Here is a 71,665-nt window from a genome sequence, read left to right on the forward strand (position 1 = left end):
ATTTACACTTCAGCTAAAATATCCTCATTTGTCTGTGCTTAAGAAAGCAAGCAATAGCAAAAGACAATTGGCAGTAGATTGAATAACTTGTCTAAGAACTTGTTCATGAATAACATTTTTGTTGTCCTAACATAGGAACTTCCAGCTAAAGAAGAAGAGGATACCAAATCCATAGAGTCTGGGGGAAAGCAAAAATTGAAGAGAGGTAGAACTCCAAAATCAAAAATGAAGAAAGAAAGCAAGTATGAAATAAGTTTTGAACAGTTATTTCTTATTGTGATGATGACTCAGCTGTTAAGTACCCAGCTACTTCTTCCACACTTGGCTGTGCAGGTCTCTCACTCCATCAGCCTGTCCAGCTTGCTGGTCTAATAGGCACCTTTTCCACATTTAAGAAGGTTTGGTTTGCTAATGGAAAAGGAAGAGGGAAAGAATAAAAAAGAGCAGATGGATATTAATTGCATTGGTGACATTGCAATGCTCTTACATGTCACTATAGGACACGAGACAACACGATGCAGACACGCTGTTGCTCTCAAGGCAAGAAAAAAGGGAAGTTTATTTTCTGACTCCAACATTTATAGATTTCCAAAGGTGGCAGTGGATTGGAGGGTGAAAGTGCTACCTCTCCAAGGACACTGGACAAACCAACAGTCCATCAAGTTTCTCCTCCTTCATAAAAGAATGCAAAATAATAAGTTGTTTACAGAAAGTGTGTGAGAAAGTTTGATACAAGAATGCAAACATTAGAAGGCTTAGAAAATCTTAAAAAATCAGAGTAGCACTTAACATTGTCTTATTCCACTTTATGAACTCAAACTCTTTGAGTTTAGCTTCTCATACAAGGTGGGAGATGGCCCGACAATGAATAAAGGGAATGAAAGCAAAACAAACTGATTCATGTACCTTTTCTACCTTAATTCTATCTACAAAGAAGCCCATGCATTTTTTAAAATTGATTTTGGAATTCCATGACATTTTTTTTCTGAATTAAATACTGTTAGTACTGAAAAATTAATTTGATGCCTGTCCTTCTTTTCAGAACCACAAAAGATTCTTGGTCACCTCCACCAGTCGAAATAAAATTCATCTCTCCTTTTGGAAGTCCAGTGGATGGAACAAAAACCAAACAGAAAGAAACTACAGATGCAGCAGGGAAGACCCTAAGAAAGAACAAAAAAAGACTGTCTAATTTTCCAAAGCCAGTTGTGCGCCGGAAGATGCTGTAACTGTTTTTTTTAAGTTTATAATGTACACCACTGTTTGTAAAGTCATCAAAATTGTGTGAATTAGTAAGAAGAAGAAAAATCATCTAATAAGGACACTGGACAAACCAACAGTCCATCAAGTTTCTCCTCCTTCATAAAAGAATGCAAAATAATAAGTTGTTTACAGAAAGTGTGTGAGAAAGTTTGATACAAGAATGCAAACATTAGATCCAAAGGTGGCAGTGGATTGGGGGGTGAGAGTGCTGCCTCTCCAAGGACACTGGACAAACCAACAGTCCATCAAGTTTCTCCTCCTTCATAAAAGAATGCAAAATAATAAGTTGTTTACAGAAAGTGTGTGAGAAAGTTTGATACAAGAATGCAAACATTAGAAGGCTTAGAAAATCTTAAAAAATCAGAGTAGCACTTAACATTGTCTTATTCCACTTTATGAACTCAAACTCTTTGAGTTTAGCTTCTCATACAAGGTGGGAGATGGCCCGACAATGAATAAAGGGAATGAAAGCAAAACAAACTGATTCATGTACCTTTTCTACCTTAATTCTATCTACAAAGAAGCCCATGCATTTTTTAAAATTGATTTTGGAATTCCATGACATTTTTTTTCTGAATTAAATACTGTTAGTACTGAAAAATTAATTTGATGCCTGTCCTTCTTTTCAGAACCACAAAAGATTCTTGGTCACCTCCACCAGTCGAAATAAAATTCATCTCTCCTTTTGGAAGTCCAGTGGATGGAACAAAAACCAAACAGAAAGAAACTACAGATGCAGCAGGGAAGACCCTAAGAAAGAACAAAAAAAGACTGTCTAATTTTCCAAAGCCAGTTGTGCGCCGGAAGATGCTGTAACTGTTTTTTTTAAGTTTATAATGTACACCACTGTTTGTAAAGTCATCAAAATTGTGTGAATTAGTAAGAAGAAGAAAAATCATCTAATTTGGAAGAGATAATTTATATAAATTATTGTAAAATTTCATTAAAAATGGTCTTCAGTAAGTAACTCCATATGGAGTGTGATTTCCTCAGTCAATGCAGTTTTCTATTTTATATTAAGACTTCATACATTTATATAATATGTAAATACAGCTTATTTTAGGAATGTTAAATAAAAATGTATACTTCACAATGTGCTTACTGTCTGATAGCTTTTTGAGGGAATATTGGGTTGAATGACCTGTATTGCTCAGAACTTTTAATGTTGGTTTGTGGGAGTTACAGACTCTCAAAAGTGATTCCAAAAGCTTTTAAAAAGTTTGTTTAGAATTCCTGTAACAAGTAAACATTTTAAGCATACTAGTTTTAATTTTAAAATTATGTTTGACCTTCTGGCACAAATAATTAAACTTACAATACAAACTGGTAATTCTTTACATTCACGGTTAAGTTGTACTGTATTGAAGTCAGAATGTAAACAATTGTGTTTTAAGCTGTGCAATATTTTTTTTTTTGTATTTGTCTTAAACTTTGGGAAAGCTGCTCTTTAGTTCATAAAACCAGATCACACCTCAGATGTGTCATTATTTCTAAAAATTTGTTATCAGCAAAAAGTTAACTGTACAGATGGTGTGATGGTTACCATAGCATATCAGATTTAAAGGGATACTACCCAGATACTTTGAAATTTGAGCCAGAATTATTTTCATAATATGACTGCTACTATAATTGAAATACGTACTGTCTGTAAACATGCTTTGCAGTATTTGAAACCTGCATATCACAGCGCTGAAAACCTGATGGTAAAGCCTATATAATAGTCTGGAAAAGGTACAAAATTGTACAGAAATCTTAGTTACAAACCGTATTTTTGAATAATTGTTTCATTAACAGTCTTGGGTTAAGGATTCTATGTCCCTATAAAGTTTCAATTTGTATAAATAAAGTCACAAACCTATTCTTTTAAAAGCAGACATGGAAGTACTATTTTGATGTGCAGTCTTTTAGACAATGGATTATTTTTCTGTATGTTAATTTATATATGGATGCAACTTTGAAGACTACAGATTGGTGGAACCTGATATTAAACTTTTCAATTAGTAAAAACTACTACAGTTATTTAAGACATAAGTTATTTATTAACTAATAGCTTGTACATACTGAATGAATGCATTAATAACAGACTAAGCTTGTAAAAGATGATGTTCTGGGGCTGTGATTTTTCTCAGAACAGATAATTCTAGAGAAGCAATTGCATGCACTTGAATATTTTTCTCCTTGGGGAAGTATTCATGACTGAATGAAAGCTTAAAAAAAAAGTCAAAAGTTTAAAATGTCAAAGTGGCAGTAAATTGAGACCTTTGAGTCAAGTTAGTCATTATTTTTTCTGTGTATTTTGTACATGAGTGACTATAAATATGGTCAAAGAGGAAAGGGGAGGGAAGTTCAGCAATTTTTTATATTCACATTTCTCAGAAGTGCAGTGAATAGCTCAAAATGGGGTAAAAGGTCAAATTTTCAAAATTGGAATAGAATACATATGGTAAATATGACTTTTTTTTGTAGTGTGCAAGAGTATTTGTAAAATACTCTTATTGTCGAATTGACTGATGAAATGCTAGTAAAGATTGCTTAATGGGGTTTCAATGCATTTCTGTAATTTATATATATGTATATTTTTGTATGAAAATTATTTAGAAAAAAATGAAAATATAGCATTAGCTGATTTTATTAGTTTTTAGCGTCTATTTTATTTACACTTCAGCTAAAATATCCTCATTTGTCTGTGCTTAAGAAAGCAAGCAATAGCAAAAGACAATTGGCAGTAGATTGAATAACTTCCTAAAGGTTTGCAATTTTCTAGTAACTTCTTACTTCAAAGAAGTTTTAATTATGTGTTGACATGTTTCATTCTTTTTTTCCCTTTTTTTGTAACTGGGATTTGGTGCACAGTTCTCCAGTGCAGACCAGTTTCCCTGAGAACAGTTTAAAAAGGAGCCTGAGCATAATGTGTAACAAGGAGTGGGTGCTGAGAAATTTGAAGGACATAGAAGGAAATGGAAGCAAAACCAGATGCTGTGGCTCTGTTTAGAGCCTGAGAAAAGGAAGAAGCTGGGGACAGTGTTAAAGCACCAGCTCAAGGATGGGTTTATAATGAAGTGGAGAAAATAGACTTTATGTGGGTGCTTTCTGTGTAGGCTTGCTACGTGTGTGAAGGATGAGTGGAAAAGTTTTGCAGCTGTTTGCACATGGATCTGAGGGGGAGAGAGTAATAGTGTCAGACAAGGGCAGGAGGGACGTGTAGAGGTGGGATGCATTGTGGTGATGGATGCTGAAAGCTGTGGATAGAGCTGAAATTTTCTAGCAAACAAGGTGGGAATTTCACAGGAGCTGCAGCTCATTTCTAAAAGAATATTCTGAAGTTATTCTATAGAAAGAGATGTAATTCCTTGATTCCTTAATGTTTTTGTCCCCTAAAGAAGTCCTGGATGGCTAACGGCTGAAGCCAGATTGTGCATCTGTACCTTTGGGTTGTAACCCCAGAGAAAACACCAGTGGAAGGTTGACCACCTTGGGACAGCAGAATCTTGGCTTTCAGGAAGAATAAAATGGGGTGCAATGGCAGATTTTATTTCCAGAAAGCACACAGCAGGAGATACTGGTGATGGGAGTATGAATAACATCAAGAGTTGTTAGAAGGTATTTTCTAAGAGAAGAAATGTTACAGTGGAAATCATTCTCTTGAGTTACCTCATGAACTTCTTCAAATATTTATAAGCTAAGGCTTATGAAATTTTTTTTTCTAGGTTATATCATGAAGGAGAGTTAAATCTATTTTACTTTCAATAGCCACTCAGTGCTTGAAGTGCTAATTAATTCATGTTGACTTTATTTGCCTTAATATTTGTCCACTTGCACACATGCCCAGTGCGCAAGTAAGGGCACAGATAACTGTTTAATCCCCAGTCAGAACTTTCTCTCATGGAAGGCTGCTCTCAGCGTTGTCAGTGCAATAAATTTGTTTCCTGCAATTTCATGTAACTAATATATAGCAAAGTTGTTGATTTGTGGGGGGGAAAAGCAGCTATAGCAGAAAATAATCTACTTGTTCTCGTGAGTAGTTAGGCAGTGCTTGCAACCAATTAGTCTAGGCCAATCTGAAAATACTGAAACAATAGAATTTTAGGTAATAGGACAGTATTTGTTTCTTTTGTTCATACTTTTGTCTTCTGTGCAAACTTCAGGGTTTCCATTTCAGGAATGCTTTTTTCACCAAAGTAGTTGAGATAATGAGTCCCTTTGATATGCTTGAAGATAAACGTACTGTGGTTCCTGATGAATTAAAGCTGTTCCTAAAATAAAATGGATTTTTCAGCACTGTGCTGTGTGAATGACCAATATGTGAGGTAGAGTGAAAAATGCAAGTTCTGATTTCTGATGTGGCCATTCAGGTCAGTTCCTCCTTGGCTCTGTCATGACTCAGCAGGCATTGATGTGCTGTGCATTGCTCCAGAACTTGGTTTAAACCTGAATTGAAACATGAATTATTAGTGAAAGACTGCTTACTCGTGTTTTGATACTACAACTGGGATTTTAATAACAGTGAGAGAGGGATGCAGGAGGTGGGTGTGTGATTTCTGTGAAAACCAATAGCACAGATATATATGATCCCAGGAGTCCGGGGCACAGAAAAACCTTTCCTTTTGACCTGACCTGTTCTGGCTTCTGACCCTGGTGTCTTCCTTGAAGGATAAGAACAGTGTGCTCATGTCAGCAGGACCCAACATGGGCCAGGTAAGACCTTATTCAAAGCAGCAACTAAAATCAGTTTTCACTAGTTAACTGCTGTAGACTGGTCTGGTTTTTTATCTCTCCTTGTTAACACTCACCTAAATGTAATGCACGTGTCTGGTGTTCATGGGTTTGAAGTGTTACATAGTGTTACCTACATTTCTGTCATCCAGGAACTGAACACCCAAATGTAGCACATGCTGTCACCCAGAATCACAGAATAAACTGAGGTGGAAGGGACCCACAGAGATCATCGAAGTCCAACTCCTGGCCCTAAACACACCTTGTGCCTCAGAGCATTGTCCAAATATTTCTTGAATTTTGTCAGGCTGGTGCTGTGACCACTTAGTTGGGGAGGCTGTTCCAGTGCCCAGCCACCCTCTGGGTGAGGAAACTTTTTGTAATACCCAACCTAAACTTCCCCTGACATAACTTCAGACCATTCCCTCTGGTCCGGTCGCTGGGTACCACAGAGAACAGATCGGTGCCTGCCCCTCCTCTTCTCTCACAAGGAAGGCGTAGCTGCAGTGAGGGCTCCCCTCAGTCCCCTCCAGGCTGATCAGACCAAGAAACCTCAGCCACTGCTCATACATCTTCCCCCGTAGGCCCATCTTTTTTCCCCTCTGGATGCTCCCAGAGTTTAGTATCCTCCGTCCTGGTGACTCGCAGACCCCGGGGTGCCCAGCTGCCGGTGACGGACACGTTGTTTCTGGGAGCAGCCCCCAGCGGCTCTCCCGGGCCGGCCCTGCCGGTAGAGGCGGGGGCTGCGCCCCGCACGGGCCTCGCAACAACATGGCTGCTGCTTAGCCGGGCTGCGGCTGCGGGGCTCTGCCGGAGGCCGTGCTGCCTGGCAGCCAAGGATTGCCTGACTTGCTGCTCTGGGAATTAAGGTGTCAGACATCGTTTTGGAGAAACAGTGGTGACAGGTCTTTCCGGTGTGACGCTGGTGTGCTGGAGAGAACAGAGTCCTTAAACTGGCAGGAGAGAGTCACCGAACAGCAGGCCCTGCTGCATGGGTTGCAGGTGTTTCTGCACTTGATCTTGTCAGGTTGCTGGTTGTAAAAACCTGCTGGAGAATTAAGTGTTCCAAATCCATGTGGATACAGCCTTGGGCAGCCTGCTCTAGGTGGTGGCTGGAGCAGCAGGGCAGTTGGATGAGATGACTGCCAGTGGTTCCAGAAGGCCATTCTAGAATTGTGTTATAAAGCCAAGATTGTAGAACTTGTACTGGGAGGGACAAGCAGTGAAATTGCTCACTGCTGTGTTCTGTGCCCTTTGGCACTTATGTCTGTCTGCCCAGGTAAAGGAAGCAATGTAGAGACAATCATTGACTCCGCACAGACTTTAGGAACTTCGGCTTGCTTAGCTATGTTAGACAGGCTGCAACTCTTTAATGAAACAAGAGTCATTCCAAATGAGCCACAGCAGATAGCTGTGTAAATTTGTGCTAATTCTGATTTGTGCTGGTTTTGTTTTCTCACTTAAAGAAAAACCAAACTGCATCTAAAACAAAATCTTAGCTCTTGGGAGCTATTGGGATAGAGTGCTGAAATCCTTTCTAATTCTTAACTTCTGCTGTATGTTTATGCTTCCTGGTGAGCACAAACTTTTTAAAGTATGATTATTTTGAGATCAAGTCTTCCTAACCTGTATGACTAGAGCTAGAATTCCTGCTGAAGTTCCACAAAGAAGAGAAGCTGTGACCAGGGAAGGGAGGCATCTCTGTTTTCAGTTACGAAGTCCTTCAGGAACAGCAGTGTCAACCCTGTGCTACATAAGCAGAAGCAACCAGCTCGTTGTGGGGTTTTCTGATGGCTACTTGTCACTGGGGAACATGAAAACTTTGAAGAGGGCGTAAGTAGTCCTTTCCACTTGGCCATGCTTGGAGGTGCAGGGATCTCAATTTTTCTGCTTCAGGAATTATATTAATTTTAAGAGCCCTTTTTCTTTGAGTGAGATGTTGGGTATAACCTTGGAGTGTTCAGAAATCCTCTTCTGAAGTAACTATTAACTCACACATGGATTAAGTACAGCACCTTCTCTGCAGTGGACTGCAATTGAGTTTTTATCGTGCCTGTGCATAGAGGTCTTGTGGAAAGTACTGGGTCATGTCAGGCAGTAGGGATGTGAGAGATCTGATTTTTATAAGTCAGTTTGTTCTGTCCAGTCATATTCAGTGAAACAAGGCAATGTGTGTTTTTCCATGAGACAGGTTTTAGAAATTATTTTTCAGAACCAGTTACTACAATGAGGGCATGCACTGAAAGGCTTCAGTGTATGAATAATATGATTTTGGTGATTATATATATTGTTAAGGGACCGGGATGAAACTAGTGAGACATGATAATTCAGTAGCTGATCTGTGCCTGAAAGCATATTTTTTCCTACATTTTAGCCTTGGTGCAAGACCTGTTCCAAGGCATTGATGTACATGAACCAGTTTTTCCCTGGAAGCCTTGGAGATGAGAATAAGGAGCATATATATTTATAAACAATAGTAAAATGAAGAAATTATTTAAAATCTGCTGAAGAGCAATGTCACTTTAAATACATGGTGAAATTCAGATAGGGATTTACTTTAGCAAATCTGCAGTTATTCACCATAATTATTGATACATAAATGGTGGAGGCATAATTAGGTGTCAGGAAAAGGTTGTGAAGTTACAACTAAGGTTCAGAAGTCTGAAAGAAACGTTTGTTACAGTGCCCAAGTAAAGAAATTAGAAGCTCCTTCTGCTTGATGTTTTTTTTTAAATATGTTCAGACTTACTGCATTTTAAGTTCAATTTTGAAGTAGGCTTCAACAATAGTGTTTTCCCTAGCAGCTGAACTAATAATTTCTGTTCCTCCTCCTCAGGCAGAGGAGGACATAAATAGAGGTTATTGCTTTGACGGACAGAAATCTCCTCACCTTGACTGCTGCATAAAAGGTAGTCGCTTGCTTGCCTCCATTATTTGTCTTTTCTATTTTGTTTTCAAACCTGTAGGCACTACACTCATCTTGGAGGAGGAAGGATTCCTGTCTGTGCCCTTACTTTTCAAGAGCCTGAGAATGATCTTCAAAATTGTTGCTACTTGTGGGCTGTTCAGTCTACACAACAAAGGTGAATAAAAATTACAATAAGCCATTGATTTTGCTTTTTTTTAAAGTTTAATATTTGTTCACATAGAGTTGTCCCTAAAAGAGGATGATGACAGTATTGCTGGTTGATTCATGAGAGCTTCAGAATTCTTTGGAATCCTTGTGTGCCAGTTCAGCTTCCCTGGCAGAAAAGGAGCAGTGTTCAGCAAACAAATCGATGGCTTCCAGCTGGGATAAGGAATAAGTCAGAGTGTAGAAGGGTGCATGCAAGAGAGGGACTGGAACTTGGGTGGGAAGGGGACAAACATACCTCTCTCTCTCTCAGAATCAGCAAACTCCTTAGCCCAGCTGTTCACAGACTGGCAGTCTTCTTGAGCTTGACTTCAAAACAGTTTTCTTGGAGAATGCTTTACTGTGAAAAGCTATTTCCAGCAATTTTAGGTCCATGCTGCATATTAAAGCTTTCCAAACAAAGGCATAGTTAGCATTTTCCCCTGAAGCTGTTTGTGTCAAAATTTCCTCCTTTATGTTTTACTGGCTAAGTGTGACCAATTACCATGTTTTGGGAAGCAGTGTTTATCTTTTTAGCAAGAGCAGCTCTTAAGTTAGTTTCAGCCTAGATCTAATAAAATGATAATGAGGATTCTAAAGCAGCTTTGTAAGCAAATGTCCTCATTTATACCTTTTTCAGTGAAGGGAATGCTGTGAATTTACATCTCTTGCAGTTAGCATTTGGTGACAGGAAATGTCTGGCATCAGGACAAGTCATGTATGAGGTAAGACAGGCTTGTATGTGAGAGATGAAAACATAAAGTTCCCCTGAGTATCAGTTAAGTTGGCTCTTTGTGTATGAGTGAAAGCTGAAATTTCTAGTAATTAAAATGAATACCTGACGAGTTTATGGAATTATAGTGGTTTTTCTTACAGAACTGTCCCTTGGTATGGTGGACATCTTGTTCAGCTCTGCATTTTTTATTAAAATTGATTATATCTTTAGTCATTTTATAAGATGAGATTCTTTGCTTAGGCTTCATGTTAGTTTTTCAAGGAGATGGTTTTGATTTTTCTTAACTACTCTGCATGTGTATCTGTTATTTCCAAAATTCCTGAATAAAATAGAATAGAGTTTGCATGTTTCAGGACAAATTTCAGTAATGAAAGACTTTTTAATCTATTAATTTCTTTTTAGACACCTTTGATATTTATTTGTAGCATTTCCTGGAACCATTAAGAGAAATCTTGTCTCTTCTAGATTAGATGAATTAAATGTATAGGATGAGAATGTGTTGTTTCATGCCAGTTCATTTTAGATCTCTGAAAGTTTTGGAAACTCATTTTTTGTTTGGAAGTGGTTTGCTGGTTTTTTTAGTTTGGTGTTTTGTTTTTATTGCAGAGCTGCTGTTTGTCCACAATACACACACATTCATGTGTTGTATGGTAGAGAGGTTAAATGAAGGCTGTACTGGAAAGACAGTATTTCACTTAATGCTTCCTTACAAAATGGTGGTGGCAGAGGTTCAGGGCCATCCTTTCTGTGTGTTTATTTCTGTGTATCTCAAAGAAGTCTGCTTGCTCTGTGGTAATTTGGAGTCTTAAACACATTGTCCATGTTCATCCCATGTCCTCTCCATAAGTATTGAGGGATATTTCCCCGATGAGAGCTCATGTGGTTTGAAAGAAGGTTTTAAATGTCTAGGAAGTTCTCATTGTTACTAGAGAGATGAATGTTCACTCTAACATCTCGTGACAGGCCTTTAGCTTCTCTAATGTCAGGTTAAAACATGGATGTCTAATATCTAATCAAAACATGGAACAAAAGCTTTGTGTGAAGATGTGTTGCATTGTTTTAGATGTCTCTTTGTAAGTATCCGTTCAGGTTTGTAAAGACGCTTTCATGATGCAAGGAATTCTGCAAAACATGTTTAGATCTAGACTAATGTTAGGGAAATGCTAAATTTTGAAAAGGTGTAAAAGCCTTTAGAGGCAAACTTGCCCATTATGACTTGACACTTAATTCTTTTGCATGTCAGATGTAATTCCTATTGATGGGAAACATACGGTAAAATAAGCATATTATATCAGATATTTGCATTAATTCATACTTGGGTATAATGTATGTTGTTGTTTCAAAATTATTATTCTTCTCTTCGTTTTTTTTTCCCCAGGGATTTACATGCTGTGTCAAACTCTTCAGTTTAGATCTCAGTGGTGGAATCTTTCCCTTGAGAGGGCAGACCAGCAATACTAAATTCCTCAGCTTTCAGACCATAGAAAAATTTCACAACCATGCAGACAGAGAGGACAGCGTTAATGAAGGTTTGTTCTGATGTCCCTGCTTGGTTTTTCTGAACTACATGGCTTGGAAATCTAAGCAATGAATGCTGTTCTATACCCACAGTCTTAAAGTCTTAAATATTTGTCTCACTGACCTTGTTGGGCTTATTAAAAAAACCTGTGTGCTTCCTATCCCTCTGAACATGATTCTTGAAGGGAAAAAGCAGGTTTTATTTTATGTTTGCTGTGATGCTAGAGCAGTGTATGGGGTCATCAGTATAAGGCCGGTCAGTCAGTTTGTTCTGCCAGTTGTCTGCATTGAACAGTAAGATCATTCTATTGCTTAGTCTATTGCTTAGGAGTGTTAACCTGAAATTTTTTATCCTGCTCAAACCTCTGGCTGCATCCAGTGTGCATGCAGTGAATCTAGTTCCACAGGGCTCAGAACTGGGGTTAGTCCTATGAAATATCTTCATCAATGCTCTGATTGAGGGGATCGAGTGCACCCTCAGTAAGTCTGGGACAACACCATCTTGGGCAAGAATGTTGATCTGCTGGAGGGTAGGAAGGCTGTGCAGAGGGATCTGCACAGGCTGGGTCGATGGACTGAGGCCAATTGTAGTAGGTTCAAACACCTCTTGCAATGCTACAAGCTTGGGGAAAAGTGTCTGGAAATATGCCTGGTGGAAAAGTACCAAGGTGTCCTACATAACAGCTGGCTGAATATAAGCCACCATACCACATCAAAAAACCCCAAAACCCCAAAATAATTATTCATACAGCATACAAAACTTAATTAATAATTGTGTATTTGATTTTGATTAAAACAAATATAATTTGAATAAGAAAAAGAGGCACTGAAGCCTGTTGCAGAAATGGTTGCTATTTCATATTTTTTTTTAATCATTCCTAGTAAAGTGTTGTATTTAATGAATGAAATAACAGCAAATATCTCATATTTTCTGCATCAAGAAACAATATCTTGTCTTTGACAGTAATCTCTCCTGACACCAGTGTATCAATCTTCAGTTGGCAAGTGAATACCTATGGTCAAGAAAAACCATCTGTTCATTTGGGAGTGTTTGACATCAATCGCTGGTATCACGCCCAAATGCCAGACTCACTGAGGTAGGTTTTAATCAAGTGGTTTTCAATATCCCTACAAAGTCTTAATTTGAAAATTGCTGTTGAGCTTATGCACTTGCTCTCTTTAAGGCCAGAAGAATTGCTTCATGATTGCCCCTATTTTGCACTGTGGTCACTGGATCCTGTAATAAGCATGACTTCTCCAAACCTCATTTTGGATATTCTGGTACACGAGCGTAGTCTAAGTCGGGGGGTTCCTCCTTCTTATCCACCACCTGAACAGTTTTTTAATCCAAGCACCTATAATTTTGGTGAGTATTTCACTGCTTTTCATCTGAATAGTGGCAAGCTTTGGTGGAGGTCAAATGCCAGTGGTTCTTTTTCTTGTTCATTGTTTGTCACACAAAAACCAAATCAGAAAAGCCCCACAAACCTTCTCCAACCTGGTTACCTGGATACCTAAGTACCTGACAAGGTACTTAGTCTTGTGAAACATATCTGAGAGGCAGCTGAGTTTTGGGTTTTGGGGCTTGTGTAATATAGCCTGGGAAGGGGTGATGGTCACAAAATGAAATGCCTTTGAGCTGAGGCCCAAAGCACAGCACCTGGGTAGCACTCAAGCTTAAGTTTCCAAGGAGAGAGAGAGAGAGAGAGTAACTCCTTTTTATGGGACGTGTGTAAGTGATGTGATGAAGGAAAAGGGAGGTGCTGGAGGTTTGTCTTTGCAGAGAGCACAATTTAAAAAGCATAAAGTGGTGATGAGGTAACAAGGTCTGTCAAATGTTCCTTGTTTCTGCAGATGTGACGTGCTTGCTCAACTCGGGAGTTGTTCACATGACTTGCACGGGCTTCCAGAAGGAGGTGACTGTTTTTACTGTATTGAGAGAGTGTCAAGAGATGAACCTTTTCTAACTTTTCCCTTGCAGTGCTTTGAGTGGCAGAGACCACCTGATGCAGTCATATCCTGCCAGTTTCATGGCTCTGTTCTAGGGAGGCATGAGCAGGGATTGAATGGCTAGAAAGGAATTGCAGCACTGCTGTAGTAGGCAGGATGAGTTGGTGGAAGTAAAGTGTTGACTTCTTTGTATAGTGTGGAGTTAGGGTTTTGATCCCTGATGAAGTTGAGAAAGGAGGACAGTGTGGAGAAAGGGAGAAGTGATGTAACTGTTGAGGAAGAAATGCATGTTTTTTCTCTCAGCCTTGGCCAAATTATAATTTCTGAGCCAGTGCACAGTTTAGGGCAAGCACTTTCAAATTAAGTTCCAGCTCACTAAATATTGTAATGTGAATCAGCTTTGGCACAAACAAGCACAGAAGTGTGATTTAAAGTTGTGTGTTAAGTTTAACTTTCACGGAATGTAATTTGTGTCAGGGAAAATTCCAGGGCCTGTGTATTGACAGACAGGCTGGAAAATACTTCCTTTAGCATTACAAGGGGTGGTATTTTCTTCTACAGGGTATTTTTTTTTAAATTGAAACCATTAGTTGGGCTGTTGTTTTTAAGGCAGAAACTTAGTGATTGAATGCTGTCTTAACCTGTGTGTTTTGATTGATGTTCCAGACCCTGAAGTTTTTGAAGAAATCTGGTCCTTTAATAAGTGAAGCCATTCGTGACAGCTACACTCGGTGTCTTGTCGCTGGCTTGCTGTCTCCAAGACTGGTTGATGTCCAGCCATCCAGTCTGAGTCAGGTGGGTGTACACTGGGGAATCCAAGGGGAAATACATCCATCTTGTCTGCAGGCTGTAGAGGCTACAAGACATGACCATCTGAGTTTTTCTTGCAGGCTGCTCTGAGAAGCAGGTGTTGACATTATTTAGGAGAAAAGATAATATTCTTGGATCCAAACTCTGACTTTTGCTGGGAAGAACCCTGTTGGCAAGCTGACCCAGCCCACAGAATGCTTATTTTGCAAGCCTGATGTTGGCTCTTACATTCTGATTAGATATTCTGATGTAAAATCTGGTTGGGAAGTAACTTGGGAAAGCAAGAAATTTTATGACATTTGCTGAATTGTGACTATATTGTTCAGAGACTTTTTATGCATTTGAGCAGGAATTGCATTTGGATGCTAGAAATAGAAATTTCAGAATTAGGTCAAGAAGCTTGGTTTTGAATTTCATTGGCCACCCTAAGCAGTATTTGGTATGTTTCTTTATATGGAACCAGATTTCAGAAAAAGATGGTAGTATAACACATACTTTTAAATGACAGAATGTGTAGAAATGTCTTTGAACGTATTAATTTAACTTAGAAAGCAACCATATTTTTGAACATGTTTTAGAAAAATGAGAGCCAAGGAAAAAAAAGAAAAATCTATGCAGGATCATTTCACCTGAAAGAAATGTCTGAGCTTGAATAAGCTGCTGCATTATTTCCCATGTGTGTGCATGCCTGTGCATTATCCTTCTCTGGACTGCCACGGCATTAGAATACAGTAATTGAACAGTCTGAAACTCAGCCTATTAGAACGGAAATGTTTCACTTCTTTATGGTACTTTAACAAATTGTAACTTCATGTTTTAGCTGTCAAAGCTGCTTCCTGTCTTGCTAGTCCCAGGAGCTGCTTGGCCTCAGCTTCACTGTTTCCATGCAAACACAGTGGTGGTTTGGTGTTTGCTCTGTCCCCTTCACGTGTTCCTGATGGCAAAGGGGTGTGCCCAGAGTGCATCATGGGTATTAGCAGAGGATGTTCCTGAAAATAGTTAATTGGGCTTCAGTAAATGAAGACTGAAAGCCTGAGGCACAGAAATAGAGATTGAAACTAGCCTGAGTGAAGTTGAAATGTCAGAGGAAAACATTCCTGCAAGCAGTCCAGCCTGTGACTAGAATTAAGAAAGAATCAAGAATATGGAATGAGTTGCATTTGCAACTGCTGTCTGAATGGGTATCCAGTTAGAAGCAAACACTTCTGAGAGTGGCTCAGGTAGTTTGTGCTTCAGAGCTATTCTACAGGTCACCGAGAGAAACTGCAGTGTTGATCAAGGTGAGACTTGGAGGGAAAGTCTGTGAGGTTGTGATTTGCTTTTGTCTGTTCTGTTCAGGAGGAGCAGTTAGAAGCAGTGTTGTCAGCTGCTGTGCAAACTGGTTCTTTAGAACTTCTGACGGGATGCATTAAACACTGGACTTGTGAAGGTAATGCTGCTTCCATTGTTTTTATGTTGTGTCTGTTTTGGCTGGAAATTGTGGTTTCATGTCCATTTTGTTTTGTGTTTTTAAAGAGCAGCCAAGTTCTGCTGTAAATTTACGGTTTGTTCTGGAGTGGACGTGGAACAAAGTGATCTGTACAAAAGATGAACTGGACCAAATATGTGAGTAGTGGTGTGGTGGTTTTTGAAGCCAGCACCTGTATTCTTTGTAAAGGATCTTCTTGAGTAATCTGCCAGAGTATGCTGCTGGTTCTTTAAGTCTCTTGTGGTTGTTGAAGTGTTTAAGTTTGGAAGTGTGCAGTTGCTCTGCTGAGTGGTGATTTAATATTTCTCCTTGACCAGGTGTTCCGCTGTTTGACGGCTCCTGCAACTTCATTGACCCACAGACATTACAGTCCCTTCAGCACTGCCAGCTGCTGCTGAGCAACCTCAGCACAGTCCTGAACTGTTTTCTAACAGAAGCCCGAGAGCTGACTGAGAAAGGTTGGTGAGAGCACTGCTGGGCCTTTGGTCTGATTGTTAAGATTTGGAAGGATGCTTGGGTTGTAACAGGAGCCCTTGTTGTTTTGGATGGTTGGGGAGAGTTGGGTTGAGCTGGGAGGAGAGGCTTAAATCTAAGAAGCTGGGACTTTGATTTAAGCTGCTTTGAGTTCGGAGGAGCAGCTTGTTGTGGAGTTCATGAGGCTGGGTAGGGGAGGTTCAGCTGCACTGGTTCAGCTCTGAGCTGAGTGAGAATCTGGGTGGCATTTACAGCACCTGAGTGTGGTAATGCTGAGAAGTGTTCCTAAATGTTAGCTAGCAGTTGATAGTTATGTGCAGATTGCTGGGAAATACAATAGAAGCTGAAATGTGTAACATGTAAAGGAAGTTCCTTGAGTTCTTTTGGCTTCTGATTTTATAAATTGTTGTTGGCATATTGAGGGAAAAAGCGGACTATGGTCTCTTTTGCTAAAGTAAAAATCTCTGCTACATGGAAAACAAACATTGTCTTCCTGAGTATATCTAATAGTTTTGGCTTTATTTTTCAATTTTAATCTTTAGTGATTCTGTTTCTTTGTAGCAATTGGGGTTTTTTTTGGTGGGGTGAATGGTGGTTTTTTCCTTCAAATTCATAAGTGATCCAGAGGGACGACTACAAAGACAGGTTTCTACTGTGTTTGTTCATACTTTCTATTTGTTCTGCAAAGGGAGTTTTGTAAAATGAATGGAATTTCAGTACTCAAATAATGTTTTGCCTTGTTTTCAGGTTTTTCAGACTTGACAAATAAGCAGATGGTAACCAGCCTCATTTCTTTGTATGCACAAGTGGTGATCTGGTTCTGTCGGTCCAATCTCCTTCCCGAGAGTTTAGGTAAGTAGAACCTGTAGTACCAGTACACTTGTTTTGATAGTAAAAGCAGTACCTGCATGTTTTGAACCTTTGATTTATTGCTCGAAGTGAAAGTACACCTTGGAAATGCTCTTAATTGAGACACCCTATGCACTCCATTTTCAGCTTTCGTCGTTTTACAGAGGCTCACATGTTCAAAAAATCATTCCTTTTGAAAGTTGTTTATTTAGGAGTAGCCTTGAACTTACCCTACATGCTCTTAATGTTGCATCAAGGACAAACGTGAAACTGATCATGAGACAGGAGGTGGTTGGAGTTTTGCAGTTTGCAGCAATAGTATTTTTGTCTTAGTTCTCCTTTAGCAAAGGCGGATTGGATTGGATTGGATTCTTTGAGAGTTGGAGGCTTCTTGAGGTTGTGTGATTTCTGTGTGTGTAGACCAAAGTTTTAGTTGAAAAACATGGTCTTACTTCTTTAACTTGCTTTTACTTTATCACCTGTAGAGGATCACGTCCATTTGTCCAGACCTTTCTATGATTACCCTTTGATTCAGAGCTACTATACAGGTCACCGAGAGAAACTCGAGCGCTTATCAAGGTAAGACTTAGAGGATTCTCTAGAAGGAATTCACACTGTTAAACTGTGTGAGAGTGGTTATTTTTGCAGTTAAAACCCTTTGTCTGCACTCCTTGGCATTACACATAACAGAGCAAGAAAGCAAGCCTGGAACCCAAAAGGTCATTGCAGCTTTTCTCTTGGGTTTGTGCTTTGGACTCCTTAATGAATAAGTTCATTGTGAGCTAAGGACCATGATTCCTCTGACTCCAAAATCTGACCCTGGGAGGCTGGAATGAGTGTTCTACACTGTGCAAGCCCTTGCTCCCTTTTGTTACAGAGGCAAATGGGATTCTGATTGCTTGCTGATTGATGGAATGGTTTCCCAGTTGGGAGAGGAAGTGGAGAAGTTGTGGCAGAGGGATGAAGGCGGCACTGGGAAATACCCACCTGTTAGTTTACATGTGAGTGTTCTGTTCACTGAAAACCCCAGCAGAAGCAGCAGCAGTCCCCTAAAGCCATTGATTGTGAAAGACAGGAGCATCAGAAAACCTTTTTTTCTTTCATTTCAGGCACTGCTGGATCTCTATTTGCTAGAAAGCATTGAAGAGAGCGACAAACATGCAATTGTATCCTTTCCAGATTCTGTTATTTCTCCTTCCTTAATAAGAACATAAATGTTCTTACATGCTTGTCACCTATATGATTTTTTTGCAGATTCTTTCCTGATACAAGAAAACAGATTCCCTAAAATATTCAAGAGAAAAACCTTTCTTAGTTTCTCTCAAAATGTAATGTTTTTCAAGTTTTAAAGCACACTGTTCTGTGGCAAAAGACCGTGTGTTAGAAAAGTGCCGTAAATATGCTGCTTCAGAACAAAAGGGTTTGTAACAGTGGTTTTCCAATAGCTGAGTTTTGCCAAAATCATTTGTTTCCCAGCCTAGTTAACAGTGTTTGCTTTTTTTGTGTAAAAAGTACAAGCACACAGAATAATAAAGAGGGGGTTGAGAACAGTCATGGGGCTGAAGCCTAAGTTTTACGCTGCTGGACCATGCAGACTTGCCTTTTTTGGCTAAATCAGGAAGGGAGCCTGGCGAGCAAAAGATTAAAAATGGTTGTAGCCCCAAACTGCCTTACTGAGACATGTCCCTAACATGGGATGTCGGAAAGGGAAGATGACACTTTGAGTGCGGGATCCACATGCAGTTTGAACACAGTTGCAATCAGGCAGTGCTGAGTTGCATTGTAAGGGCACCATAATTTGTGTTGGTTTTGTGAAGACAGGAAATGAGGAAAACAAAACAGCTGTAGAGCTTGTTTTCATTCATAATTAAGCATTGGATGTTGAAGTGTGTTGAGTGTGCAACTGGTAGCTTCAGTGATGGAAGCAGGATCCTGAGTTTATAACAGCAGTATAAAAACACCCAATATCTGCCTTTTTGACTGCCTTCCAGAAATCCACAAGTGTTTCTTTCTGGAAGTATATTCAGAATACAGTTCTGTGATTAGGACCTGACTATTGATATAATGGGTTGTAATAGCTTAAAATGGCAAGATCAGTACCTTGGGCTGTTCTGCTTTCTACTATTTTCATGTTCTTATTTCATTGTTTTGCCAAATGTAATGTGATACAAGTTTTTATCTTAGCAATTTATTTACCTTAGTTAGACACTCTCAGACAATTTACTTGCTGCTGGATATTATGCATTCCTCTCCAAATAAAACAGAGACTTCAATTGACTCCTTTCCAACTGCCTTTGCTATCCCTTGGGGTCTTGTTAAGCTGATTCAAGGCTTTTGGCTCCTAGATCACAATGATTATGAAGTAAGTATGAAACAGTTGAGTTAGAAGAAATTTATTAAAACAATGGCATAATCAACATAATGCTTAACATTTGAATTTTCAAAGCATTTCCTGTTTCAGGAGGTTTTTAGCAGACTGGTGGGGCATTGTTTCTAAAAGAGTATTTTGGGTACTTGAAGCATGGAAACTGTTACAGTGGCAGGAACATTTGAGATAAAAGACTGCAGGCGTGACTTTTCAACCTGTTCTTCCTAATGCTTTAGGTTGTTCTTTACTTGTCACTATACAAATAGAATCAATTTGATTGTCTAGTAACTTATTATTTAGTAATGCATTTATTAAAAGGAATGTTTGTACACAGAGTTTCATGAACTTAGAAAAATCTGAATTGTTCCTTTTAAGACATTCACAGTTGTATGGTTGATTTTTTTTTTTCCTGCAAATGCTGAAGAATTTTTACTGATATGTCCTGGATCAAGTATTTTGTTATTTAGATATCTAAGTTGGTCTAGCCCACGTCCAGCCTTGCTGCAGAAAGTTTTGACTTTTTGTTGCATGGGTGTGTGTATCTATGGTAATGAAGCTGCTCTCAACTTGTGCAGAATTCCCTGGCCCTGCTCTTCCATCCAGCTACAATCAAGACTGTGTCATGGCAACACATGAGGATAATTCAGTCCCTCATGTGCCAGGGGGAGCACAGGAGAGCCCTCAGGTACATGCAGATGATGAAGCCGTCGATGTCCAGCAGCAGTGAAGTGCGGCTCTTCCTCACCGTGTTGCTGTCCAATAGGTAAGGAAATCTCCCACTGTTTTGGCATTCACATATTGGGAAATGTGGAGAACTGATGACACAAGTGGGGCTCCCCTCCATTGCCTTTGAGCCTTGAATGAATACCATCACTGTGGGGCATCTTTTTGGCTTCGGCGTTCCCATTCCTTTCCATGTCCTTAACTGCAGGTGCATGGTGGAGGCTTGGGGTCTGTTGCAGCAGCACACCACCAAGTTAAACATAGAAGAGCTGCTCAAGCACATGTATGAAATCTGTCAGGAGATGGGGCTGATGGAGGATTTGCTGAAGCTGCCCTTCACAGACACAGAAAAAGTGAGTTTGGAGAAGAAACAAAAAAATCTGAATTGTCTCTTTGGCAAGAGAAGAGGCAGAATGGTAATCAATGTTTGAAACGTGTCATTTCTCACAGGAGTGTTTGGAGAAGTTTTTACAGACCAAAGCTGGTGTTCAGAATCATGAATTCCTCTTGGTCCACCATCTGCAGCGTGCCAACTACATCCCAGCACTCCAGCTGAATCAGTCCATGAAGGCCAATCTGACAGTAAGGATAGCAGTCCTGCTGAGTGTGCAAGTTTCTCTCATTGTGACTGATCACCTTTGATATCCTCAAGAAAAATCTTCCTTGTCTTTTATACCATTCTTTGAAAGATTAGGAATAAGTTCCTACATGTCAAGTTACAACTGAACCTAAAAGGTGGCTGAAATAATTTTACTACTGCAAACTGCCATGTGAAGTTAAAAATTAAATGTTCAGTGGTTGACTCCACTGAAAGTTTGTTTGTATCTCATGAAAAAATACGTATGTTTTCTACCATCCCATCTTTTCATTCAGATCCTGAGATGCCGCTGTTATATATGGTTTAGCTAGGGAAGTTATTTGTGTCCATTTTTTCTGTGGAATGAAGAGTATGTTTTATGTCCCATCTTGTATCTTGCTTTTACCTGAGAGCAGTCTGGATGCTCAACAGGTCAAATATGTGTAGTGGGGTTTAGTTGAGGTTTTGGGTTATTTTCTCAAATTATAGCCAAGCTCTCTGATTCCAGGAGTTCCATGCTAGCAATTTTATGACATAAATTCTAACCTATGTTTCTCAAAATATCCAGATAAAATTTTGCATGATATGAACTTTTATTAGTGATCTCTGATGCATGTGTTGTCTTTCGAAAGTGTATTTTTCCAGTAAATCAAACTTAAAAGGTAGTCTTGGAAGGTTTAAGTGTGTGAAAACTGTATGTGAAAACTGTTCCAGACAGGTGTGTGTAGGTAGATTTTCTTAACTTGTTTTAATTTTCCCATCATTTTGTCCAACATAATTTGCAGTTGCCCTGTGTATTCAGTAATCTCAGATATTTTTATTTCATGACAACCAAGGGCAAGCCTGCTCAACCAGGGGAAAACCTGCTCTTTCAAAGCCATTTGAAAATTGCAGGTGTTATGAAGTATGCAAGAATAAGGCTTTGCAAAGCGCCAGGGTCCTTTTAACTAGGAATTTTATGTTCTGCTTTTATTCCAATCTTCCTTGCACTTATCCAGAACTACCAGGTGAATTTGGTGCATGCTCCTGGGTGGAACTTGCTGTGGTTCTGTGCAGTGGAATTTGTTCTCCTTTGTCTGTTGAGCAAATTTAGGCCTTAGTTGGAGAGAGCAGAGTTCTGTGCAGTGAACTTCTGGTGAATTGTTAACCTCTTGCTTTACACATTTCCTTTGTCAGAATGATCGTGATCCTCGCTTGAGAGAGAGAGCAGTTACCAGAAATTCTCTGTTAGACCACTATATCAAGATCCTCCCCACAGTTCAGAGGAAGCTGGCAGTAGAGAGAGCCAAGCCGTACCGTTTGCCTTCATCGGTCCTAAGAGAAGGTAATTTTAGAGAAGGGAAATAGGATGTGCAGCCAGGCACCACTTGGATTACACAAGGCTGATTCTTCTCCCTCTTGCTTTCCACTCCCACAGCCAAAGCCATTATCAACAGCAACAAGGCAGGCTAATGCAGGAAATGTGCATACAAGAACAAGTTTAATCACTAAAGTACTATCCAGATTTAAAGAAGCATGGCTAGGAAACAAGACAACCAATTTCTCAGAATATAATAAGTAAGCAGCCTTTTCACAAAGTTTAGCCTTGTTCCATGTGTTTGAGGGGAGACAGAAAAAGGAGGAGAGAAATCTGTTTGAATTATGTGTCTTGATGGGAAGGTACATAAGAATACAGCTATGTTTTGCTTTTTTGCACATAAAATATACAACATTTGAGACACAATTCATCATAAGTAATATTTGGAGAAACATATTCTGCTTTTTAGGCTTTTTTAATCTTATTTAGGCAAACACATGTATTTACATTATGAGAAATGTGCTTACAAAGTTTGATAGCTGAAACGAAAGCTTTGACTACCACCAAGCTCTCGGTGTATGGATTTGACATACGAACACAAAGAAGTGCCTGTCACTTCCATGTGGGCCTAATGCATCACCCCAGCAGTGAGGAGTCACCTGTATTTCTTGTTCACTGAGTGTTCATGTTGTCAGCATCACAGCATGTTTTTTTCATTCATTTATTCATGTTCCTAGTGTAAAATGAGTATTTTAACAGGTTGCTGGATTTGGTGGTTCGTCCTGTTCCTTCCCGCTCTGTGGCACAGGATGAGAGCTGGCAGTCCCCATGCAGAGCTTCTACATCCAGCCCCCTGAGATCAAATACACATTGCTCCAGCTCCCAAAACAATCTGCCAAAAGCATCAGAGCTGAATGTACTGGAAACTGCTCCTGTGGTCAAGGTTTGTATTTTAAAAAGTCAGTAGCAACCAACCAAACCAGAAGCTTGTGGGCTTTGTTTAAAAGGAAACCCCTGGGTTCAAATTGTGAGGTATTTTTAGCATGCAAGTAGTTATTGTACACACCGTCCTTTTCGAAGCAGTAAAATGGGAACAGATGGGAGGTTTAGTTTTCACTTAATTGAAGTAGTTACCTTGTCCCACAGCTTTGAGAAATATTCTTGTTTTTATTGCATGGAACAAAGTTCAACCCGGACTTTTCAATCTATACTGAATTTTCAATCAACCTGGACTTTCAATCTGCCTAAAGATGCAATTTGTGGCTTAACCATGTCATAATTTAAGTGCCAAGTAGTTTTGTGTAGTTTTATGTGCATTTCTACTATCAAGAACTGTTCTTCAAACTCTTAATCCAGTCCCATGAATGACAACTGAGCAATGTCAGTCTCTGTCAGATTCAGTGACGACTCTGCTGCAGTTTTGCTTATCAGTTGTGTTCAACTGTATTTCCAGTCACTGCCATCAAACTGTTACCATGCAAGGCAGTAACAACTTACATGGCCCCTTGCTTCTGACCTTTCTGCCTTTGCCTACCTGAATGAAATCACTGCCCTCTCCCTAAATTATAACCTTTGTCTTGTTATGAAATATCATGTATACTATTGAACTAGCTTCATCCTTCTCCTTTTTAACTCCTTCAATACTATAAAACATTTCTGAGCCAGGAAGACCTGAACACTGCTACATGAAGCTATGTAGGTATGTTTACAGCACTATCCCTTCATCTTGTGTGCAGACTGATTAATTAGTGCAGAAATAAGCTGTGGCTGTTGCCCTGTTGACTGGTATCTGGAATACAGTAATTGAAAATGCTGCCTTGTAGAATAATGTTTTGTGCCTTTTAAAAGAGCAGCGTAGAAATTGCAAAAATTACTTGGATAGAAGACTGTAGACAACAAGATGCTATATTCTTGTTTCTTCAGGAAATTTGAAAAGTAACCTTTCTTTTGTCACGACTGAAGCTTTAAGCATTCCCATTTAAGCACTGGGGACCCAATTGTACTTTACCCTGTCAGAGGCAGTGGGGCACTCTGGCTGTGGAGCAGTGCAGAGGACACTGCAATGTTATGGGCACCTCTGGTTGCATACACACCTTGTATTGGAAAACTGCTCCTGGTCATGGGCAGTGGCAAATGGTCAGTTCTGAACAGAAATATCAGAAACAGAGCATGTGACTTGCACACAGGGACTGCTCTGATCCCTGTGCCTCAAATACATAAACTTGCAGCTGTAAGGTAGTAGAGAATGTGTACGCATATTTCACATTCAGGGGTGAGTGGAAGGGAAAAGCAGCTTTTCAGTGTCTTTAATTTCTTCTAGCTCAGTGTGAAATTACTGGTTGCTACTGAATAAAAGCATTAACAGACATTTTTTAACTTTAGGTTATTGAAGACAGTGCAGTGACAGCATAAACTTAAGAAGCAGCCTAAAAACCCACCATATAGTGAACTACATTGATAAAGCAATCTTCAATACAGCTATGATACTATAAAGCATCAATTTGTACATGATTTGCCTCAGAATAATAAAGGTCAATGTGATGCAGCTGTGGGAGATAGAGACTTTATGACCTTTATATATCTCAGAGTAACTTTCATAGTTTTTACAAGTTCTACTGATACAACAAAAAAAGCCTGTACACAGAAACAGAATTTAATGTATTGACACTCCTGAAAATCATGAAGGCTACCTTTCAAATATTCCCGTGACTCAAGGCTTCCATTGCCCACAAATATAAATCCAGAAATGAGACAGCAGGATAAGACACTCTTATAATTCTTAGGCTAACAGCAAAAATCAGGCTCATCAACCACAGTATCAAGTAGTGTGAAACAGGCCAGTGTGCCCAGAACCTGGATCACATCAGGTCAGATTCCAAAAACAATCAACAGAACACGCCTCCTTCTTTACAGAAGCAAAAGCACAATACAGTTCATGACTACTTACCTAACTACAAACTACACATAGATCTGCACTTAGAATGATTATTAAATAAAGATTAATTGAAGATGTTAATAAAGACATATACCAAACACACATTAGGAATAACTAGTAGCTTATTTGCTAAGGCACTTCTGTTTCCAGGCTGCCTGCTTTATGTAGTTGCAGAATGGGGCAAAGCAAGGCAGCTATGCTTACTTGTGAAGCAGATGCTATAGTGGATCCATGAAGTAGGAACTTGAACTTAGGTAATGAGATTAAGATTCCCAAATTAGTACCCAAGAAGTTACCAATTTAATATGTCTGTGAATTAACACTCAATACCCACCCTTCAGGGGTTTGCCTACTATAGCAAATACTATTATAGCTTTTAACTCGAATTTTCTTCTGTATCTGCTGCAAACAATAGCATAGTGAAACTGTTTTATGATTAGGCTATTGCAGCCAAATGGGTTTTATTAGACCCAATAAAGATTTTAGTTCATACAGTTATGTTCTGACTTCAGACTTCAGGCTTGCTAATAACAGAGAACTCAACACCACGCTTGTTGAGACGATCAATCAATTTTGTTTTCGAGAAGGCAGCTCCTGGAGAATATACACCACCCCTGTTAGTGAAAATCAAAAAGGAGAAACATTAGGGGCACAGTGAGTGAGGGACACGTTTTTGTGAAGCTAGAGATGTGCCTCCCTGACTAAGAAAGAAAAAGCCACTTAGTCCGAGAAGGGAGTGGGTGAGGAATTTGACAGGGTGGTTATAATCATAGGTTCATTTCTGCATGCAGCAAGCTTTACAGAAACCACCCCATTAACTGCATACATAGACACTGATGCAAAGGCCTGACTAAAAGCCTGTGACTACATCCTTTCAAACTGATTGCCTGGTGAAGAGCAAGTGGTTTTAAATCAGCTTGCACAGTCAGTTGGGTGAGGTAACAAAAATCCATAGAGCTGATTAAGTGTATTTTCAAAGAGAAACATTTGCACACAGTAGCTTTAAGGGAGAGGAAGCTGCTCAGCATGGGAAGGTATTTACCGTTTAGGCAGAGAAGATGCATCTTCCAGAAGAGACAGAGCTGCTTGAACCATTGCAATTGGTGTAGCAACATATCCAGGCTCTGACAAAAAAACAAACCAAACCAAAACCCCCCAATGAAATACGGTGCGTTGAAATGTAGAATGTAATCTTGCTCTTCCCTACAGCATTCTGGAGAATAATTTCTTTGGCAATGAAACAGCCTTTCCCATTTAAGAACAGCTTTTTTTACCCAGTAATCAGACCAAGTAGCTGATGAAATCCTTAAGATGTAATCCAAACAAACACTGCTTCACATAATGGCCTCTAACCACACAACTGTGAGTGACCACATCATGGTGACAGAGGGCTTTCTCACACAGCAAGAGCTTTCCCCATCCTGTACTTCAATTCAGAATTTAACCAGGCAACACTTGCATTCTGCCACATCTCTAGTTATTTAAAGAAGCTATGCTACAGTAACTCATTTCTGAATGTACATTCTTGCTCTCTCCAAACTTCAAATGCCATCTCCCCTCAAGGAATGATGTGAACAAAAGTATGTAATAGTCAGAAATTATACCACACTGGACCTGTTTAAGTTCACTCTCTGGGAACTGGAAATAAACAAAGTACTATGTCCAGGCTGTAACAACTGAAAACTACTCTTAAAGCCCTCTTCCTTCAAAAGGTCTGCTCTGCAAAATGAAAATCAGACCAGGGAAAGTCAGAAGAAGGAGATTGACAAGAATGCAAGTGAACTGGCTATTTCAAAAACCAGAGCACAATGAATTCTAATATCCATGTCAATACACTGTTGTGGCTGTTGGCTTTGTTGCTGTTGGAAGTGCTTCTCAAGGGTGAAAGGGACAGCAGTGAAATCAGAAACATATTTTAGAGCAGGGAATGCTAGGCAAAATACATACCTGGTCCTTTCACTTCAGTGCAGATCTTCACATTTGGTTTGGCATTCTGGGGATCTTGTCCCTCACTGTAACCCTCACCAAAAAAAGTCATTGTAAAAGAGGTTCCATCCATCTGCAGTGGACAAGACAAGCATGGTCACCAAAAGAGAAACTGACTGCTACTAGGAAAGCACAAGTAGTAAATAAAAGTATTCAAATACTATATATAGAATCCTGCCAAATACTATAATCCATTTAAACATTAAAGAAATTTTTTTTAATTACTGCTTAAAAGGTATAATCTGAGTTTTTAATTGCTTCCACTTTGTTGCACTGGCCTTGTACTAAAGTCTGTTTGTTCTCTCAGTATTTTCAGTCCTGGGTTTTTTGCTAATTAGTCTCTCCTTTGGTCATCACCTTTGATAGAGTGCTCTGAGCCATCCATGGGAATACCTCAGGCCCAGCAACATTATCCATTTATTCCTCATAGGAGTTACACACACTTTGATGTCTAAAAGCAGAAGGCATAGTTATTTATATATCCAGTAACTATCTAAACAGGCACACAACATGCATTTGGATAAAGGGGGGAAGCTGTATGAATGGAGGCTGAGGTTTCTTGGTCTGATCAGCCTGGAGAAGAGGAGACTGAGGGGAGACCTCACTGCAGTTACACCTTCCTTCTTAGAGGAAGAGGAGGGGCAGGCACTGATCTCTGTGGTATCCAGTGACAGGATCCAAGGGAATGGCCTGAAGTTGTGTCAGGGAGGTTTAGACTGGATATCAGGAAGTTTCTTCACCCTGAGGGTGTTTGGGCACTGGAACAGCTCCCCAGGGCAGTGGTCACAGCAACAGCCTGACAAAGTTCAAGAATTGCTTGGACAGTGCTCGCAGGCACATGGTGTGACTCTTGGGGTGTCCTGTGCAGGGCCAGGAGCTGGACTTTGATGAGCCCTGTGGATCTCTTTTAACTCAGAATATTCTGTGATTCATTTAGAAATTATTTCTTTGAGGCTAAGCAGTTGACTCTAAATTAATATTCCACCATTACCACAATAAATGTACTCTATAACTGTGGTAGAAAACAGTCAGTTACCTGCTTCTGGGTTGGTCCTTTCTTTGTGAAGCGTCCAGCAGAGAAAAATTCTGGGTACTGTATGGATAGAGGAGAGAAAAAAAAAGTAGAAAAAGACAAAAAAAGACCAACAGTAAATAAGAGAGAGAAAAAAGATATCTCCAAACACTAAATTATATATATTTTGTGTTTTGAAAACTTACTTTTGTCAGAAGTTTTCTTCCAAAGTTAAACTTCACCAGAAGAAAAAATAACATGCCCAGAAACATCAGCTTGATAACAGAGCCAAGACCACCTACAGTCGCGTAAGCGCCATACTGGACCTGAAGCAAGAATGTATTTTCAGTGATAGGATTTACATTGTTTTATAAAAATCAATTGATGGAAAAAAATTAATCTACCCCCTAAGTAAGATGCAGTTATTTTGCACAACATGCATTGGTTTAAACAGGCCTTAAAAAATTATCTTAGTTCTGAGGAACTGTTTGAAGAATGCTTCACTTTATCATTCATTCTAGGAAGACAGTGTAACTACGGAGTGAAGAGGAGCAGACATGGGACACAAGAACACAAAACTTTACACAAAGATGTGCTTTTCATTGAACCTCAGCCTTCTTTCCTAGATCTTCCTTTTCTCCTCCTTATGCTTTTTTTTTTAAGAGAAACTGAAATAGCAATGGCAAGCCTCTCTAATTTGTAGCTTCCAAGTGCATTTTTAAAGCATTGCCTCACCCTCATTGCTTAACTGATGCCTGTGATTCTGCACAGCAGTTACACAGATTGTTGGTGCTCATCTCCTCTTAGGAAACCACAGAAAAAAATTAATCATCTTTTCCACACCATTACTTCACACTGCCTTTACTCTGCACACTGGAGACCCAAGCATCAAAGAAATCTTAAGATATACCTGAGCAACATATGAATTCTGTATCAGGATATTTACTACACTGTACTGAGCTGGCTATAGCTACCATTGAGTACAATTATGATGCTTTTAGAAGCTCTGTTGATACAACAAGAAAAGTCTCTGCACAGAAGCAGCATTGAATATATTTATCATGAAGGTTACGTTGCAAATATTCCTGTGACTCAATGTTTCCATTCCCTACAAATACATACCCAGAAATCAGACAGCAGGAGAACCTGACATGACAATCTCATAAGTATCATGTTACCAAAGGCAGGCTCATCAGCCACAGTCTCAAGTAGCATGAAACAGGCCAGCGCACAACTAACAGTAACTTACAGGTGTTTGCTGCAACTCGGTGTGCAAATAACGCTGAGTTCTTTTCACCACAGAGCCATCAGATCCCATGAATGTAATGCAGTACTCCTTGAATTCTGGACTGTAAAACATAAATCCTCTGCAAATGAAAAAAAATTAAGTCAGAAAAGAAATGTTCCAATCTTCACACAAACTGAAAGAAACTGACCATAATGGCCTTACCATTACCAGTTTTCTCACAAGAATTTTTCTGACATTATCTCTTTTCACTGAACGCAAGCAATTCTGAATATATCCTTGGCTCACTTAAAATTCACTATATATAATTCACTATATGCACTATATCAAGGATGAATTTGATAATCAATATAATAGCCTTTGCATTTTTTCCCCTCCATTCTATTAATCACTTCTGAAATCAAAAGTTTCCCATGTCACCAGAAGTCCTTTAGAATGCATTAATTTTGAGACCCAGTAAATGCTGGGACATGTTCTCTTTTCAGGAAAATATGAACAAGTCTGTAAAACTGAACTTCAATTCTACCTAGATGAGCATCTATATGTTCATACTATACTGAAGTCCTAACTACATCTTTTTACTATTTAATACTGTAGCAATCTGTATCATAAATACTGGAACTGTTAGGAGACTGTATAGTCCACATTTATGCTTGTACCTTTTTTTAAGCTTTGCACCAACTACTGGAACAGGGGCATATCCTATCTGTTTTCGAAGCTTCTTCAGGCTGGCTTCATCTGCAAGGCCATAGACAGCTGATTTCCAGGTCCCATCATGTACACCAAGACCCTTGTGACATACCATGAAACAATAATTAGTTCAGTATTTAAAGGTTTCATGGATTATTTTAATAATATTAGAATCACTACATGTATTACAATTATTACATATAAATGTTATTACGATAGTGTATTGAAATGGTGTGGGTTGACCTTGGCTGGATGCCAGGTGCTTACCAAGACACTTCATAACTCTCCTTCTAGCTAAGATAGGGAGAGGAGAAACTAAGATGGAAAAATCCCTTGTGTGTAAAGATAAAGGTGATTTAATAAAGCAAAAGCTGCAAATGGAAGCAAAGGTGTAATAGTAACAAATGCCTCCCCACCCCTCTCCTCCTTTCCCTTAGCCTTTATTGCTGAGCAGAGCTCACACAGTACGGAACATCCCTTTGGTCAGTTTGGGGCAGCTGTGCGGGCTGTGTCCCCTCCCAGCATCCTGCCAGCCTGTGAGGTGAGGGGGAAATGCTGCAGAGACAGCCTTAGTGCTGTGCCAGCACTGCTCAGCAGTAGCCAGAACCCTGCTGTGTTACTGACTCCTCTGTAGCTGCCACACAAAGCTCAGCACTGTGAGGGCTGCTGTGGGGAAATGAACTCCAGATCAGCCAGGCCTGACACGATATCCACCCCTCTTTCCACATGATCTGCAACACACTCAGGACCCACAGAATTTAATAAATACCTGTAGCTGTTCTAACCATCTCAGTGTAGTTAATTCTCATTACTGAAATCCCTTCTTACCAACACTTTGAACTTATGCTATATATTTAAATATATGTCCTCATATCCAACATACAGATTAATACATTCCCATTAACTACTATCCCCTGTTGCTTAACAGATACTAGTCTCCCATTCCATGGGCTTCCTCCACTCCTCCAGATGTTTTTCAGAACAAAAATGGTTTGTAAGGCAAGATGGATGCTCATGCCAGGAGCAGTAGGGTTTGGTTGTTGGGCACAAGACTGACTTGGATCATTGTTGCATTGTTTTAACAGCATTAGAATTATTACATATATTACACATTATTACAATTACCCATAGGTATTATCATTACATGCATTCAAGTATATCGAAACAATCTTCCCCCCACTAACAAACAAAAAATCCAAACAACCTAGCACTAGGATTACTGGCAATACACTCTGGACCTGTTACAGTTTCACTTGTGTAAGAATCCTTCCCACATCTCTGCAAAAGCAAAATAGTTCTTGGAACAGGTTACCAGAGCAAAGTGTAGGTAGACAGCTCTGCAAACAGACCTTACAAAAGGGTGTTTGCTTAGGATACTTTTAAAAGCTCCTAAAGAATAAAGTTCTTAGACTTATCATCAAAGCCCTGCCAGCTTGCTCCTTGGTCTGACTTCATGTAGCAACAGTTATTGTGACAGGCTATGGTGATGTTATCATAAATACTCCTGAGTTTCAGGAAGGAAGAAGCCAACTAACCTCAGGCCCAGATTTCACCGACAGGAAACTCTCAACAGCAGTTAAGGTACCTGTAAGGGAGGGGAAAATGTTACTTGGCACATGCAGTCATTAGTCTACAAAGCCAGAGAATGCTCTGGTAGACTCAAAACAGCAGGCCACTGACATTAGCAGCTGAAAAAGCAGAGTTACATCTTTATCATAAAGCAAAATAATGTAACCTTAAGATGCACAGCTATTTGAGTTAGCAAGTATTACATTTCTTGTGTGAATTACTTCAATACAGGTCACTAGTATTACTTCTATTCATTAAATTTTTTCATTTATTTAATTAATGAGATAATGTAAAAAATTCATTGAAAAAAAAATAAAGTAATACTGAGAGCCACATTCAGTTTTCCTCCAAGTTTCAAAATAAAGGAAGATGTTGGCTGTGAAAGGAAACATGAACTTAAAGATTTTGGTACAACCAAACTACAAAAAACCCACCACCAAAACAAAACAACACACAACCCCCTCAAAACTACAAAAACACAGAAAATATTTAATTTTAGCATAGCTTAAGATAGTGTTCTTCAAAGAATGTTTAGTTTCATGAACAGCAGAACATCACAATGCCTCCAAATTCTGATTTGTTTGCTTTGCTTAGTTCCTTCTGAGACTGGAAAACAGTATTTGTATGGATAAATTTCAATATAGCAAGCAACTGGGAAGACAGAGGTAACGCCATAAAGTCAAAATAAGAAGAGATAAAAGACATCTATTCAAAACAGGTATCAAACACCAAATTACAACCTCATGAACATCCACATACTTATTTCCATACCTTGTTTCTCCTCCAGTCACATCTGAATTTTCTTCAACTGAATGCTGACTCCAATGTAAACCGATCCCCTTTAGCAGCCTTTTTAATAGTCCATAAAAGCAAAACATTTGGATACTCTTATGGGCCCTCCCAACTGAAAGTCAGACCTGATGAACAGAGTATCCTCATCTGGGATCAGGATCAAGTACTATTTACATAGAATTAAATCCTCTCACATATTTTCTTAAATATATTTCTCTTTCAGTTACCCTCTAGCTGCTATTAAAGTAAAATGCTACTTACACTCACAAAGCAGCTTCTCAGAGCTTGCAGTTGAAAAAGGAAACTTGGGAAACCTGATTACCCCTCAGTCTGTGGACCCCTTCTCACTGTCTCTTCCCTACAAGATTCTCACTGCACAAGAGGCAATTGTGCTGAGGCTGCCTAGGGACATCCACACACTGGCTGAGCAGCCTGCTGCTCACAGCTGAGCTTTCTGTCCTCTCAGATTCATGGAATGTTCCGAGTTGGAGGGGACCCATGAGCATCATCGAGTGCATGGCCCTCGTGGGGATGGAACCCACCACCTCAGTGTTGTTAGCACCCTGCTCTGACCTGGGCTCATCACAGGAGCCTCTCAGTGAGCAACGTCACCACGAATCCTCCCCTACCCCATGACCCATCCAAGGGGAACATGACTGCAAATTTCTCTCTACCACATTTGCTTGAAATTGGTCACCTGATAAAGGCAGGCAAAAGAGACACTGAAAGAGTTCCCACAGGACACTGCTGCTTTAGGATACTGGATGAGAGCACAATCTGCATTCTTTTTCCACCATAAAAATATACTTATTCCAGTCACCTTTCAGCTTGTCTCTGGTGTACAGCACTCCCATATCCGCCGGTATGGAGTCAAAGCCACAGCTTCCAACGACATATACTCCCTTTTCTGCAGCTTTCTCGTTGTATTTCAGGTACATTCCTTCCAGAAACTGAAACACAGCCAGAACAAGTATTTTAAGCTGAAATTCATTCTTGGCCATAGCCAATATTAGCCATCAGTGCTTCACTGTCACATCATAGCACCCTCCATGCTTCAAACCACTTGCAAGTATCTTTGACAAATATATACCATTCCTGGTCTGTAGTATGAAAGATTCTCAGCAGTGAAAAGTACAAAATTCCTATGTAGTATCATAACAGAGGCTTGAAGCAGATTCAGCAATTTGGGACCTCCACCAACACCCAAATAGGCTCCTGTCTTAAAAGCAAGAAAATTATACAACCAAGTATAATGTGCTTTAAAATAATGACTGCATCTTGAAATTGTAGATCAGGAAGGAGAATTTGTCTTCATGTTCAGGAACATAAGCAGAAGCAGGAAACAAACTAAATAAACATTCCTTTTGCAAAGCCTTGATATAAGGTAAAGGTTTTTTACCATCACATACCTGGGGTTCTCCACTAATGTCAATGCAGCTTGCACCATTTTCAACACAAGCTTCTACCACAGGTTCTCCAAAGAATCTATACTATAGAAGGAAAGAACACCAGATGTAAAAAAAGAAAAGCCACACGCCACAACTCACCCAGTGTGCTTTACCTAAAGTATATCTCTGCAATAAAAGTGAACCTGGTGGCTATTGATTTTTCTAAGTGGGGCTAAAATGCAAGAGCACTTCTATTTCTTGAGAGTGTGGGGAGAAAACATAAACTTCACTGTTGCCAATGGACCTTGCTGCAGACTGCTGCACCTGATTTCTCTCATGAAATCAGATCACCAACATCAACTGGATACCACCACTAATTTCACTTTACACCTTCTGCACTCTTATCAGCATATTCTCTACTTAAACACTGAATTTCCAAGACATGGTCATGACCCAACATCCACCTCACACACTTTGATGCTTTCTGAATGCACTGGAATTACTGCCACTCTGTTTTAAAAGGGCCAAGAAGTCCTGGCAGCAAGCCTGTGGGCCCCTTTTCCAGCTCCGTGCTTAACCCTAGCACCACTGACATTGTGGCCCAACCTTTACCATCAGTATCTTAGGCTGCCTGTGAAAGACTGAAAACCAACTCCGCTGTATTTCAGTGCATTTTCAGTGAACGGCACCACCTGCGACGGCGGTGGGAAACCCTTCGGTCCCTGCAGTGCACAGCTGTACTTGGAACTCCGGGGTCGAGCTCCAGGAGCTGCGCTGTGCCGGCGGGGCCGCGGCGGCTCTGCGTGCCCGCCCGCAGCCGGGGCGCGGCCCCGGGGAGGATCCCGCGCGGGGGCAGCGCCCGCCCGCATCCCCGCACTCACCGGGCCCACGCAGTTCAGCACCACCCGGGTCTGCTTCGCCATGGCGGCCAGCGAGCCCGCGTCGCCCACATCGCAGAGCAGCACGCCGACCTCCTCCCCGGGCGCCGCCTTCCCTGCGCACCGGAGACCGCCGTCACCGACCCCGCTCCGCCCGGGGCGAGCCCCCTCGTCGCCGGCGCGGCGCCGGGGCGAGCCCCGCTTTGCTCCTCAGCCCTTCCCGCACACCCGGCCCGCCGGGCCTCCCCGGGCAGCGGCGCTGCCCCGGCCCGTGCCGGGCCTTGGCTCGGCCTGAGGCGGCCGGGGGGAGCCGCAGCCTCCCGGGGCGTTTAACGGACCGGGGGAGCTGAAGTGTGCCAGGGTACGGCCAGGGGGCCCGCAGCCCAGCGGCGTCAGCCACCTCTACAGGGAGAGGCCCTGCAGAGTCACAAAGTGGTTCGGGTTGGAAGGGATTTAAAGATCAACTCGTTTCACCCTCCCTGCCATGGGCAAGGACGCTTTTTACTCGACCAGGTTGCTCAAAGCCTCATCCAACCTGGCCTTGAACGCTTTCAGGGACGTGACATCCACAACCCCTCTGAGCAACCTGTTCCAGAGCCTCATCTCTCCTACAGGAAAGGGTTTTCCCCTAATATCTAATGTAAATCTGCTCTTTCCATTTGCACCCATTCTCTCTTTTCCTGTCACTACATGGCCTTGTAAATAGCCTTGCCCCAGGCTGCAGTTAGGTCATGCTGAAGTTTTTACTCTTCCTGGTTGAACAATCCCAGTCCTCTCAGCCTTTCCTCATAGGAGAGGTGCTCCATCCCTCTGATCAACTTGTTGGTCCTCCTCTGGGTCACCACTGTTTGGTCCCAAAGCAGACATCCTCTCTCATGATGAGCGTGGCTCTGTAGGCATTTCAGCACAGGTAATACAGGTGGTCAGAAGACTGTTACTAATAAAAAAGAGAAATATAATGGCCTGGAAGTAAATAGAATTTTACTCCCCCACAATTGCAGCAAATATTTATGTTATGCTCAACAACAGACAGAAGCAGAACCACACAACATGTCAAGTTCCTGTTGCAGCAGGGGGAACCAGTGGTCCTGCAGACAAACTTCAGTATGGAGCATCCATGACTGCATGGAGTGATGAGGCCACGTTTTCTGTGTTTTTCATGGCCAGGCTGCTCACCTGAATTCCAGAGGCTTGCAGCAAGTCACGCAAAGGGAAGCAGCCTCGTGAATCCTGCTCACTGGCCCATTTTCCCAGGGAGCACCTACCATATTTAATTGTTCCCAACAGAAGCCTGTCTAACCTGTTTAAAATCCTCCGGTGATAGACGCTTTCATACTGTTCCTCAGGCAATCTCCTCCTGCACTTGTTATAAATATGGATGGAGACAAGAAGCTAGATCTTCAGATCTTTGTAGTTTTAGCCCCGTACTATTTCTCCCATTTCTTGAGGACATTGGCAAAAGATTTAATTCCTGAGGAGTGTATAAAAAGATGCTGCACAGCTGGAAGCTGCTATGCATCTTCTTAGTCTTTATTAAAAAGATTCCTTTTATATTTTTTCCTTACAGGTCACTTTGAACGTACATTTCTCCTGTTCTCTTCTGAACTTCAGCTGGTTTACATTTTTTTGGTAACATAATGTCCAGTACTAGACCCCACATTCGCCCTGTCAGTGTGAAACTGATTGAGAAGGTTATGTGATATGCTGGAATTTGCATCTGTTTCTACATGACACAAACACTTGCCGTCTTTTTTCTTTTGCAAGTGTCACATTGTTGCTGCACCTATAGGTCATGATCTGTTCCACCTCAGAGGCTTTTTCAAATCACTGCTGCCTAGCCAGTCTTTTCCCATCTCAGATTGTATTGAAGAGTAATGACCTTTCTGAATATATGCTAAACATCTCATCTCCAAGGCAGCAGATCCTCTCCTCCAAGCATCAGTATCAACTCCTTGAGCAGCGCTGAAGCAGTTGTTTGTAGGCCTACACCATCAGCTGTGTCAGTGAAACAACTCAGTCTAACAAAAAACAAAGAGTGGGGGAGGGAAGGACAAAGACTTTTTTGTGCTCCTTTTTAATTCAGATAATTTTGTTGATCTGATTTACAGAGCAACCCTGCAAAACCAGTTTCTTGTGTATGAGGTCACTGAACATCATCAGTCAAGCTGTCTCTACTACCTTCTTCTCCTTCCTACACACCAGGATAATTTCCATCTGTGCTCACAATACTGTGGAACTCCTCTGAGCTACTTTGCTCTTATGCTCAATTTTTCTCTTCTGCCACCAATTGTTGGAGCAAAGTCTTCTTTGAGGCCACTGGTTTTGGTCTTCCATTCTCTTTTTCTCTCTTGCAAAAGTTTTGAAAAAACATTGCAACAGTAAACATTAGATATTTTCCCCCTAATTTGAAGTAAACAAATTTTTTTTTCCAGACTTCTAAAATTATTCAGTGACAGGAGGCTGTAAGAAGTCTGCAGATTTGCAGAGGGATCCTGACATAGCTTGCAGGGCTGGCTGGGATCCTCAGCCTGCTTTCTTTATCCCTTTGCTTCAGATGTTTCTCTCACTTACCCACTCTCCCTCTCCATGTTATCTCCCAGAAAACATGGCAATTTAGAAACCTATGATTCTAACTCAACCATTTGTTAAGAACTGGGACTGCACAAGCCTCCTTGGACCGTATGTATTTGATAAGACCTTCATTGCGTAGTTAGGCAGAGGCTTGGCAAGCACAAGCCTGCATGCAGTGCTGAGTGCCCTGTCTCCTCTTGATGACTGAAACATTACTCCAAATTGGGCAGACCTACCCTGTTTATCAATCCACAACTCTCAAGATTTCACCTGCTCTTTCAATGTCAGCTGTGTTTCTTTAAAACACACTGCTGCAGTAAGACAACTCATGTAAATTGCAGCTTACACAAGACAGAAATAAGGGTTTAAGAATTACAGAAGGACAAGAAATGAGCAGAGGGCTATCAAAAGGCGGCAAACCTAGGGTTTTTTTTTCCTCTTTTTGTTTGCATTAAATATGACAATGGTAGCTTCAAGTAGTTTTTTCTTGGGAGAGGTCTGTTTGACAAGCTGAAGAATTCTGTATGCAGTTTCACTCTAGCTCTCTGAACAAAAAGAGAACAAAATTCAAAGTCTCTAAGCCAGTTTCCATTCCAGCCTTTGAACTAACAGGTAGGTGGGTAGGTTTCAAAATAGCAAACATCAAGGTGATGTCTGATTTTAAATGGGAGACTTACAGCAGACTTGACTAAAGACAAAGGTTAACCCATCTCTGTAGTTAGTAGTTAGTATCAACAATGCAGGATTGCAAAAAATACTCTGTGGGAAAGCAGTGGGATGATTTACAGTTTTTCCTTGTCCAATAGGAAGACAAGAAATGCCAGATCTGCTGCCAAGTGTCATTCTGCAAAGGAGGTTCCAACCTGAATCAGCTTCAGAAACTCACCAAATAAAAAGATAATGCTGTTTCTTTTAAAATTTTGTTGCTCAGATTTGAAGGTAGAGGTTTTTTTCCCACGTGTATCTGCATACAGATACTTCAGGATTTCAGTACTTTAAAGCCTCCTTTAGCTAGACAGGTTCAGTCTAAAACAATTTGATCTACTATAGGTCCCTGCTAGTTTCTTTAGGATAGAAAAGCACACAAGTGAAACACACAACACTCCTGTGTGTGCTTTGCTATATCTTTTTTAATTCCTGGAATTAAATGGGCTTGCTTCCCTTTGCTAGGTTATCCTGTTCCATCTGGAGCATCTGACAGGATCTGAGGAATCTGTGCAAGCATTTTTAAAAACACCCATATGTCCCCCATTTCATGCAGCAGTTGTTCTAATAAACTCCTTTATATCAATATTCATATATTTCTTGGACACCAATATTTGTGATAAAATTTTTAATATTCATTTATAACTTTAGGGCAATTTTGTTTACTGAAGTGGAAATGCAGATGTTATATTACTACTGTTTTTAATTAAAATAATACCAAGGTAGCAAAAAGAGCACAATATTATGTCATTTACACAATGCTGTATGAAGGCAATTTCTTAAAACACAATTGTCATGTACCTCCAAGGATGCAATAAGATAGCTGACTTGCATAATTGCAAAAGTTACTATGGAACATAAGAGTAGGCAGAGGTGTTGGGAAATAAAGTTGGTTAACAATGCATGGATAAATCACTGCAGAGAATGAAGAGTAATGTGGGTGAGTATAAAAGGGATTTAGAAAAAGCAAAAGCAAAAAGGCAGGCATCTCTGTACCTGCTACAGTTGCTACAGTTACTCACTATTTAAGAAATGTGAGACAAGAGTTTCTGGAACAAGGCCCAAAATTTTTAGTGCCATCTTTTCCTTAATTTGTGCATATTATTACTTTACAATCAAGAGGCAATTGGCTCCAAAATGCCAACCCATACAAAACTTTAAAAATTTGCAATAAATGGAACCATTAGACTGGGACAAAAAAAAAGAGCTCAAATTGAAAAACTGCTGACAAGCCAGCAGCCTTGCCACATGTGGCAGTTCAGTAATGCTTTATTTACTTTAATTTTATTTTAAAATGAAAATGTCATCTAACCTTAAAAAAAATCCCAATCTTGAATCATAAAATCATTTAGGTTGGAGAACAGTTTTAAGTTCACTGAGTCCAAATGCAAGTCTAACATTGCCAAGTCCATCCCTAAGCCAGGTCCCTAAGCACCACACTTTAAAAAATATCTCCAGGGATGGTGGCTCCACCACTTCCCCCTGCAGCCTGTTCCAATGCTTGGCCACCATTTCCATGAATAAATTTTTCCTAATATCCAGCATAAACTTCCCCTTGTGCAGCTTGAAGCCATTTCCTTTCATCCTGTCGCTTGCTCCCTGGGAGAAGAAGCCAAATCCCCACCTGGCTACAGCCTCCTTCCAGGGAGGTGTAGAGGGGGACAAGAGCCTGGGCCATCTTTTCTCCAGGCTAAACACCCCCAGCTGCCTCAGCTGCTCATCAGATTTGTGCTCCAGACCCTTCACCAGCCCCTTCTGTGGCCAGGCTCCAGCCCCTCAATGTCCTTCTTGCAGTGAAGGACCCAGAAGTGGGCACGGCTCTCGAGGTGTGGCCTCACCAGTACAGGGGGACAGTCCCTGCCTGGTCCTGCTGGCCACACCATTGCTCATCCAGGGCAGGGTGCCATCAGCCTCCTTGGCCACCTGGGCACAGGCTGGCTCATGTTCAGGTCCTTTTCCATTGGGCAGTTTCCAGACACTCCCCCACAGCCTGGTATGCTGGATGGGGTTGTTGTGATCCAGGACCATCTACATACAGATTAATGTAAAGCGTATATTGTACACATATTATATGCAATATGTATATTGTATACATCTGTATATTGTATATATGTAATATGCATATTGTATACATATATATAGTCAACCAAATATATATTTAGACAAGTGATAATAATACATTAACAAAGTCACTTCTACCTATTTTGCTTGTTTATAAATTGGAGATTACAAAGCAACAGATGGCATTCTATAATACTTGTAGATCCCATCCTTTTATTTTTTAATAAGCCCTGTGTACGTTTCCATTCATACACAGCTCTAAAGAATCTCTTGAGGAAAGGAAATGAAGGTGCCATTGAAGAAGTACAGCCGAGGTCAAAGTTTTTTGATTTCCACTGGAGTTCAGGCTCTTCCTTCTGTATTTACTGCAGCTACCACTTCTCGCACTGAACTTGAAACACAGGTATGAAAAGACCAATAAATGTGTAGTTTTGTCAATTCAGAGAGACCAAACAAGGCAAAGTAGAGGAAGAGCACATTTTCTCTGGTGACACTAAGTAATAACCAATGCTGCATTAGAATACTCTACAATAAAAGTGGGCATCCAGTAAATTAAAACTTTAGGAGTTAAATGTCAGAGTTCTCTTGTTGAGGGCTCTGCAGTATCTCACAGCTTTTGTTGTAGTTACAACAGATTTTGTTGTAATCAAAATTCATTTTGATTACAGCAATTAAAGATTTGAAACTTTCTTCAAGAGCTGCAGAAAAATAATTTAAAGGCTGGTAAGAAATTAAAAATGAAAATATCCAGAAAATGCAAGCTAATCTCTACTAGAGAAGTTAAAACCTGGAATGCAGCTATGCTAAAAGAAACAAGGATAGATGTTTTGCCCAGAGGATGATAAATGTGGGAGAAATTAGCAATGTTGAGCATCAGATTGCATAGAAAGAAATAAAAACCTGTCTCCATTTGAAACTGTCATTAAAAACACTGCATTCCGGTTCAGCCACTTTGTTTCAAACTGAAGACAGTTGCATGAAAATCACTCAGGAAATAATGAATTATCCAGGAACAGGAATGGGGCCACCTCCCAGGAAAAAAAAAATAAAAATCCCAAGTTCAAGGTCTATATTATGAAGCTAAAAATAGCTCCAGAGGCATGACAACACTTTGGAAGTGTCTGAGGATGTAACTTTTAGGGATGGAAGGTGAAGGACTTGGAGCACAAGAAGAGGTGCCACCTGAGCAAATGTGACCAGAGCTGACAGAGCGACCAGCACGACCCATTCCTCACAGCAAGGGAGTGTCGATAGGAGATCGAGTCCTGTGATTTGACAGGTGCCACTGGACAGGACATCTGGAACTGGCTGTGTAATTTTGTGACAAAGCACCAGAATGTTAACTGTGAGGAAGCCTTTTGCTGCAACAAGAGGAAGTGGATGGCTGGATAGAACCCCTGTTCTTTTCTGTCTGCAGTCCTCAGTGTTAGACTGAATTGTAAAATTCTCTAGCCACCTTTCCCTCAAGTATGTTGTGAATATAAAACCGGAGTCTAATACTTTAAATACTCCTTGCATTTTACTTAAGTAAGGTCATTATAAAGAGAAAATATCCATATGCTCTAATTAGCTGAAACTGCTCACAGGCAAAAGCCTTCAGTTCCTTGATGTTATTCTCTGTACTCCACTGACTTGAGCTGCCTACAGAACTCCTTGGAGGTCAGCTCAATGCCTGGTCCAACACCCATGTGCTTCTGTTCAGTGCATTTCGATGATCTGTCAGTGCTCATGCAGGGTATCCACAAGTACTTTTCTTCTTTCGGCTTAAATTCTGTCTGTTCACAGACAAGACTATCGGATTATCCAGTTTACACACTGGAAAAAACATAACTGCTCATTTTTGGTTACATTTACAAATCACAGCTGAACTACGCACATATAACTGTTCACAGAAGCCTTGTAGCTATCTTTGCAGTGGTAATATATTCCATCTTTTGACCTCCAAAGACTTCTTTTATCTCAGTACAATCTTGACCTGCTCTGGTGGGAGGTCAGCTATCTACAGCACCTGTTTCCATTTGGTTAAGGGTTAGGAAGGATGGTCTTTCTTAAAACTTTCATCTTAATCCCAGAAACTACAGCATCTCAGTGCAAATCTCCCTCTCTCTTTCTGTAAGCAGAGCACATAGTTATTTCTTCTGTTCCTATAAAAGTTTTCTTCTTAAAACTCTCATCTTAATCCCAGAACTACAGCATCTCAGTGCAAATCCCCCTCTCTCTTTCTGTAAGCAGAGCACATAGTTATTTCTTCTGTTCCTATAGAAGTTTTACAACCCTTATGACATCATAACTTCCCTGGAAGCCACCTTCTCTCTCTAAAGTTTGTTGCAAATGAGTGGTCTGGGCTGCTTATGGAATTGCTGGCAAAGGTATCAGCAAAAGCAAGATACATATATATCTTATAACTGTGTATATATCATATAAATTTGCAAAACCACAATGAAGTTTGATGGCAAGGTTCACTCTACCACTGTTACTCAGATAAAGCACACAAAGTTTATGGAATTACTGGCAAAGGTATCAGCAAAAGCAAGACAAATATATATCTTATAACTGTGTATATATCGTATAAATTTGCAAAACCACAATGAAGTTTGATGGCAAGGTTCACTCTACCACTCTCAGATAAAGCACACAAAGTAAAATCATATTAGAACCAATCTAGGATGATTTATTTGTAGATGGGGATCCAAAAGTGTAAAGCTGGAAAAGGGCAAGGGTGCCAAAGGACAAAGGAGCTCCTTTTGTTGTTGCAAGACGTTCAGAGCAGACCTCCTTGCCAAACTTAGTGTCAGACTTGATCAATGGTGTATATCCAAGGAATGTAGCACAACCTAATCATTGACTAATTTAACGTTTACTAAACGATCCAATAGGATTTGCTTTAAGCACAACAATAACTTAATTACAAATTTAATCTAACTACGAACGTGGGACGGGAACACTCGTAGTATGTTTGCTGTACCGCATGCCAATCGATTCACACGTGCACACACACAGACACAAAGAAGCATGTACAAAGGTATACCTGTAAAAAATTCCCCAGGAGTCCAGTGAAGTACTCACATCAGATGCCTCTGCATCTCTCAACAGCTGAGCCTTGAGGAGAGGGGGGGTATCAGCCCCAGCTCTGCCATCAATGGTCCTCTGAGTTGCTGAGCTCCAGACAAGTCCTGCTCAGAGGGAGATGAGCTGCAGCCCAGGGAATCCCAGTGGGCCACTCTCTACAGGGTTGGAAGATGATTGACTCTGGTCATCAGTAAATTTTCGCTGTGGCCACAGCCCAGGCCAGTAGTTACTGGAATTGTCCTTGAGAAGTCTAATAATAATATTATTCTACTTAGGCTGTTACTCAGACAAAAATAAGTTTTCAAGGCTATTTGTTAGAAAACAGGAGCTCGCTAGGCAGCCGCTCAGGGAGAGATGAGCTGCAGCCCAGGGGATCCCAGTGGGTCTCACTTAGTGCCACTCTCTACAGGGTTAGAAGATGATTGACTCTGGTCATCAGTAAATTTTCGCTGTGGCCACAGCCCAGGCCAGTAGTTACTGGAATTGTCCTTGAGAAGTCTAATAATAATATTATTCTACTTAGGCTGTTACTCAGACAAAAATAAGTTTTCAAGGCTATTTGTTAGAAAACAGGAGCTCGCTAGGCAGCAGAAGTTCCTGGGAGCAGACAGTTTTTCTGATAAGCTCAGGGAGCTGACTGCCCATGTGCCAGTAATCAAGGCTGAGGCCTAAGGAATGTCCCTGAGATCATGAAGAAGCCAGAGGGGGTTAAGGAGCCAGATCTTGCATCACCACAATGCTACATCCTCAGGAATTATCAGAGATTGAAGGGCAGGGAGATCCTGATAAGGTGAGAGGAAATGGTGCAGTGGTGGAGCTTTTTTTTTTTCTCCCTCTTGTTCCTGTGAAAGAAAGAGGGAGAAAAGAGCACACCTTTCAGTTTTGTGCAGCTGTCTTTGTTCTGTGTGGATATTTTGTGCAGCAGAATTTCTGCAGAGTTTTGGGGGTGAGAGCAATTCAAATGGTGCTCTCAGCCACTGTACCCTGGTGAGGCATTCCTGTGCTGAAATAAATAAGGGGGATGAGCAACACTTGCAAGCTGATCCCTCTGTGTCTCCCATGCAGTCACTATTCAACAGCCCCTAACTGACCTTGGCACAGCACAGCTGCAATTGAATTTAGATCTTTCTGTAGCATGGAAAAAGGCAAGGTGTCTTCCATCTCCACATAGTGAAGATCCTAACAGATCCCTATTGTCTGTAATGTTGGAATGGGGCACATTTTTCAAAATCTTCTGCTCCCAAATACATCTCATCAAGGAGGTTTTCTGAGAATTGCCACAAGATTAACCAACTATTAAATTTTGTTCATTCTGTAGAAAGCAGAAGTTTGACTTTCAGACCACTGCCTAGCCTCTCTATTGAGTTTAGTTCTAAACTGAGCAGACAGTGCATGGGGCATTTACTGTGAGGATGGAAAGAACAAAACCACAGAATGTAATGCAGAGACAGCAAATTCCCCTTGTTTAGTAAAACTGGCTGCTCAGCAGCATGAAGGGCCAGTAACTGAAATTTGAGAAATCCCAAAGAACTAAATGGTCCTGCAATGTGAGGAATATCTGCAGTGCAGCACTTTTTACTATGATCTTGAGAGACCTGCAACACACCAGGTAATTCTGCAAGGCCTGTGTAGAGCCCTGCATTGGTTTGTGCCAGGACAGAGTCTTGCTTACCAACACAGAGAAAATTCCCTCCCACTTTTGTGAATTTCTGTGTTACCACCAAGGTGTTTAACCAAGGTGAGAACCAGTTATTTAATGCTTTACTTGAATAATAATTTCTCATTTGTCATCTACTGAAGCTGGCTTAACTCATATGAAAGAAGGAATTGACCTTATTAACCATTTTCACTACAACCTGAACTACGTGTGGAGTGATAAAAGTCTGCTGTCTGAACTTCTCTGACCTCATCAGGTTGCACCTCCCCTCTAGCAGAGTGCCTAAGACTGTCCTAAGTGTTTTGGATGATTTTTCCAACTCATATCAGTATTTTAGTCTTCTCCAGCAAAAAAGGCTCCCAAGGTGTGCCAGACAAACTTTTTTACAGATGTTTTTTAAATAAAAATCCAGCTACCGTGGCACAGCAGCAGACCCCAAGTCTGCCATGTGCCGACTCTTGCCTGAGCAAGAAGCCTCCACGTGAGCAGCAGCTGCATGGCATGAGGAGGATTGCCTGATGGCAGATAATACCTGGCCACATCGTTAAAGGTCTTTACACCTTAATCACTTCTGGCACAGCACATAAACACTTTCCCAACAGCAGTTACAGGGAGCCAACAGAGCCTTGCTGCTGTGCAGAGCGCAGTTGATTGCTCCTCTCAGAACGCCTCCAGCAGCAGCACAAGTGGAGCCCAAACCTGCACTTGCAGCTGACAGTGCTGGGGCAAGGAAAGATAAAGGCAAAACATGAGATAAAGCACATTGGAGAAACCTAACGTGCTGTGGGTAGGTGAGGGGGTTAGGTCGGGGGCAGAGGCCAAAGGTTGGGCTCTGGCTGAGGTGTGTTGCTGTGCCAGGAGGGTGTCTGAGGCAGGCACACTGGCTTGCAGGAGCATGTGCAGTGTCAGTACTCGGATCTGAGGTTCTAGTGAAGGGGAAGGAAAGCACTAGCAGGGAATAGGCAGGCAGGAAGTGAAACAAAGCTCTTCTGTCTCATTTTTATGATTAAGGTATTCTGGTAATAATTACCAGTGCTAACAAACAAAATTTGAGATTTCCCTGTCCAGTTTAGTATTGATTTGCAAATTATCTGCACTTGAAATCTCAGCGTGCTTTTCATAATGCAGGCTGTGTAGCTGCCCACACAGGGACTGTGAATTAATCAGCTGGGGAGATTTACCAACAAAACACAGGCAAGTAACAGGGTGAGGTGTAATAGCTCATGCTAAGCCCAGAAATTGTGTGTGGGCTCCCTCTAGTGAGATGTGTTGGTTTTCTACCCTCAGAGATAGCTGCCATATACCTATTGATTGAAAGGCTAAATTCAGACACAAATGCTTTCGAAACAAATAAACAGGCAAAGGATCTTTGTACCTGTGTGGTAACAGTTCACACCACTTCTGCTTCACAAAGCTAAGTTCTTCTTTTCAGTAGTTTCCAGAAAAGCTCAAAAGACCAAATGCAGTTTTAATGGTGATAGAGACAGATTGAAATAAAACTGTTTCCAAACCACTTACAAAACAAAATCAGCAGAGTTGTATAAATTCCTACTGCAGGTAAGAGAAATATTCTCTAAAATGTGGAATGGAGTGTGGTAGAGGGTTTTGGTGCAATGAAGGCAAAACAGCTGTCAGAAATAAGGCTGGCATACAAATCAGTTCACTTGATAGCTTATGGAATAAGCAAATGGGTGCATCACGAACTTTTTTTAAATTCAGACTGCTCAATTTTCTTCATGATGTATGAAATATAGGACATGGCCACTGTAAGCCTAAAGAAGACATTTTGCAATTAATTATATCCCCCCCAGGATTTGGCAGCCTCCCGCAATAACATCCCATTTGCAAAGTTTGGAAAATATTTGAATTTGTTAAAAATTTACAGTAATTAAAAAAAAAATTGAAAAAAAATCTCATGGAACATGCAGCTTCAGATGTTGTTTTCTTGGGTTTTTTTTCCTAATGTTATTTTTCTCCCTGCCAGTTTAATGATTTCCTTCTGGAATGAGGAATGGAAGGGACCTTTTTGTATGCAATGAGCTTAAGCCACAGAGGAATGTGGAACCCCTTGTCTTGGTTGTACACTCTTGTCTAGGCACTACTGGCTGCTACAGCAAACTGTGGGCACCAGCAGTACTGTTCCCAGCTGCTGATATTCTCTGTCTTGTCTCATGAGACTGCATTTTACTGCATCATTCAGCCACAACTACAAATTAGCTTCTGTTATATATATTCTTCCTTTTTCAAGGTTCCTGTTTCACCAAAAAAATTGCTCTCCCCCGTCCTACAAATCCAGTGGCAGTTGAGGCTTCCCAAGAGAGTAAGAGCCCCATTGACAGCTGTGCTTGGTCACCAGCTCTACCTGCTGCCTAATTGCAAATTTTCCTAGGTTTAGTTTAAGCTGAAATGACTATGCTGAATGCACAGTGATACACAACAAAATATATAGCATGTGGAATGAAGGTAATTTGGAGCACCATGATCAGCTTTCATATTAGAGGAAGAATATAATGCTGAAACCATCTGGCCTGTGGCTATGAAAACACCAAAGAGACATAAAACCGAGTTAATGGCAGCATGCCAAGGCCTTGTTAAAAAACAGCACATCACTGAAACAAAGCAAGTGCTGATGTAGCACCAGCAAGGCTCATTAATGGACCTGGAGACAGAGTGCTCTTATATTTTATTATGTGCTTAACAGCCATACCTGCCTCTGCAGGAAAAAGGTAATTTCCAATGAACACTTTCTCATGTCCTATAATGATTCTATACCAGTGATAAATACTAAGAGCTCTGGTTGTCCTGCTTACTCTGTATTTTTTTTTTTTACACAACACCCTGGAATTTTATTTATTTATTTTAATTACTAATCTTCTTTAGAGGAATAAATAACAAGATGCATCGGATGAAGCTGAAACTGAAACTAGGACATTTTAGCTTAAAAATAACTACAGGCTATGGAGACTAAAGTACTGTGTTCTGGTATATAAGATGCAAAGTTATTAGAGAGCATCTGAAGGAGGGCTGTGAAGATGATGATGGGCCTAGAGGGGAAGCCATGGAAGGAGTGGCTGAGGTCACTCGGTGTGTTCAGCCTCAGGAGACTGAGGGGAGCCCTCACTGCAGCTACACCTTCCTTCTCAGGGGAACAGAAGGGGCAGGCACTGATCTCTGCTCTGTGCTGACCAGTGACAGGACCTGAGAGAATGGCCTGGAGTTGTGTCAGGGAGGTTTAGGGTGGATATAAGGAAAAGTTTCTTCACCCTGAGGGTGGGTGGGCACTGGAACAGCTCCCCAGGGCAGTGATCACAGCAGCAGCTTGACAGAGCTCAAGAAGTGCTTGGACAGTGCTCTGGGCACATGGTGTGACTCTTGGGGTGTCCTGTGCAGGGCCAGGAGCTGGACTCGATGACCCTTTTGGGTCCCTTCCAGCTGGGGATACTGCACGGAGCGGAGCCGAGAGGATCCCGGCGGGACCAGCAGGTGGCACCGCCCCGCTCCGCTCCGCCTGCAGGGCCGGCACCGCAGCCAGGGCAGGGTCCGTCTGATGTGGGCACGGAGCCATGGGAAAAACCCAAAGAAGGGCGAAGTGTGTAAAAGGTTCTATTTTTGAAGCAGCAGCCTGCAAAGGGCTTGCTGCACAGAGGTCGACATTTGTTTTGAAATAAAAATCTGGATGCTTGTTTTGTTTGAGGTTTCTGCTTATCAGCAGTCCCAGAGACCGTGACTAATTTTCTTTTTGTGGGAATTCTCAATTATCTTTTCTCTCAGATCATCAGGCCACACATTCCTTGTTTTCTCTCTCTCGCAGGAACTGTGGAGAAGAGTGAAGGGATGAATGTGAAAATAGTAATTGCTGCCAAAAACAAGACTGGGGATGTACACACAGCTAGACTAAACACAGCGAGGGGCACTGTTGTATCTGGCCTCTTACTTGAACAAGATTGTCTCTAGATTTCCCTCTGGCTTTCCTTCCAGTTTTTGGAAGCCATCAAGGTGGTGTCCAGAGCTCACTCCTTCTGTCTCCATCATCCACTTATGTTCTCTTCCAATTTATGTCCTCTTTGCATTATCTCGGGTGCATCTGAAAGTGCTGGATGTACAGAGCACATGACCTCACACCTACCTGCATTTTACTGACAGCCAAGAAGGGAGAGGACATCTCCTCAGTTTAATGAGACAACATGCTACCAAGAACTCATTTTGATTCTGCACAGATGTCTTTCAAAAATTGGAAGAACAGTTTCTTGCGTGTAAACAACTAAGAAGTCCTTCGTGCATGGCATCTCTCTTCCTCACATCCTCCAGGTGGAGGATCCTTCAAGGACTTTGGGGTTAGATTTGGTTGCAAAACATCTTAATAACCTCTTAATTTTTGCAATGTCTGGTTCACTAGATTAGAGATTGATTTAACACTGGTCTGTGGATGTAAACAAGTTGTATCTGTGTACACTGTGATGGACAATAAATATTGACCCTGAAATATTTGAATACAGTCTAGTGAAATTAAAATTGTTTATATTTAAGTATAGTTTCTAAGGCTTCAATCTTCTTAAAATATTTGTTAAAATAAAATATAGCCTCAAGGGATAAAAGTTTTAAATTAAAAAATTCAGATTGTAGTAAGAATACACACTAATGAGCTGAGACTACAAAAACACTGTTGAACCTGGGATACAACACAAAGGGTTGAAAACACAAAACACGGAGGAAGCCTTTACCTCTGATGAACTGATTACATAAAATGTCTGAAATCGCAGTTAACATATTGTGTAATCACCTAGCATCAGGTAAGGATTCCAGACTGCGTAGAGGATACCCCTAAACAAACTTTACAAATAAGGCCCATGAGGAGTTTCTGTCTCATCCAAATCTAAAAACTGTGGCTTTAATGTTTTCCAGTTTATTCCCTCCCATTCCCCTGGGCCCTTTTGCTTTCTCCCAGGCTGAGCTAGCGTCACTATTACATGCAGCTGCATCTCTCCCTCACCCACATAATTCCCTGTGGCAGCTGGGAACAGAAGGGCAAAGGACTCTGGTGGGTATGGAGGGCACAAAAGTCTCCATGGACTGTTTCTACATCCATACTTAGAAGGGAGAACAGCAGAAACATTAATAGTGAACATGTTATTACAGACTTCAGCTTTAATCACGGAGCAGCTCCAGGAATGTTGCTCTGCGGATCCTGCCACCTTAAAAACCTGCTGGAGGCGCTTTGGAAATTTGTCCAAGATTCCACCAAACTTCTGGCCAAGCAGCAATACCTTGGATCTGCATCCAAGTCTAAAGCACAGTAAAAAAACAAAAAGAAGAAGCTGAACTTACCTTAAGTCCACTGGAAGTTATAATTACTAACAACTGCATTTTCCTTATGGATACCAGAGATTTATGTTGACTTACATGTCCAGGAAATGAGTCATTCATTGGTGGAACTGGGACAAATTCCCACTCTAGGTGGAACCAAAAAAAGTCATAGCCATCACACTCACAGCTGCAACCTCTTGTCCAAGGTCAATTGGATCCAGCTCCTCCCCAAAACCTGTTAGAAGTGGGGCAAATTGCCAAAAAGCTTTGAGCAAACTGATTGCTCCTCCCAGGGCTACCAAAGCGAGAGCAAGCAGGAAAGAATCAATTACCTGGAGGGGATGGCAAGAATCACTCAGATAACCTGCTTTTTAACCTGCTTTTCTGTCTTCTTCCACTTCTTAATAGGGTCGCTCCTTCTGCACAGTGCAGCAGAACCAATTACACGACGTGGGTTTCAAACCTCTAATTACTGTGGCTGCTTCTGCCTCGATATGGCTGGAGGGAGACATCCCTGCAATGAGGCTGTGGTGTCCGTGACAGCTACATCATGTGCCATGCTGGTCAAATACCAGCCCATGACTACATTTCAGTGCCACCCTTCCTGGCAGTAATTACACCTCACTGTTAAAAAAGAATCATCGGCAAGGCTGCTACAAAGAGACTGTTTTCATATGAAACAGGGCACTCAGTAAGAAAAATATTGTAACATAAAATAATTGATAGCATATGTTTTTTAAAAGTCTCAAAGGATGAAGCTTTTGTGATTATGAATAGTCTAATTTTTTGTAATGGAAACTAGGTCAGTAACAAATTAAATTACCCACCAGCATGAAAGAGATGAATTGTAGGAAAATAAAAACCTGCCATTAAAATAGATTTCCAGTCTCTCTTGTTAACCTGGAAGAAAAAAACCAGTAATTTCAAGATGTCAGTGTCATGAAAGGGAATTAGACAGTGTCATGCTGCTTTCCCCCTTATGAAGTGCAGTGTTAAAAGAACCAAAGAAATAAAATTGATACCAGGAGAGTAACATATAGAAACAACAGAAAAGTGATAGCAGCTGGTTGTGGGGCTCTTTCAGTATGCCTTTTATTGAAAAAATATGAGACTAACAGCTTGAAATTAAATCACAGTGTCAAATCATAACCATGAAATATTTTTTCTCTTCTTTAGCATTAAAAAAAAAAAAAAGTCCAGAGTGTCTCAAAGCATTTTACTAGCTTTAGGTACGTGTCAAATGTATTTGAAATCAAATTCCTCTGTGGGGCTCCCTGCAGTGGTGAGAGGGAAACTGAGCACTGTGGCACCCCAGCCACGGTGCAGCAAAGTACTGGGGCAGACTGGGAGCCTGGGGAGCTGGGCTGCCCCTGCACTGCTCTTCTCTGTGGGGCAGTGCCTCGTCCTGGGGAGAGGGAACGGGGCACAGCAAGGTCTGACTGTGTTCCCTGTGGCTCTTGTCTGGGGAGATGCAGGCCTACACCAGCAGCGAAGCAGGACCTGTGCACTGCCAAGCAGTATGGCACATAACGAGCTTTAAATGCTAATTGTAATAGCAATAAAATACTCATCTCCAAGATTGAAAGGTCAGTGACAAATGTACACCAGAATATCTGTGTAAGAACAGTTGTGAGCATATAAAAATGTGGCTTTGCTCTAGCTGGAGATGATGCTGCAGGACTATCAGACGGCTTTTTCTGTTTCACTGTGATTTTGTTTTGGAAGAAAATAGCCTAATACTCAGAAGTGTTCTGATTTTGATTCAGCTGAATATTTTAAAGCAATACAGCTCTGTTGCTGCTTCTCTAAAGAGCACTGTCTATTAAGATTGCAAAGCCAATGCCTCCACTCCCAGAAATAAGACTGCCTGAACTTTGTGATTTTGGCTCTTGGTACCTACATGTTATGTTGCTGTCTTTAATTACATTAGCATGTCCTGTTGTTTCAAGGATTCCTGTTCATGTAGTCATTGGGAAGCTGTTCAGTATTCTTTTTACCTTCCTTACACAATGAGTGGTTTCAGGTCTTAGTTAACGTGCCTCCTCCACATCAGCTTCTGCTTATGGCACTATTCACTTGAAGTGATGGATTAGCGCTCATTTAACTACAGTGTTTGAACGCTTTCTTGTAAATATTGAAGTATTTAATTATTTAAATATTGAGGCCTTAAAAAGACAGAAAAGAGAGACTCGATCTCTGCCAACAATTTTGCAGAATTTGAGAGAAGGCTGCTCGACAATGCCCATTAAACTAGTGCAAACTCAGCCAAGTACAGAGACCATGCATGGCTCATGTGCTGGTTTGAAGTGAATTTGAAATTCAAAGCTAGTTACACTTGAAATTTGCAGTACACCTAAATGAAATTGTTCTTCCAAAGAAGGAAAACTCAGAAGGAAGCAAATATCCTGTGATAATATGCATTGCTGGTGACATGTCCAGCATAGCATAGTCTATCAGTAATTTACTTTAAGAAAGCAGCACTTCTCACAGTAGCAGAAGCAGCAGCAGAGGAAAACTCGGAAGGAAGCAAATATCCTATGATAATATGGATTGCTGGTGACATGTCCAGCATAGCCTATCAGTAATTTACTTTAAGAAAGCAGCACTTCTCACAGTAGCAGAAGCAGCAGCAGGAGTCTGAATTTTGTTTTGGAGAATGAGATATTTGAGGTCAAGAAACAATGAGAAACAAGAAATAGAGTGAAGAAAGGACAATACAGTTATATCCCTTGCACCTCTGTCTCTCTCCAATTTGAATAGGTTGGCAGCAATGAGTATTTCATCACAAGGAAAATCCCATTCATACGACCTATTTTCATAAAATTACAGGACCTGCCCTTTCCCTCCCCCTCCTAAAGGTTTTTTAGCATTTACTCAAACGTGCTGAATAGCAGCACCTCAGTGAGATGTGCTGAGATGAGCACTTCAACTCACAGAGATCTAACAATGAATTTTTATAGGGGCTGTTAGGATTATTTATCTAACATCCACTTCTGGTTTTCCTGTTTTTCATAGGGATAGACATGATTAAATGGTGGCTTCTCTGTACTTAGAACTCCCAGCATCAACTGAAAAAAATAGGATATGCATGGGTCTGAAAAATGGGTCCACAGAAATGTAGCAATAGCACCAAAAAATGGGTGCTACCTGCTGTGACCATAATCTTTTTCTGTTTCAGTAAGAGATTATGATACCATCACTCTTCTCTGCCACCACCTGGGTACATATTTGGAAGAAAATGGGCAAAAACCTCTACCTTCTGCACAAAATTCTACAAGTAAGTGACTTACAAAAAGGGGGAAAACTGCAGGACCAACAAGATGCCTGAATTTCTCTGCAGTCAAGGGCAGTTTCCACAGCAAATACCTGTCACAGAAGGCTGCTTCTGGAGGCAGCTGCACTAGAGAATTTCTAGGTTGTGTTTGAACTGGAAGATGTAACTTAATTTGGCTCATTTCTTCCTTTATATCAGCCTCCCACATAATTTTCAAGATTTCCAGTGAATAGCTTATGATGGGCAATTTCTCAGTGAACTTGAGAATCTAAATCACTAAATATATCTATCTAAATCACTAAAGCCCAACTAATCCTGTCACTACAGTGACTCACAGGTAGCAAAAAGCTTAATTGGTATAAATGTGAAAAGGATGGGGGACAAACTTCCACATTCTCTTTCAAAGCTTTTAGCACTGACACTTAAAAAACAACCTGGTTGTATTTTCCACGGTTTGTTTCTGCCAACTCCCCCTCTCCTTTCCCCACCCTTTGCAGAGACCACCAGCAACATTAAGCCCATTAAAAACCCTGCTCCTCTGCAGGTGCCATAAAGTGGGAAGGACCAGCAATTCTGTGTACTGCAGATACATCCATCAGGTAACTGGCTTTACCCCTCACTCCCACAGGGAAATGCAGGGAGGCAAAAGCAGTTTTTATTTCTACAGGTTTTTATTTTCTACAGGTATCTTAAAATAGCTGTAAAATGTCACAGTATAGTCATTATGATGCTAAAACAACTCACAAAAACCCCCAAAACTGAATGCAATTTATTCACCTGATGGCACAGCACAATAGCTGACAGAAATATTAAAGAGTATCTCCCTATTGTTCCATACTTCTTTCCTAGAGCCTCCCTGAAACAGCTTCCATATTCAGAGAAAACTCAAAAAAGAAAGTGAATAACAAGAAGGGTTTTCTTCCCTTCTTTTCTCAGATGCAGGGTTCATTGCAATTACTTGTGACAGTGCTGGGTAACCATCTCAGTCAAAGCGCGACTAGCAAGTTGCTGATGTAGCTTAAAATGTGTTACTTCTGAAATTAGCATGACTCCACCGACTCTCAGGATCATTAGAATGAGCACTGCCACAGGGAGCTTCAGAGAATTGTCCCTGTTGCATATGCAGTGTACTGAAACACAGGAGAATTAAGTGATCTGTTTAAGACACAGGAAATTTGTGGAAGAGCAGACAATAAAAGTAAACCCTCCCAAGTTCCAGGTTTGTGTTCTTACCACTTCATCAATTCTTCCTGCCAACTACTCCAAACCGTGTCACAGCACAGCCTTTTTCAGCCACAGCCATTTCCTTCTCTGGCCCCAAAAAAAAAATTTGTCCAGAGGCAGATTTGAGGAAAATAAAATGGAAAAGAATATAAGGACTAGGAAAAAAACCCCACCACTACCAACCCCCCCCACAAAACCTGGAAGGAAAGTAGTTTTCTATTTAACAATGCAGTTCAGAACAATAGCCAGAAAAATAAAATTAAATTTACCCTGAGATTTAGTGTGACCTGTTAAACCATATTTAAATTCATGACTGTGATGGTAAGTGCTCTGTGATGTAAGTGCCATGGAGTGTAGACTTTTTACCTTAAGAAATGTGTTCGTATTTGAATGATAGTGAAATCATGAGGCAGTCTCATGATTCCACTCAAATCTTTCTACAAGTCTTTTTAGGGTTTCCATGATGCTTTTTTCAGGGATCCCGAAGTCTTCAATCCCTCATACTACTCATATCTACTTAATGAATTTAACAAATTTAATTTAAGCAAATTTAATTATTTAATTTAAGCAAATTTAGTACCACTGGACAGCTGTGCAGTCTCTTCTGTGCTGGACTGTAGGCAAAACAATTTCAGGCTCAGTTCTAAATGACACTGCTTGATCTCTGGGGAGCAGAACATTTGATTCCCAGTTTTGGGGTTTCACTGCTGAAGCTGCAGGTGTCTTTAAAGACAACTCTTGGCTGTTCAGCTTTGAGAGACCTGGGCATCCCTGTGGGGAACGGAGCAAAGAGAAGAATCCTCGGCTCCTTGGCTGCTCTGTAGTGAGAAATTTTAGCCATGAAAGATCCCAGCACAAATTGCAACAAAGTGCCAGACTGAGCTGGCAGTGTGGGTGGGCTGTGCAAGGCTTGCTACGCTTTGCAAAATTCAGCTTATTCACTGAAAATATTGTTTCATCATCCTACTGCGTGACTTGATAGGGATGGTTCCTTTTAATGGGGCTGTTTTATAATACATGAGTCACTTATTGCTAATGGCCATCTACTTTGCCTTTGTAGGTAAATCATGCGCTATTACCCAGTGAATTGACTCAGAAAAGTAATTCCCTATTTATAGAAAAATACAAGAGACAGTACACATCAAAAAAACCCCTCAAAAATTGCATAATTTTCTTTGCTTTCAACCAAGGGAAAGCTTTCAGTAAGAAAAAAATTGAAATGAAAATAGAGTTATTAAAGTCAATTTTTAGGGATGCCAAGAACGTTTGAAACGATTTTCATCTTTCACATTTGCAGACAGTGATGACAACATCCGCTCTACGGTCAAAACATTTCTGTGCCTCACAAGAAGTTCATTTCTGCCGGGAGGCAGAATCTGGTGACTGCGGCTTCTTTCCACATCGCTTTGTTTCCTCCCTCTTGGCACAGCCATAGGTATTGTGTGAAGCCCAGCAGAGCCGTGAGATTGTGCCTTGATTAGGATTCTCAGCAGGGCCCCTTCTGCTGAGAATTCTTATTTTCCTGGTACTTAACAGAGCATGAGTTGGATGGTGAAACACAAAGTAACTGCAGACAGCCTGAGCCTCATTTTCTGATGATAGAAATTGCCATTTTACTTTGTGTTCCCACAAGTATGTGGTCTGTTGATACCATTTGTTTTAATACATGTAAATAGCAACCAGCTACCATGGCTATGATGATATCAAGTACTAAAAATATGCTAAAAGGGCATTTGCAGTTTGTCCTGCATACTAGAAAGGAAATTCATCCCTTGAATAAAATTGATTCCTTAAGATCACCACAAAATTTATAAGAATACGAAAATATCTTTAAAGAAAATCTTCAAAGCTGTGTGTAGTCAAAGAGACTATGAACAGAAGGCTACTCATTTATCTTCCCTAATCTGTGTTGTCCTAGTGGGAACTGGAAACCGACAAAAGATCATAAAATAGAATTTATAAGCTCTGATCTTGCTCTTCTTCTTCCTGCTACATGAGATTGTACAAACCACTTGTTCCTAAGGAGTCTACAAAGAATTTAACAATATTTTAATCCTTAGTCCCTTTTCCTCCCTGATGTCACTAAACTATTGTATGTCTTTTTTCTATTTCTGTAAAATCTGATGGAAAAAACCATCACTGATAGATACCTTTATCAAAAATATTTCTTATTCTTTCCAGTAAAAAACTACCTTAGCTAATCTAAGGTCTTTGCTGCATTATTCTGCAGCCCTTTTATCCATAAAATACTTAATCTTTACCTTGTGTAACACTGAGAAGTTGTTCCCCCTTATTTATCAATTGCTACATAAATCTTCAAATCTTTGAAAAGTCACTAGAAACCTCAGAATATATTTTTTTTGCTTTAGAACTCTTTTCAAACATACTCTTTTCTATTATTTATGGTGGGTCTTTTGAAGCAACCTTGCTGGTTTCTCTGATGGTAGATATTGACATTTTGTCTTGCTAAAATTGACTGTACAGATCCTTAGTGATTCAAACGTTCCACTCCCTTTTTTTATGCAAGTCCCTTCCATAGTGCACTGGATTCAGCTGACTCAAGAGAAGTAGTGTGAAAATGTTCTTGCTACTCTGATAGCCTCAGAAACAATCCATCCATTTCATTAGAAATTCTGGCAGAAAAGCTGCACAAGCACGAAGATTCTCAGCATCATGTGGCAAGATGCATGTTCTCCCTGGCAAAAAGCATTAATTCCTATTTCTGGAAAAGAAACAGAGGAATTGGCTTAATGCTGTATTTCTCTAATAAAAAGATAAAGGAAACTGATTAATGGTTCCTATATGAAAGTTTGAAAAAAAAAGGAAAAAACACCTCTAGTTTTAGGTGTAAGGTTTACGTGGAAGGAACATTTCACATTGCTCAATTTCTAATGCATGCATGCTTTCATCACTTCTGATGCAACCACTCCCTTCTCGTGCAGGGCTGCTGGCTCAGGAGAACAGAGTGAATCCTGGCCAGCTTAAGGGGTGCCCTGTTGGAAACACAGCCTGGGCACTGCTTCCATGCATTGCAAACAGCAACTGTGCAGTCTGGACGTGTTATGGCAAAACCAGTCAAGTTTTCTCATTGCAGTACTTGGCACGTGGTGCTTTCTGAAAAACATTTAGCTCTCACTCTGAAAGCTGTTTTTGGTAAAGTTGATCAGTCTATGAAAGCACAACAGTGGGGCTTAAACTCATTTCAGTGCCAGGCAATGAAAGGGGACACGATCATTAACTGGCACTTGACAGAAGTGTTCCTGGAAACTTCCCAGCAGCCTAACAAATGAGTGCTACAGCAGGGGCCCAACTTGGCTAAAAGATGACACTTTGCTAGACAGCTCCTTGGCAAAAAGCAGAGGGAGAGAGCTGACGGATCTCATGTCATGTGAAGATGGATTCAAACTTGTTTTCAAGAAGAGCAGCTTAAAATTTTAGATTAATGAAGGACTTTGGTCTAGTATTGGACATATCTTGGCTGTTCTTCAGTGCTGTCTATATTTTCTATTTTAGCCTGTTTGACATATTAAAAAAATCTGGATGAACCCAAGTGTTCAACTTTGGCTGAAATTCACTGGTATCAGTTCAGTAACAGCTGTCACAGAGCAACTGTAAAACAGCATGCACCTACTCCCCACCATCATTTTCTTCAAGAGATGACCACAATATTTGGACATTACTGAAATCAGTAAACCCTAGGCTCATGTTATGACAAAATTAATTACCACGACTTTTAATTCCAAGTAATACAAATCACAAATGATATAAAGGAGCCTTAAATTCTACAGGAGCCAAATTATAAAAAAATCATTTTTAAGAAAGGACTTTATAGTTAAATATTTTAGGCTTCCTTGGGTAGCTATTTTAGAGAAAAATATTTGAAATATTTCATAAAGAGACATGGACATGGACGTCAGCAGGCAGTCTTTTAAAAACCAGCTGTTTAAGAGTAATCAGTGTAAGTTCTGCCATCACTGCTATACACTGGTGAGCCAGTGAGAGTCAGCAAGAGGTTTACTACGAGAGTAGCTGCAATTGCTATTTCAGTTTTACCTGTGGCCTCATTGTTGATTTCTAAATCTTACTATTGAATTTCGGAATGTAAAGTGGAAGAGGAAAGGGATGCAGGATCCTTATTTTAATAGAAGAATTCTGGATTCCTGTCAGGAAAGAGGATTCTGTGGACAAGAAAGGGGGAAGAATCAGAAGGACAGTGGTAGAAAATAGTGTATAGCCTGGAGGAGAGATGAAATCTCTGAGGAGGTTACTAAGAAATGCCCTCGCAGCAGTATGGGGAGCATGAGAGACAACAAATGGAAAGAGAGATGATACAGGGTATAAAGAAAAACCTTTTCACCCTGAGCACAGACAGGCAGAGGAATATGCCCAGGGAGGTTGTGCAGTCTTCATCCTTGGAGGGTTTTAAGACCCAACTGGATAAAGCCCTGAGCAATTTGGTCTGACCCCAGCTGACCTTGCCTCCAGCAGAAGGTTGGACTAGAGACTTTCTGAGGTCCCTTCCTAACTCAATTCTCTTATGGTCCTGTGAATGATAGAAAATGTGCTTTTTCATACTGGAAAAGAAGTGGTAAAGTGGAAAGGAGACAGAAGGAATAAAAACAGGTGGGAAAGTGTTCCAAAATGTAGCATTGATACATTCCTATTCAGACCAAAAGCTACTAGTTTGGATTGACTTGCAACTGCTTGTGTTTTTATATATTTGAGCTCAGAGAGCAGAATGCCTTGTGACCACTATCCAGGTCACCCACCAATTCCTAGGAATTCTGAAACTCACCATCTGTCAATTTGCTTTCACAATGATACAGTAAGGCAACATTTTAGTACCTGAAACCCACCTGTCCGGCAGCACCAGGCTCTGTGGGGAAACTGGGTTTTTGCTTCAATATTGAAACAAAGACAAATCACCCAGGAAAATCACACCAAAACACAGACCAAACGTTACATATTTTATCCTCACTTTCCATTCCGGTTTGGGCTTAATAATGAAATTCTTATTGGAGGGATTATTTATTTACCTGAATTTCACAGAAAATCTCAGTCTTTCCAGCCATTTAGAAATCACAGTACCCAAAAAGATTAATGTATTTTCTTTGGGACAGTTTTTATTTTTTTATTTTTTTTGCTACAGTATGTAAATTACAAGCTTGGGTGATTTTCAAAGACAGTTATTTACTCCTTTTGCTAAAGGAAGCTTAAGATAAATTTGTTACAAATAACTTTGATTCCCTTCAGATGTTCCTGGTTTTACATTACAGTACAAAGTAGGCAAACATGTTTCCTTAGGAGGGTCATCCCTTTAGGTTATTGAGTGGAACAGTACCCAGTCACTCAAGAATCTGGACTTCCAATGTACTCTGTTTACTTGACAGTTCAAACTCGCCCTTTACTATCAAGAACCCTAAACGAGAATTTCCCTTTTTGTTACAATACCTCCCACTCCTTGTCACCAGGGCTACTCTGCATTTTCCAGGTATGAAACCAAGGATAATGGAAAAAAAAAATTGAAATGGCCTGTGTCTAGATCACAAACTTCTGCTGGCATACCTGGGCTGTGGAATGTCTGCTTCCTCATGCTGTCTTGAGAAGAAGCCTGTAGTATAGGGTGGCTACACTACAGCACAGTGCCTTTCTTGGTCTAGTCTAGGCTGTTTGGGGTGAGGGTGTTAATTATGTGGTCAGATCTTTTGTCAGCATAATGCTGAATCTACATAAAAAGCCTTGTTATCACAAGAATCTCTTTGAAATAATTATGCTCAAAGAATAAACAGGAAGGTGGGTGTTTCTAGCAGAGTGCTGCAGATGATTAAGTGGCACAACTTCTCTGAAGGTACACTAGCAGCCTGAAATGCAGCTATATTTTATGAAAAGTTTTTCAAACTACTGTCAAGCATGGAACCATTTCCTGAATTTTTCTATCAATTACAAATGTTTTCAACTCAGCACAGTATGGTCCCCCTATTGCCAAGCAGAACAGCCATAAACACAGTGGCAGGGAAGGAAACAATGAATAAAAAGCTATATACAAAAGGCTTTAAAATGCACCAAGCATGTGTGTGAAGGGGAAGCCTTTTTCCACTGCTTTCTTCCTCCTGAAACAATCTGAGCTCTTGGCTGGTATTGTTTTACCTCAAACACTCAGATGAGTAGTAACTGTTCAAATCCACTATTTTTTTTGCTTTGATTTACCTGTCTGCAAGATCCTAACCCCTCAGGTCTCCCAGCTGGAAGCAATGTCACCACTATTCCAAAGAGAACAGAACACGTAGGAAGGCCAACATCAGGCCTGCCTGCACACTCTTTGGAGCTCCAATGCACAGCAAATTTTGTTCTGTTGATAGCTGCAAGTTTGGTAATTCTACAGACCATTTGCACTGACAGAACTGCCACATGAAGCAAGAATTTGCACCATCAGCTTTTCATAAAGGAATGCCAACAGAAATTGGATCCAGATTTGAACCCTTGGTTGCAACTGAGGAGTGAGCAGCTCAGAGCAGGAGCTGGACAGCCTGTGCACATGTGCTCGTCCTGCTGCCTCAGATCCTGGGAGACTTTGCAGGGCTGCTGCCTTGGCACGGCTGGGGAAGGCTGAAGAGATGCTCCTGTCACAAGGGAAGGGTGTCTGGGTTACACAGAACGTCTGGCTGCTCACTTTTCAGTGGGTACCTGCTGGTGACGTGCTGCCCAACCTCCCCATGATCTTCCAGGCAGTTCTGCTGATACTTGTGAGTCTTTGCACCAGGAACACAGCACAAAGAGAAAACGCCAGGATTTGGATCACTGATTCGAAACTGAAATACTTATTAAAAATTGCTTTGATTTCAAATAGCTTTACAGTTTAAAATAAAATATTTGTTTTAAAATAGTTTTAATTAAATGAACGTAAAAGTTGTGGATCTTTGATAACCATGTTTGATATATTTTTAATAAATAGATCTATAAATACCTCTTGATCTTTTTGGTGATGAAGTGCACAAAAAGTTAAAAATATTTTTTTTTAAGCTGAAATGAACAGTTGTCTCTTTAGGAATAAACTTAATATTCAGAAACACTCAATGCAAAGTTACAGAAACCCAAAATATATTCTAACTACACAGTCACTATAAATACATACTTTAACTGAAAGCATGCTTTTTAATTATTCTGTGAGTAAATTGCCAAAATAGAAAATTAAGCTTCTCTTTAAAAGAAAAACTAAATAAATAAACAAACAAACCCAGAATTCAAATAATAAACTGAACCAGCCAGTAACACTTTAAAACACAGAAGTGTCTTTCCCTTTCTCCTTTAGAGCAGCCCATCATGATACTCTTGAGGACAACAAACAACCCCCAAACAACCATTCTCAAGTTTCATTCTAAAACCAAAAGTTTTCATTAATTTGGGCATTTGAAATTTGCTAGTTTAGTATAAAGCTGCACATGAGACTCCCTAGGGTATAAATAAACTAAGCCTTCACAGTGAAAACCAAAAGAGAAATCATACATGCAGTTTATTCTAGGAAAAAACCCATGATTTTAACTTTCACTTTAAAAACCCGTTAAGTGTAACAGTGCATTAGGAACAATCAAGCTCACTAGAGGGACAATTTGCTTGCAAATGTCAGAAAGCATGATCTTTAATGTTATAATTCTGAGCAGTATCTCAAAGATTTCACTTCATAGCATTTTACAAAATAATGTCCTAAACCTGAACACACTGCATCATACAAGGTTAGTAAGCAGGAAATCAGAGTGGAGTGAAGTGGGCCCCTCAAAAATGCTGTTTCCTGAGGTGAAAAGGAATTGTTTCACACTCACACCTGGAGCAGGGCTGCACCACTGTGCCCCGTGCAAGGACAGCTGCCACATCTGGAGCAGGGCTGCACCACTGTGCCCTGTGCAAGGACAGCTGCCACATCTGGAACAGGCTGCACCACTGTGCCCTGTGCAAGGACAGCTGCCACACCTGGAGCAGGGCTGCACCACTGTGCCCTGTGCAAGGACAGCTGCCACATCTGGAGCAGGGCTGCACCACTGTGCCCTGTGCAAGGACAGCTGCCACATCTGGAACAGGGCTGCACCACTGTGCCCTGTGCAAGGACAGCTGCCTCACCTGGGCAGAGCGTGGCCCAAGGGCCTGTGTATCTGATTCTCACCTTCACTGTCCTGCCCGTGTTTCTCTCACCACTACACAGGGAGGGCTGAGCACCAAGTGATAGAAATACCCATTAAAATCACTCTTTGTACTGATCTAAATTTGTTTGTAAAGCTGATAGAGAAAGAACAGATTTTACACTACAGGTCTCAGAACTGCAGGGCAAATAAATGCAAATGTGCTTTATGGGCTGGAACAAGTGCCCTGGAATACCAACAGGCTTTGGATCTGCAGTGAACCTCTGAGCCTCTTCTGTTGGATCAGTCCCCCTTTACATAACCTTTAGTCATTGGCAGAGGCTGCAGCCACACACTTCTGTGATCCTGTGCACTCATTTGGGATGAATCAGACGTGAGCCCTAATTCCAATATTCATAGACAAAGGCAAGGATCATTATTCCCCATTTATGGAGGAGAAAGTGAGGCACAAAGTGATTACTCCAAGTCAGTGACATAGCTGGAGGAAAACCCAGTTAGCCCCACACCTGCTACCAGGTGCTTTAAAATGAGCCAAAGCCACTTGATTATTTAATATGAATAATTTAGTAAACATCTTCAGTTGCTGTGTTTAGTGAGACCAGTGATTTCTTTTTTAACCTTCCATTTCTAATATAACCCACATGATACTGAGAGTAAAGGTCCAAGAAATTTAGTGAAATCTGCCAGCAGATTTATCCCATTCATGATATTCACTGCAAGCTGAATATAGGATACAGGGTCAGCCTGGTAATTACCAAATGAGGGCTCTGTGAATGCCACTGCACTCTTCTGACTCCACCCAAATAATTACATGGCTCACCAGGAAAAATAAAATGGATAAAAACATTAAGATTTAGAAAAAAAATAATGTTTCCATAAAACAGAGACTTATTGCATGATAGCTGGAGGCAACACCTTTGCACAAACAGCTGTAAATTAAAGCTGTCCTTTTACTAAGCTTCCAGAGATTGCTTACACAATGTGTGGCAATGGGAGAGAATACAGAAGACAGTTAATTTTCTTCCTTCTTCTTCACTTGCTCAAGTGGATGAAAAGCTACTTGTCTACTTTCAAAACGATGAAGATAATAACTTTTTATGCTCCCATACCACGCTGCTACACTTGTGAACAGATGTGAACATTTTTTTTTGCCACCTGATTGCTAAACTAAAATTTTCTTGATTTCTAAGTACATGTGAAAGTATATCATCAAATACACATCACTTGCAGGTGGCAAGTGTTAGAGAACTTGAAGTCACAATTTTGTTCTACTCTCCAGTAACCACTGGTGAGCTCTCAGCATGCTGTGCCCACTCCTTTCAGCTATGAGAAGGCTATCCAGTGTTTAAGTTCTTCCACACGCTGCAGTATCTGTGTATAATAGAAATCCATGTTGGCTGCAAAATCAGTACACACAGGGGATTCCATGTCACCAAAGGTGCAGTACAGTGCAGTTCCTCCAATGCTAAGGAAAACAGTTGCTATGCACAGCAGGATCAGCAAAATACAGGAGCCACCAGACACTTCATCTGCAAATAAGAGCAGAAAAGGTGAAAAAAGATGCTATACAAAGCAATACAAATGCATGTGAGAAAATCTGAGATAGGTTTTTATCATGAATGGGTCAGGAGGTAAACACACTTAATAATGCTCACCATGTCAAAGTGACCACAATACACACTGGGAAATTTATATTTCTCAATCTTTTCAGAAACCTAAATAATTCCTTTGCTTCATTTCTGCAGTCTGTGTACCTGTCCTTGCTGGGATCACTGGTGGAGCCATTCCACTCTGAGGCAAAATAAGCTTACCTGTGGGAAGGCCCCACAGCCAAAGCCATCTCCATGGAACAGTTCAAATGAAACAAAGGCTTTGAAACAAAACCAAATGGAAATGTTCTTGCTTCATTTGTAATGACACAGACTGCCCTACAATGAACTGCTTGTGACTGCTCTGACATTTTGACTGCAGACACGAAACCTTCTGTGTAGGCTAATGTGAGGGGTTATTTTACATCTCAGCAATTCTCTGCTAATTCTTTGCATGATTGTTTATTCCAGAGTAGGAGCAATGCAGAGGTTGCAGAGGTGCTGCTACATCCTCACAACCTCACTTGTCCTTGCTAATCTATACACATGAACAACATCTGTGCCTTCTGTCAGACTGCCGTGGCTCTAAGGAAATTTCTGTACTCCACTCACACCAGGGAGAAGAAATGGGGTAAAAAAAAAATTCAAGTGATTTTTTTTGGTGTGTGTTTGAAATCAAACTTAAAGTAATAATAACATACAAACCAATTTTCCTTTTGAATCACTAAATCCTGGGGAAAAATCATTTAAAAAAGTCGAATTGGAATTTTAAATAAAACATAAATACTTTTAATATAATTTCAAGAAAAAGATGGTATAGAGTCTCTTCAGGCTGTGAATGTTTAAGACATGCTAACACACTTTTAAGAACTAACTCACACCATTTAGTGGCTGGCATACATGGTAGATAGGACTTTCTATATCATCAGCAATCATAAGTAATTTTCTTAGTACCTCTTCAGTTTGAATAATAGAGACCCTAAACTCAAAAAAACCCAAAAACAAACATAACATGAGAAACATACTGTGTTTCTCATGAGGCTATTTAGCCCATCAAAAGGTGTACAGCCAGATTTAATGACAGCTAGCCAATATGTATGGATTTAAATTATAAAGCAAGTTTAGAATCTCTCTCACCCTCCAATCCCATGGAAACCACTAGAAAGGGCTGGAAATGTACCCATGGACAAAGCATAATAGACTTGTTTCTTTTGCATCCCTCTGCCTACACAGTAAATGGATTTAGGGAGAAAGCCTCCACCTCTCACCTCTAAGCAACGAGCATTAATGAAAGGACTTCAATTATCTGTCACTTGTAAATCATTCAGCCAGAGGAAAAAAACAGTGGCTTCATTCTCAACCAAGCTTTAAAACAGAAGTGTGCTCATTGTATCCTTCTGTAGTCTTGTTACCCAAACCTGGTACAGATTAACAACCTTTGATCAATCACCTTTACTTACTAAGTTTTAAAAAAACAAGACAGCATGTTCAATAAATGCCTGCTTTGCTGCTATGAACAAAAATATTGACAATATTTGCATCCCAAGAGCACAAGCCATGAATTAAGAAATTTAAGCTACCTTGATCCAATGTGTCTTCCATTTCTTGGAATCTCACTCTTCTCTTTGTTTGCCTTTGCTGGACTTGAGCAATTGTTTTTCCATCTCTGTCATCTCTCTTCTTTAGTATAGACACCAATCCTTCCACTGGGGTAATCTATCAGGGAATTCAGTGATATGTTAAATAGAGCTCATGCTTTGATTTCTAACAATGACTCAGGGAGCAGCCAAGCTAAACAGTTAATAAATGGTTTCCAGTCTACTTTTTTTAAACATTGCAGCACTTGTGAAACCTCCTTCTTGAAGACATCAAGTCCTGAACATTCAGGACAGCTGCAGTATCATTCTGCTGCTTACCGACTCTGCTTGCCTTTAATTGCTATAAAAGTGAAATGCACACACATTTTCTGCTTGGATCGTACTTTGTGTTCCTTTGTAAGCTCACACGGGCAGGGGCAGTGGTGAGGCGGATTTGTGTCAAAATCACTATCATCAGAGGGCAGTAAGAAGTCAATGACACACTGCTGCTGCCTCTCCAAAGATATAATACTGCAGAGACCATCAGATACTTATTGTGAGATTAATTTTCCAGCACTGCAATTGGTTCCCCAGGGGGGACAAGCAGCTACAGCAGGGCTACAAAACCAAAGAGAGGGAACACCAGGGAAAAAGAAAGCTTTAGTGCTCTGGATAGATTCCAGCTCCACATTGTAATAAGCTCTCTGGATACAGCAGCAGCTAAAAAATCCTTCCCCACAGGCTGGTCACACAAACAGCAATATGGTCAACAAGTCAACAAACCACACCTTCTCTTTTCTTTGCTATAGCATTTCCATTAGTTCCAAGAATATATGGTAAGCCATACTGGGTTGGTTGAGCAGTCTGTAACTTCCTAACTATTAATGAAATGAAATTAGGTGAAGTATCAGGAGAAAAATGCTTTCCTAAGTAAGGAGTTCCTGGTGTGCTAGAAATAAATAGAAATTAAAGTAGAAAGTATGTTTAGAATTGCCCCTTTTTCTTACTTTGTGAACATCCTTGCCTCAAAAAAAGTCATAATTATTTCTTCCTAGATCTTAGTAAGACTTTAAAAAACTTAATTCTGTACATCATCAGTAACATTTGTTAAATTGAAAAGTAGTATGTATAAATTTATTCTACAAGATAAGACATATCACATTTACAACTGAATTTGCAACTCATCTGTTAGATGACCCCAAAGGCCTCTAACTTCCACAAAAACTCCAAACTCCCCAACTTTCCAAGTAACACTGTAGTTGCAGACAAAGGACTGCTTAAGCCTCTCTCTAACATAAGTTAGAAGATCACCCATAAAAACTTGTCTGCATTGCATTTCCAAGAGCTGTAGAGAAACAGAAAAGAACTCCATAACTTATGTCCTTAAGCTTGCCTGGTGCTACGAGCTTACATAAAGCATCGATTGCAGTCAGAGATGGTGCCCTGCACACAGTGAGACACGGGGCACAATCCAATAGGCACTGCAGCAGCTTGGCCCTTGCAACACTGAACTGACAAATGTGGCAATTGCACTGGCAGGTCTCTGGTCTGGCAGTATTTTATAGCCCTCAACAGACGAATAAATAACGTTACCCAGAACTACTCAGAGGATAAAATTGATCTCTGCCACACTCCTGATAGTCACTTTCCCTTTTGTTTATCTGCTCAAGAGCTTGAATGGATTATTTAATGAAACAATGCAAGGAAGTACTTGGAAAGTAATGGAAGTGTGGAGGCAGAGGAAATACATTGTTTAAGTCAACATGCAGAGAACCAGTAGCTGGCACAAATGACCCAGAAATAATAGTCTGCAAGTGTCTCACCACAAAAAATGAGTGCACTGAGTTGCAGCTTCTACTGGTAATGTTAAATTAGTCTTGCAAAACTACCACGAAAATTTAACAGGCCAGAAGAAAAATCAACACTTATGTTTCTTTGTTGTGACAAGGAAGGGGGATTATGTAGGAGTGCTTAAATTGACTTATTTATTTGGAAGGGTGGAGATGAAATGATATCCTTTTATAGAGTAGATTATTTTAAGCTTCTGCTTACAGCATTGCTTTCATAAAGAGGATCAATTGCTCCTCCCACACCACCCACACAGCAGGCTGGCTGTTGCCTGGCATGATTATTCCCAAGTGGCTTGGACTGCACAAGGTGGGAATGTCACCCAGAGATGGCAGGGCATTCCTACCAGTCTGCCCTAAGGTTAGAAGTGGTGGTCTGTTCTGCAAGTCACCACTGCAACCTGAGGCACTTCACTTTGCCTGTTGGCTCTTGGTAGTTTCTGAATGACTGTGTCACCAATTGTGTCTTCTCCAAGCTTAAAACCAGAGGGCTATCCTTGACAGGATTATGTGGAAATGTGTTGCAGTAATTACAGTTACATAAAAGGCTTTCTGGAGGAAAGACCTGCTACAATGAGGTTCATTTACTTTCCCTGTCAGCCTACATCCATACATTTCAGGATTTACTTTAAATGTATAAGGAACTAATCTGACACAGCACAGGTTTCTCTATTATGAACATCTTCTTTTGCTTAAAAAGAAGGAGCAAGTGCTTTTGATTTTGCAATAAAAATCAGTGTGGCCAGTGTTACTTCTCTATCCCAACAAAAGCCATAAACTGGATTTTGAAAAATGGCCCCTTTACATGATATGTAATTCATACCTAGACTAGAATCACAGAATATGTTGAGCTGGAAGGGACTCACAAGGGTCACCCAGTCCAATTCTTAGTCCTGCACAGGACACCCCAAGAGTCACACCAAGTGCCTGTGAGCACTGTCCAAGCACTTCCTGAGCTCTGTCAGGCTGCTGCTGTGACCACTGCCCTGGGGAGCTGTTCCAGTGTCCACCCACCCCCTGGGTGGAGAAACTTTTCCTTAAATCCACCCTAAACCTCCCCTGACTCAGTTCTATGGCATGACTATACTTCATCTGCCTTTAAATTCTATAAGTTATATACTTAAGGTTTTTTTTGTCTTTGTGATTGCATTAGACCCATCTCCCATTAATTAAACATCCAAAGAGAAGGACTTAGGTGCCACACAAGATGAAGTTCTACATTCCACTCTTTAGGAAGCAGGGGGAATTAAAAAAAGCAGAATGTATTACTTAAATTGGAAGTTAACGAGAGAACTGTGGTTAATACAGTTGACCACAAGTCAAGCAGAGGCTTGATTTGACCCACAGGCAGAAAAAACCAGGCTTGTACCAGACTGCCCTGCAAACAGCTCTTACCTGAAAGAGCTGCATAAAGGACCCTATTGAAACATCAGATATTTTCTTAATTCTAAGCTGGATAATTAACAAAAGATGGTCTCGGAGCATCTATGTAACTGAGCTTACTCAGCTCTGCTGGCCTTCACAAAATCTTTTGACAGGAGCTTTTACAGTCGCTGTACAGGAACTGAGAGTGCATGCAGCTGTGTGGTGGCATTTTCACCAACAGGCAAAAAGGAAAGCAGCAATGACTGTTGGTTAATTGAAACCCTGTTAAATAAAGTTTTTCTCTTTTCCCCACCATTAATAGAAAGTACATCTGCTTCAATCAAAAGTTTCACACTTTTCAGATAAATTTTAATAACCAGATTGCAAAATTGGAAGAAATAAACTAATTAAACTACCTGTCTCTTCTCTGTTTAAAACAGCATTTGGTAATAAAATAACAAAAAGCTTCTTACACTGGGCTTATTTTCAACAAATATGATGTGTGTATATTTATAAACATACCAGACAAAACTATGAAAATAAGGCCTTGTAATTCAAGTTCTGAGAAGAAACTTCTGAGAGAAAACATACTGAACTTGACGCTTAGAATTTAGTTGTGCATATAGACATAAATAAAAACCTCAAATGGAGGCACTACAAATGGAAGGAAAGCTCATTGTATGAAGTAGTTTGGTTTGAATGCAGGAAACTACTCAACAAGCAATACCAGATTTTTTTAAAGCAGTAAATCCCCAAAACGACAGAACCCAAGACTGCCTGTGTTACAGTAAAACAGCAGACAAACCCCTTGGCTAATAAAATACATTAGATAAGTGAGTAATTGGAGTTTGAAAAAGAGCTGACTTAGCAGGTTCAGTATTCACACCACAGCCACTGAAGGTAACTCTTTTTCCTGCTGAAGCACCTGCCATGCAAGTACCTGAGCTCCTTTACACAGCAGCAGACACCATGTAAGCCCTTCACACGGGAGCACAGCTCTTACAAACCCAAAGCTACAGATCCCAAGCCATACAAGAGAATAGAGGATCCCAAACACTGCCTCCAAACTTAGTGGAAACTTCATTTCTTGGTATACAAACTGCCATTCAAAAGCTCTATGTTTTGGTAGACATTGCTTTCTAAAAATAATTTCCAATTCTAATGTTCTAATAAGGAAAAACATTAAGATTTTACTCACTTCCCTGTCTCTCACATAGAAAGTTTATGGTAGAACCTTCAATTTTATATAGCAAAATGCAACTTTATCGAGGTTACAATTTGTTTTGCCACTGGTGTGTAACTTCATTCTCAGAGAAATGATAGCAAAGATATTTAAGAAGAGCTATATACTTCTAGTATCTGTTGTTGCCAGCTTCTGACTGTGCTTCAACGTTCTTTGTTAGCTGCACAAATCTTGTTTCTATAAAATGACTGTGGTTTTCCACCATTTGCACATTGCTGTATGTGGTTTGTACTAGAGAAGAAATACCCAGTATAAGGGCCTGTACAATATGAAAACTACTATTTCAGTTTTGCAACTATTTAAATCCAGAGTTGGAATTTGGTGATTTTTCACTCTTGTAATTAGCTATTGTAAATGATAAACTAAAAGCAAGTGAGAAAGTATCTAAGTTAGAAAACTGCATGAGATGATTCTTGGCTTTCAATATAGAGCCAAGCAAAACTTCTTAACTGTAAATATATACACAGGTATTTACCCTTCTCCATCTTCAATAAATTATTATTACATGTCAACTGAAGAACACTAATGAAATTTTGTCCTACCATATAGGTTTTTTTTTTCCCCAGGTTATTTCAAAATGATCTTTACTTCCACCTTCTATTCTGTTTGTGGCAGTTTCCTAAACACTTACTTTATGACAAGTTCTATCACAGTCAAATAGATTATTTTTTTTCTGCCACATTGGTACATTTCATGTGATTAATTCAATTTCATTCATGTGGCTACCAATGCATTTTCTAGATACCTCATTAACAACCAGTGTATGAAAACACCATTATCTTCTTAGGTTGCCATAGCCTGAACAATGCAATTTCAAAGCCTTCAAGAGGACAAGAAAGGAAGAAGTGTTACAGCTGGGTACAAAGATTCCATCTGCTCGTCAAAACTTCAGTGCAATCTCATTTTGGCACTGAAACAAAATCAATGAACACAAGTTAACAATACTGCTTTCTCAGGGGTGCCAAACTCTTTCAAATGTGTCTTCCAAGAAAGCTGTGGGTGCTCATCACTTCTGAAAAACAACCCCTAGGCTACTGATGGGTGGTAAGATTAACTGGAAGAACATCCTATGAGTGTATAATGAAACAATAGAAGCTGGTGTGCTGTCCTTGCCTCACCCTGTGGCACCTAGAAATCCCAAGTACTGTGAAAAAACCCCAGATGCTGCATATGACAAATTTTATTGCTACTGATGTTAATCCTTCTTCCCTTCTGCATTTAAGCCCCCTGCCTCATACAAAACTCGGGTGTCTTGCTAAGAATGATCCAAGTGGACTCTCACCAATGCAGCCAACATGACACCTTATATGGCCAGAAAAGTACCTTGGAAAAACTCAAAGTACTTGTTCCTCTGCAGAGACCCAACTCTGCCATCACAGTACTGGCAGTCCCAGCACCAGCAAAGCGAACTGCAATTGAAATTAGATGCCCTGTAAAGCATCATCATCAGTCACAGGGACAATCAATACAAGCATAATTTTTCTAACAGTATCAATATGCTCTTCCTATCCCATCCTCTGAAACACAAACACCACAAACACAGCTATTTAAAAATAGATGCTATTGGATTAAATTAGGCTATATCTATGTGAAAGAGAGCAGTACTCCTCTGCTAAAATGCAGCACTTTCAGTGGGCTCAAAAGAAATTTAATGCTGAGGGATGATACTTAAATTACTCTTTTGTTATACATG

The 71,665-nt window shown here is 40.5% G+C and overlaps 3 protein-coding genes across 7 annotated transcripts in view; 1 reads left to right on the top strand and 2 right to left on the bottom strand.

Moving 5' to 3' along the window:
- The first annotated feature begins 11,297 nt into the window (after positions 1–11,297).
- Positions 11,298–21,932, top strand: LOC120496864 (protein ELYS-like). Its single transcript, XM_039697678.1, has 17 exons — positions 11,298–11,353; positions 12,307–12,439; positions 12,527–12,708; positions 13,197–13,258; positions 13,959–14,087; positions 15,441–15,531; positions 15,618–15,707; positions 15,888–16,028; positions 16,792–16,896; positions 17,379–17,472; positions 17,771–17,894; positions 18,003–18,059; positions 19,109–19,255; positions 19,837–20,024; positions 20,193–20,337; positions 20,435–20,566; positions 21,738–21,932. Exons 2-17 carry the CDS (start codon positions 12,423–12,425, stop codon positions 21,906–21,908), a joined length of 1,875 nt encoding a protein of 624 aa, XP_039553612.1. The 5' UTR covers positions 11,298–11,353; positions 12,307–12,422; the 3' UTR covers positions 21,909–21,932.
- A 382-nt stretch (positions 21,933–22,314) lies between these two features.
- SCCPDH (saccharopine dehydrogenase (putative)) lies at positions 22,315–34,514 on the bottom strand. Its single transcript, XM_039697679.1, has 11 exons — positions 34,358–34,514; positions 33,498–33,578; positions 32,909–33,038; positions 31,263–31,312; positions 29,697–29,827; positions 29,041–29,158; positions 27,998–28,117; positions 27,816–27,872; positions 26,741–26,852; positions 25,836–25,917; positions 22,315–25,407 (listed from the first exon to the last, which is right to left on the bottom strand). The coding sequence occupies exons 1-11, from the start codon at positions 34,397–34,399 to the stop codon at positions 25,302–25,304; spliced, it is 1,029 nt and encodes a 342-aa protein (XP_039553613.1). The 5' UTR covers positions 34,400–34,514; the 3' UTR covers positions 22,315–25,301.
- Positions 34,515–60,369: 25,855 nt separating this feature from the next.
- The window catches only part of CNST (consortin, connexin sorting protein), a 48,648-nt gene continuing 37,352 nt past the window's right edge, over positions 60,370–71,665 (bottom strand). For 4 of the 5 annotated variants that reach the window (XM_039697704.1, XM_039697706.1, XM_039697705.1 and 1 more), the window contains 2 exons: positions 65,521–65,656; positions 60,370–63,880 (listed from right to left, as the gene is read on the bottom strand). In XM_039697704.1, the coding sequence (XP_039553638.1) occupies positions 63,675–63,880; positions 65,521–65,656 (342 nt within the window). In that variant the 3' untranslated portion in view covers positions 60,370–63,674. The remainder of the gene's footprint in view (positions 63,881–65,520; positions 65,657–71,665) is intronic. The other variant, XR_005626370.1, reaches the window with a different exon arrangement.

This window comes from Passer montanus, unplaced genomic scaffold, assembly GCF_014805655.1.
Source record: "Passer montanus isolate IOZ18808 unplaced genomic scaffold, ASM1480565v1 scaffold12, whole genome shotgun sequence".
NCBI lineage: Eukaryota > Metazoa > Chordata > Aves > Passeriformes > Passeridae > Passer > Passer montanus.

Bases quoted from the DNA above. Each gene is read 5' to 3' on its own strand.
- LOC120496864 (XM_039697678.1), top strand. The intron at 15,532-15,617 runs GTAATGCTGCTT...GTGTTTTTAAAG, and splicing joins TAAACACTGGACTTGTGAAG to AGCAGCCAAGTTCTGCTGTA. The intron at 20,025-20,192 runs GTAAGGAAATCT...CCTTAACTGCAG, and splicing joins ACCGTGTTGCTGTCCAATAG to GTGCATGGTGGAGGCTTGGG.
- SCCPDH (XM_039697679.1), bottom strand. From the start codon at position 34,399: ATGGCGAAGCAGACCCGGGTGGTGCTGAACTGCGTGGGCCCG. The intron at 29,828-31,262 runs GTTAGTTGGCTT...GTATGTCACAAG, and splicing joins CGGTGAAATCTGGGCCTGAG to GGTCTTGGTGTACATGATGG. The intron at 27,873-27,997 runs GTAAGTTTTCAA...CTATCCATACAG, and splicing joins GAAGAAAACTTCTGACAAAA to TACCCAGAATTTTTCTCTGC.